The following is a 72,089-nucleotide window of genomic DNA, read 5'->3' on the forward strand; positions in this document are numbered from 1 at the left end:
TCTGGATTTTGTTATGGTCAGCAACATCTTATATCTTCTGGGTCTGTCACTAGAAAGTGTTGCTAAGAGACCAAATTATCTCTGTAGAGCTCTTCAGATAGGCCCAGAATGTGCTGTCAGAAGAGGCTGTAGGATATGTTCCTTATTTAGAACAAAGCCAAGGTGTTTACTTCTGCCAATTCCTGGTTCTGAATATGACAAACTGTTTTTCTTCCGTCCTGGACCTTGACTTCAACTTGCAATTATCCAGCTCAGATGGTGACTCTCCAAATGTTCTTGCCACCCCCCCTCCCCCGAGCACATGGATGGTATTTTTGGACATGATAGGGATGGCTATTTACATGTCATTGAGGTCCACATAGGATATTCTTTCTGCCATACTGGATGGAAATAATTTCTGGTACAAAGTGTTGCCAATATAGATTTTCTTTGGCCTAGAGTATTTATTCAGGTGCTTTATGTTGTAGTCAAAGCCCTGTAGGAGAAGGTTGGTCATGTATTCCACTATCTGGATACATTGTTTCTTCTAATGCCATCCAGAGAATCCTTTGAAGTGTCCCTTCTGGGAACACTCCTGTGGTGCAGTGCCTCGAGTTGATCACAAGCTTGCAGATTTTTTTTCTATATAAATTTTGGCCCATGCCTGCCAAACATGAAGCCTCCCTCAGCTGGACCTGAGGTTATTCTTTTCCAAATATGTGGTAATCCATTCATTCAGTGAGGCCTATCTAGGGGGAACTTTTCAGCCAGACAGCCATAGGGATGGTCTGTGCCCTTGCCAGTGCCCTGACAGTGAGGGCATATTGTATAGATCCTAAATCTTCCTTTGGGTGGAGATGTATAATACATCTCACCACAGTGTCACTGTGCCTTCTGCTGTGCAGATACACACTTCTGTGCACCCATAGTAAAAGCTGCCACCTACACGACTTGGTGGTTTAGTGCCCACCCTAAAGCCGTCCATTGTGTTGCCTCACCTCCTCCATGGAACTGTGGCATTAGACAGCCACTGAGTGACATCTCTTTCTAAGCTAGATATGCCCATCCTCCCCAAACCAACTCTGACAGACTTCAGAGCTGATAATCAACCTGAATCTCCTGAGTTATAGGTCTTTATCCCATTACACCAGTGTAGTTTGTTTCAGTTCACAAAATTTCTAATGTCATTTCAGAGGATAGCCTTTATATTTACAGAGCTAGATACTACCAAGTGTCTGCCATTCTACTTAGAAAGAAGGCCCAAGAATGTTTTTTTGGCAATTTGTTGAAGAACTGAAGTATGCAGGACAGCACTATACTGTAACTTCTGGGCTTGATGGCTGTTGCTGTCTTCATGGTACTGTATGTGTGAGAATATGAGTATGTGTGAGACTGTGAAGTGTCAGTGGCAGTGTTGCTCAGTCCCATCTACCTTTTGTTGGGCCTCCACTTCTTGCAAACCAACCAACTCCAAATCCTAATGATACTTAACAACACTAACTGGTTACTTCCTTCAGCTCCCAAGCAACCAGAATCATGATTCTCCATTGAAGAAGTAGCCACATATCAGCTACTAAGAGCTTCTGGCAGTCTTCTTAACCCAGCAGGTTTTTCAGGCAAACTTTTTTTCCTGGTTCACGTGCCAGTCAGTCAGTTCATTATGTTGTCAATGAACATGCAAAGCTGCATGCATTTGTTTTATTCTCTGTACAGAAGCAATGCATATCTGTCAGTGAGCGGTAGACAAAAACTTTATTCTGAGATTCACATCCCCAGGAAGGTATAAATATTGACAGGCTCTTTGAGCCTACTTCTCCATTCCTTTCTTTTGGAGTTGCAGGTTTGGAGGGTGTTTCCTTCAGGTTTTCTGAAAGAGGAGCATTCTGGAAATTGAGCCATTTGTCACTCAGAAGAATATGGTCCTCTCCACTATTCAGCTCAGGTCAGTTCAGCAAGAAAAGGTGGCAACGAATGGATTTGCCATCCTATAATAAGAGGAATTCCTGTACACCTTCCTGCCATTCCTGTTGATCCCTCTCTTCACTGTACATTTCAAAAATAAAAGACCAAAACTAATTGTTATTCCATGACAGCTAGGAAGGGATATGTAGATGTCCTTCAAGGATGCATCTGCAGTCCTTACAAATGGGTTGTCCTGTCGTCAGGCAGCCCTTCGGTCGGCCAGACTCCAAAGTCTGGGTCTGGCCTGGGCTGGTGTCGCACTTCACCCGACGTCATAGCTGCAGTTCTTCGGGTATAAAGGCATCAGCCGACGCCATTTTCCTCAGTCTTTCTTGCCGCGTGGCGCCCGAAGCAGAAGCTGTTCGCAAGTGCCGGTCGGTCAGAACCAGAGATTACTACTACCGAATACTACTACGAAGACTTCTAAAAAGCTAAGTACCCCGTTGGGGACTCTTTCTTGCCTCAGCCGATGTCAGAAAAAGTGAATAATTGTTTAACTTGTGGGAAACAAATACCTCATAAAGATTTCCACTCTTACTGCTTACCCTGTTTAGGTCCAGACCACGACGTAGCAGCTTGTCTAGCCTGTGCTTCTTTTAACCGGCGGACACTTAGACGTCGGTCTGAATTTGCCGAGGAGTTTTTCAGCTCCGATTTTGCTTATATTATGCCATCGGATCCTCCGACTACGCAAATGTCTAAAAAGCGCAAGGAAAAGGACCGACACTCGCGGCCCACGGCTTCGGCCAAAACCGCGGTTAAGCCTACCGCGAGTGTCTCAGTTTTGGCTGAAACCGAGCAAGCGGTTCTTCCTTCAAGCCGAAAACTTACCTTCTACCGAGGCCTCTTCCAACCTAGTGGAATCGGCTTCAGAAAACACACCTGCTGTTGCAGTTTCTCAGGAATTATCTGACACTATTCCCTTGGATATTTCAACCCCTGCACATGGGGCTGCTAGGCCTCCTGCAACCATGTCAATTAAGGCCTTTGCCAGGGCTAAAGCAACTAAAACAACTAAGACTGTGCCTGCTAAGACCCCCCTCTCACAGGCCCAGCTCTAGTTCTCAAATGCTTAGTTTAGCAGAGGATCTCATTTCTTTAATCCGGGGATCCCATCCTCAACCAGACAGGGCCTCTCAGCCACCTCCAGAGAAGAGGCCTAGAGCAGAGCCCCCTCAGCCACTTTCTACAGATGATTCCTCTGATGATTCAGATGATTCGGACCCTCCAGAGGCTCCTTTCTCCCCTTATGAAGACTCTGATGCTGAAGAGTCCATCCCTTCTGCCTCTCCTCCTGAGGAATTTTCCTTTGGGGAAACCTTGCATGCTATGAGGGAACAATTTCAGTGGCAGGGCCAGGATTTCTCAGACTCCAGAAAAAGGCTTAGAACCTTTCTGCATTTACCACAACATAGGCCTTTAGCCATACCTCCAGTTCTTTCTGTTGTAGATGATGCATTTAATGATGCTTGTACTGCTCCTGATTCTCTACCTCCGGCCCCTGCTAAGCCTGATAGATACTGCAGGGTCCCGGACACACATTACCATTTGTATAAGGCTCCTTTTGCAGATCCTGAGACTATCTCCCAAGGACCTAAGGCTGCAGCAGCTACTTCTGCTAAGAACCCCCTCCCCTCAGAAAGGGAATCCAGATCCTTAGAGAGATGGGGTAAAAAAGTTTACACTTCTGCTACTCTTTCAGCTAGGGCCTTGAACTGTCAATTTCACATGATCCAGTATCAAGAATTTATGCTAGACCAGTTAACCAAAAAACTGTCCTCTGATGAATCATTAGACAAAAAATCTGTTCAGGAAATGGTACATAACATTCAGCAAGTCAGTAACCATTCCTTAAAATGCGGCTATGATGCACTGGAGGCTTCCTTTAGATCAGCCATGACTGGCACAGTTATCAGAAGGCATGCATGGTTAAAAGAGCAGGCCTTACCAGACCATGTCAAGTCCAAACTATTAGATGCTCCTATGGATAAGATCAATTTGTTTGGCTCCTGCACAACAGGTGCTGAAGAAGATGGAAGAGAAGGCAAAATCTGTCCAAACAGTAAAAGATTTCTTATAGGTCCAACCGCCAAGGTTTAGCAGGAATTGGCCCTCCAAGAATTGGTCCTTTCCAGACTCATCCAGAGCTCAGAGGGGCAGGAATAGGCGTTCAAGAGGCAGAAACCAATCCAGGGGTGCCTACAGGGGACGCCAGTGGCAGAGTAACAACCAGCGAAGTACAGCCACAGACACAGCCACCACCACAACTACAGGACAATCACAGTGACTTGGCTCTGGCACCGCCTACCAGGGAGCAACTAGAAGCACCCTTAGGCGGGAAGCTAGCCTTATTTTCAATAAACTGGCATTACATCACAAGAGACAAGTGGATTTTACAGACAATAGACCAAGGCTACAGGTTTCACTTCCATACTCTACCAGGGAAGAGAGGAATGCCAAACCTACCTCCAAATCAAAAGGCAGAAGCTCTAAAACAAATATCCCAACTATTAAAGATGAGAGCTGTGGAAAAGGTACCATCTATGGAGCAAGGAAAGGGATTTTACTCCAGACTATTCCTGGTACCAAGAAAAGAGAGCAAATGGAGACCTATTCTCGACCTGTCCACTTTAAACACATTCCTCATTGTTCCAAAATTCAAAATGCTGACTCTACAGCAGCTTCTTCCCATGCTGGGCAAGGAGTCTTGGCTGGTAACTCTAGATCTCAAGGAGGCATACCTGCACGTCCCCATACGACCAAATTGCAGAAGATACCTCAGATTTCTTGCAGGATCAGAGCATTATCAATTCTCAGCATTGCCCTTTGGCTTATCTACTGCGCCCAGAGTGTTCACGAAATGCCTGGCATCAGTAATTGCTCATTGCAGGCTTCAGGGAATCCAAATCTACCCCTACCTGGACGACTGCCTGATACAAGCGGACAACAAAAACAAGCTAGCAGAAGACTTACAAAGGGTCATCTACCTGCTACAAGCCCTGGGATACACAGTCAATATAAAAAAGTCAAGGCTGATACCATCCTAAAGAATAACCTTTTTGGGTGCAGAGTTGGACACATCACAGCAAATGGCATTCCTAACAGTAGAAAAACAGGAGCAGCTACCTCTCTACTTCTTGGCATTAACAAAGTAGAACCATCTGACAGCAAGAAAAGTACTGCAAGCCTTGGGCTTCATGGCATCCTGCATAATATTGGTTCCTCATGCCAGACTGCATATGAGAAAACTACAGTGGTACCTAAGGAATTTATGGTCTCAACACAAGCACAGCTTAGAAACCCAGATTCCAATTATTCTATGCCTGAAGCAAGAATTCCTATGGTGGGCTCAGGCTTGTCAATCAAACCCAGGATTGCCCTTCCACAGTACTCAACCAAGCCAAACCATCACGACGGACGCCTCAGACCTCGGTTGGGGGGGCCCACATGCTGGACAAGTGCATACAAGGCTTATGGACTCAAGACCAGCAGTGCCTACACATAAATCTAAAGGAAATGCTGGCAGTAAAACTGGCAATTCAGGCATTCAGACCATTTCTCCAACAAGGTCAATTGATGATAAGGACAGACACCACCACAGTTATGTGGTACATCAACAAACAGGGAGGCACACATTCGTATCCTCTTTGCCGGATGGCACTGGACCTCTGGAATGTGGCCCTGAGCTACAACATTCAGTTGAAAGCAATTTTTGTACCAGGAAAAAAAAAAAAAAAAAAAACATTCTAGCAGACATATTAAGCAGGACTACCACGGATGCCCACGAATGGATGCTGCATCCGGACATCTTCAAAACCATTACAAGAAAATGGGGGCTTCCAGAAATAGACTTATTTGCATCCCCACGCAATCAACAGCTAAAGAAATTCTGCACAAGGACGTACCACCCACTTGCTTGGAAGGTGGACTCCCTATCCTTCAGTTGGAAAAACCTGACAGCATATGCTTTCCCACCACTTCCTTTGATGCACAAGGTGCTATTGAAGATCAAAGAGACCGTCCAAGGATCATTCTGATAGCTCCAGACTGGCCAAGACAACATTGGTACCCATTACTGAGGAGCATGTCTCGGGAACAAATATGGCCACTACCCCTGGTTCCCTTGCTGTTAACACAGAACAACTACAACAATCTGCATCCAAACCTGAAAACTCTGCAGCTGACTGCCTGGAACATTGCATAAGACCAATTAACCCAAATTTATCCCAAAGGGTTACAGACATTATCCTTGAGGCTCGCAGACCCTCAACAAGAAAAAAATATTCAGCAAAATGGAAAAGATATCTCATTTGGAGTACTGCAAAAGGAGAAGATGTGTCACTGGTAAACATAGCCAACATCCTGGAATACTTGGCAGAGCTCTTCCACACAGGCCTGTCCTATTCCTCCATCAAGATTCATGCATCAGCTATTTCAGCAGAATACGACTTGGATCCTCCTGTCTTCTCACATCCTCTGCTCAGACAGTTTCTGAGAGGAATTAAAAATGTAAAGCCTCCTAGAAAGCCACCATTACCAGCATGGGACTTGAACTTTGTGCTAGAAAAATTGACACTTCCTCCTTTCGAACCAGCAGCAACAGCAGAATTACAATACTTATCATGGAAGACTGCTTTCTTGCTGGCAATCACTTCAGCAAGAAGGGTATCTGAACTTCAGGCATTAATGGCAGTACAACCCTTCCTGATCTTCCATCAAGATAGAGTGTCCATGAGAACAAATCCTTCCTTTATGCCTAAGGTGGTCTCCAGAGTTTCTTTAAATCAGGCTATCCACCTACCTACATTCTTCCCCAACCCACAGAACAGGGGAGAAAGACTGCTGCATACCTTGGATGTACATAGACAATTACGCTACTACCTGGACAGAACCAAGGGCAATAGAAAAACTGACCAGCTACTGGTAGCATATGCAACAGGAAGGGAAGGAAAAGCAATTTCAAAACAATCTCCCAGTGGATAGGAAATTGCATTAGATTTTGTTACTCCTACCATGGAAAGAAAACTCCAGAGAACATCAGGCCTCACTCTACAAGGGCTACAGCCACTACCACAGCCTTCTTACGAGGAGTGGCTACCAAGGACATTTTAGAGGCTGCTACTTGGAGCTCCATGCATACATTTGCCAAGCATTATAATTTACCTTTATACTCTAGATCCCGAGCAGGTTTTGCCACTGCTGTTTTGCAAGGGATCCTAACTACACCATAACTTCTTTATTTTTCCTCCTCCCCCAGTTTGGCTATGGTATTCTACCCATTTGTAAGGACTGCAGATGCATCCTTGAAGGACATAGTACAGTTTTGTACCTACCATAAATGTAGATGTCCGATAGGAATGCATCTGCAGTCAGGATTACCCACCCGCCTTCCCCTCTGTGGTGCTCCTAGGGTATCTGCCCATCTTATAGCTAGCTGGGGGAATCTATTATGGTGTATTTGTTTGTATATATGTACATACATGCTTATTTTTTGTGTTTGCTCTCTACTATTTGGAATCATTGGCATTTATCCAAATTTAGCCTTCCAAGAGGGCACCTGGCATCTGGGGCAAGAAACACTGAGGAAAATGGCGTCAGCTGATGCCTTTATACCCGAAGAACTGCAGCTATGACGTCGGGTGAAGTGCGACACCAGCCCAGGCCAGACCCAGACTTTGGAGTCCGGCCGACCGAAGGGCTGCCTGACGACAGGACAACCCATTTGTAAGGACTGCAGATGCATTCCTATCGGACATCTACATTTATGGTAGGTACAAAACTGTACTTTTCTTGCCAGTAGACAAAATTTACTTGTTTCAAAGTCAAGGATATCCCATGGTTAGGGTGACAGTTGGGTTTACTTTATGGTTTGGTTGTTGATGCATACTACCCTTATTCCATCAGATTTTCAGGCTTTGGGCAAGGTGATTCCCAATGGTGGGAAACCATACTGTCAATGGAAGTGGTTCTCTTTTTAAGCTGAAAGGCACCTTGTACCATTTCACCGATCAGCTTGCAGGTTATGCTAACCCGTCTTGGTCACCTGTGATTTTGGCTTGATGTAACTCTTGCTCATAGTGCATGTGTCAGCTGTTTCTCCCCATCATGACTTTGTGAAAGGCAGGTTTGTGACCTAGAACCAGGTGATGATGTAGTTCTTTAAAAGACTCCTGCATCTCTGTTCTCCATTGAAGAATTCCTCTGTGAGATCTGCACTTCATGACAGGCAGACTTGTTCAACCATTTTTAGAAACTCCCAAAGTTTTGGTAGTGTTTAGGTTTACTACCTGGAAAATGTATTTACTTTTCAATATCACTTCTGCCTGCAGGATCTTAGAGTTGCAAGCCCTCATGTTGGAAACCACCTCTGATGTTTCTGAAGGATCAGTTATAGTGAAATCCCAAATTTCCATGAACTGGGTAGTTCTTCCTGTCTTCTTTGCTTATACAGAAATCAAAGCAGCAAGAACATTTCACTCCTTGGTTGTGCACTGTTGGCTTAGTTTTTTTCCGCAGTAATGAAGTGCATGCTTTTTAAGGAAGGCAAACATCTGGTGTTCTTCAGAAAGGAGTATTTAATAGTAAATCATAACATCTGGATTTGCCGTGACGTGTCCCTGTATATGTTATAAGCATCTAATGAGGGAGATTGTACAAGTAATTAATGAATATCAGCTAGTTCTGGATTTACGTGGAGACAACCATATGAACCAGAATTCCCAGGCTTGATTAACAACCAAAAGAACTGGCAAGAGGAAGGAGAGGAATGATGAGGCAATGCTTGCTGTCTTGTCTTGGGGCAGTGAAAATGCACATGTCCCAAGGCACATTTCCTGTGTTAGAACCCTGGTAGAGGCTGGAGACCACAACAAAACAATAAATGGGTTATGTCACTCAAAAAGGCACCAGTGTACAAGTCTGTGGACATGCTCTATGATGGAGATGGCTCATTTATTCTATAGTTTGGAGGCTGACCCAGCAAGTTTGGCAATACCATCAACTTCTTTAGCTTTTTCTGTACCAACCGTTTTTTTTTTTGGGGGGGGGGTTGATAGTTACTGGGTAGGTTTTGTATATCCAGTACTTTAGTAGTCAGAACCATTAATCATCTATCTCATATTGTACCCGAATTCAGCTCTAAAACAAGCAAACTTTAACCAATATGCCAGAATCAAGACACAGCATCTGTTAAAAATGACAGAAAAATGTGTTTACACAAACAGATGTTCAGAACATCACTGATGTCAATGATAATTAGAAAGCATGCTTGGATGAAGTTAGAAAGGTTGTGTGATTCAGCAGGATTTGGATGTTCTGTAGTGAGTAATCCTGGTTGTGGGATTACTGAACAGAAAAACATAAGAGGTAAAGGCAAAATGCCACCATCATCAGATTAATCTTATTTTCAACTGCACCCCTCTTTCATAAGTATTACCCAGTGTTCTTAATTTGATCACTGCTGTAGAAACCTTAGCTGTATGGGTTATGTCATGTTAAGGATATAACAGACAGACAGCTTTCAAAGTCTAAGGGCATATTCCATGTACCAAATCATTACCAGCTTAAATAGAGCTGAAGAACAACAGTGGTATGGGTACCAAGCCATTCATATCTTTCTTGCTGCTGAAGAATGCTCATCTTGTGGGATTTTGAGGATCAATGGTAAGATAATGCTTCTCCATTACCGGGCAGAAATAGTCCTTTCATGAGAAAAAAAAACTTGCACATATTATTTTCTGACTAAAAATGAACTTTTTATAGTGTTGTGTGACCTATAGTCACTTTTTAATGTGAAAGTTACTTTTTTTATTTTTGAGGAAAAAAGTTGTTAAAACTTGTTTTTCCCAATCTAAAACTTGTGTTAAATTACTTTTTGGGGCCATGGTAAGTGTCTGAAGTGCTTTGCACTGTATTTTTGACTGGAAAATTGACTTTTTAAATACCTGTTTCACCAACTACCTCTGTAGGTTTCCTTGAGATTCAGGCATGCTTTTTGGCTTTACCATGGAACAACCTACCAATTCCTTAGTTCCTCATCCAGCCTCTAAATGAAAAAGATTTCCAGGCAGCCTTTTCCCCTTCAGCAGGATACTGAATTGTCTCAGCCACAGACAGGTGACTCTGCAGTGGATATTTCTAGTTCATCAGGCCGTTTATCTTTTTCCTTGGCTCCCTCTGCTGTAGTCCCTATAGCCACAATAGACCAGGGGACAGACATACCCTCTTTGACTGTTGGAGTGCCCTTGGTTGGCAAAGGAGAACCACTATTGTCAGTCTCCAAGAAAGGAGCAGGGAATACCTCTCTGAGAAATCAGACTGGGATGCCTGTTCATAGGGACATTTTATCAAATGTAGGCCAGCTTCTTTAGAAATAAAAAGAATCAAAAAGTTAGGTACTTATCTTTGCCTGTCTTAGTTACTTTGGATAGGAGTGATTTATTGGGCTTAGATCATGGTCTTGACCCTGCCAGTTGTGGTGTTACTGGTAAAAGAAAAAGGCTATTGGAAGGAAATTGATTGTGAGGGGACAACTTATACTTCTTATCCCCAGGTTTTTGGTTCTGACTGTGTGGATAGTGTTTCTTCCAATACCCCCTTGGAAGAATTTTCTTTTTCTGAAACCATATCCAGAATAAATCACTTGTTTCAGTGTGAACATGATCTTCCAGTGTCATTAAAGAAATATTATGGTTTATTACAACTGGAATTTCATGAACCTTCTAAAGTTCCTCCTGTTCTTCCAGCATTGGCAGATGCCTAATTACAGCCTGTAACTTGCCTGATAGCCCCTAAGAAAGCAGATCGAGTGTATAAATTTCCTCTGTCTTAGAAGTTTTTAATTTCTAATCCCAGGGGGAAATCCTTCTCTTGCTAAACATCTTGTTAATGCTAATCCCTCTCTCTTTGATGATGATGAGAAAGCCTTTATAAGATTTGGGGAAAAAGTTATATTCTTCTGCAACACTTTTTTAGAATTCTTAATTGTCAAGTCCACATACTAAAATGTATGCTTGCTTATTTTGAGAATATGATGAACACTATAGCGTCTTTTCTGTCATCTGAGGCAAAATCATCTTTGTGTAATGTTATTGCTTCTGTGTCTCAAGTGACTAAACTCTCTTTGAAGTGTGCTTATGATGCAGCTGCTGTTCCTGGAACTGTTATGGGAAGATTTGCTTGGCTACATATATAAAACCTTCCCAATGATGTAAAAACTGAAATTTTGAATTCTACAATATACAGAATGGATATGTTTGGACAATCTGCTGCAGATTTCCTTAAAAATGTAATGAGAGATGTAAGCTGATTCAGGGAGTTTCTCAGATTTTTAAGCTTTCCTTCTCTAATTTTGTCAAGGGTTTTACTGCTACCGCTGTACCATTTTACTCAAAGCAAAATGAGCAGATACAGCAATCTACTGGTAAGCAGACTTTCAAAAAGCAATAGCGAGGAGACGTCAAAAAGAAAGGAACAACCCCCCCTAAAATTAAGAACAGACTAGCAAGTCTGAATGACTCTTCAAAGCATGTTCTCCCCTGTCTCACTCTGACAAGCCTTTAATTCTCCCCAAAAAGCTCTCCATTTCTCTTTGGAAACAGATAATCGCAGACCAATGGGCTCTGAGAGTGATTCATCAGGGATTTTCAAATAGCCTTGAAAATATATCCCTCCTTTTCAATGGGTTCCTCCTAATGCACAAGATCAAATTTAATTTCCCCCCTCCTGGTGTTATTTTATATATATATATATATATATATATATATATATATATATATATATATATATATATATATATTTTTTTATTTACGTTTGGCTAAATTCAAATTACAGGAATTGTGATGCACACCCTTGTATGCACGTTGATGACAGCAGGGTATGCTGGCGATGATGTCAGACATACTTTAGAATTGTAGCAACTGAAACTTTAGAATTGTACACATATTAAAAAAAAAAATAAATTGGGAATTAAAGGGGTCACTTGGAAATTCGTGGCACCCCATTATTTTGCCCTCAAAACCGGTAAATTCTGAGGAATTCAGTATGGTTGAGTGATATGACTAGAAGTAGGGAATACAGTAACAGAGATAAAACAGCTGGAATAGGAATCTTTAGAAAAGGTTAGGAGAAAATTATATAGGAATTGTGGGATCAATACATGCAGAGGAGGAACAAGGTTTAAAAGAGGGCAGGATGTGACTGAGCTATGTAATGTTTGACTGATAATGACTGGATAGATTATAAGTGATTTATAATGTTTGCAACTAAAATTATGTCAATATGGTTTGTTTTCATTTATATACATGTGTGATTGCCTATGTCATATGTGATCATTTAATAAAGACGCTTCTTGTTTAAAAAAAAAAAAAAAAAGCCTGGAAAACAGATGATTCTCATTTCATTTGACACAATGTTTCTGTATGCTTATCTACCCTGTACACTGATATCCATGGTCATTCTGAAGATTTAGAAAGACTCTCCAAATATCATTGTTGTGACTCATTCTGGCCTGGACAACAGTAGTTCTCCTTTCTTTTTGGAAATAACCAGTGGCAGTTGCCATAAGCTTCCTCACAGACTTGACCTACTCACACACCCACTTGAAACAGCTTCAACTAAATGACTAGATGCCTGATAGAGTTTTAATACCTTCTAGACATATATTTTCCGAGGAAGTGTAGCAGGTGTTAAAGGAGGCAATAAAATCTGATACTAGGAAGTCATATATTAACAAATGGTCAAGGTTTTCTAGTTGGTGATAAGATAATAACCAAAACCCCTTTAATGCTAGTATTTATCTGGTTTTACAATATTTGTGGGAGTTATCCTCTGGCTTGCCATACTTTTCTATCAAGGTACTCTCATCGGCCTTTTTAGCATATCTATAGATGGATCCTCCCCTTTCAGTGCATTCCCCTGTTGCAATATTTTTGAAAGTGGTGTTACATACCAGGCCTCATAGAAAACAGGTGGCTACTCCTTGGGATCTTAACTTTGTTTTGGAAAAGCTAACTCCTGCTTCATTTGAACCAGTTCAGCAGGCTGATTTGAGGTTATTAACATGGAAAACAGTTTTGTTGATTTCTCTGACTTCTGAAAGGAGAGTATCTGAGTTGCAAACTCTTATGGTGGGTCAAACTTAAGTCATTTTTCACAAAGATCCTGTTTCCTTAAGGACGAATTCTTCTTTAATGCCTAAAGTGGTATCTAAGATTACTTTGAGCCAAGCTATCCATCTCTCTTTCCAGAATGTAAAAATGAGGGAGAAAGGATTCTTCGTACTCAGGATGTCCACAGACAACTTATATCTTGACACAACTAATATTTTCAGAAAATCTGATTAGTTATTTTTTTCTTATGAAGGTAAGAAAAAATGACAACCAGTGTTAAAGTAGATTATCTCCAAATGGTTGTCTTATGCTAGTATATTTTGACGTATGTACCACAATAAGGCAATTCCAGGCAAGGTCAAGGCTCACTCTACCAGGGCTTTTTGGAAAGGGGTAAATTCTAGAAATATTCTAGAAGCAGCAACATGGTCTCTTTACATATCTTTACAAAACACTACAAACTAGATTCCTTATGTAGGTGTAGAACAGGCTTTGCTAGGACTATTCTTTAAAGACTCCTGGACCCTCATCCTTTTTCCTCTTCTCAGTTAGTATAAGCTATGGTAGTCCACCCATATAGCTAAGACTACTCCAGCAGTGATCAAATAATGAACATAATATAGCTGTGTAAGTAAACTCACCATAACAGTAGATATTTGAACGATCACTGTTGCAGTAGCAGCTCCCTCCCCCTTATTTTTATATGATTATGTTGCGAGGATGAGGACTTATTTTTATTTTCTTACCATTGTCCTATTTTAGGGTTCTAGCCTCCCTTTCGCAGTTGGCATGAAATCTTTGAAGGACTTGGCACACAATAAACTATTATCTTCACCTTTACTTGAGCTGGTAACTGTTTGGGCTCATGGAAGGTGCCCTGAAACTTTGGAAGCTGTACAGATGTTATATCCCATGCAGGATATAACCTGTACAGCTAAGGCTACTGCAGCAACAATCATTCCAACTCTACTGTTAGTGTAAGTTTGCTTACACAGCTGTAGTTTACAGTGAACACAGCACCCCCATAAACATGCATACCGTAATAAAAGCACAAAGAGAATAAAATATCCCTAAAGTCCTTACCCAGTGGAAAACATTTTGCCAAAGTTAAAATAACCTACATGTAATAAACATCCCATTAAAAAAAATTGTACATCATTATCTCAACTATCAGTCCTGTAATATCTCCCTTGTAAACCCTAATACCAAACTGCTCCCACTTCAGCCAACTTCTCTCCCGATGCCAGGAATTAACATCAACGATCAACACAGTTGGGGGCACTGCTTTCTTTGTTGTGGGTGCAGGGGCGTGAGGCATCCCTGTAAAAATTAAGGGATTTGTTTTCTTTCTGATGTCACTTGTTCAGAGAAGTGTCACTCTTAAATCTTTGCACTTAGTGTCATGGGACATTTCCTCCACCATACAGCCCCAGCCTTTCTCTTCAGTTCTCATCAGATAATTCACCCAAACCCTCATCCCAGCATAAGAAATACATTTCTGGGCTCTCTGACAAAACCACATTAGAACTGCACACAATCCCTTAAAAGTTCTACATATCAACTCTAGAATTATTTAGCATGAAATTCAACATCATGTGGTTGTCCCACTGCAGGTTTGATGTTAGCATCTCTGAAATATGACTAAAACCAGTTTTATAGCTGATAAATCCAGAAAAGGACATCTCACTGTTGTTGAAACATTTTGAGACTGTTTCAAGTCTTTTTGGGATATAAAATGAATGCGGATAAAGCAAAAGCTCTAGCCGTAAATTATGTACCCACTCACGAATTGGTTCATCAATACCCATATTTATGGAGGCATAATAAGATGAAGTATTTAGGAGTATGGATTAAAAAGCCTCTGTTACGACAGTTAAGGTTATGTGGGAAGAAACTAAACAAACAATAATACAAACATTGAGAAACTGGAAACTCTTGTTTATGGATAGGGATAGTAAGATACAAGCAGTGAAAATGTTTTAGTCCTTTCAGTCTTGTGCATGAGTTAGGCATACTTTTATCAATCTGAGGAGAAGTTGTGGACAATAATTAATAAAGAAATGAAGGAATTTATCTGGGAGGGAAAGAGTGCAAGTGTTAAATGGGAAAAGTTGATCCTTCCAAGAGAGCAAGGTGATTTAGGTTTACCTGATTTGAAAGGATATTTTAGAGCTACACAGTTAAGGCTCATATATATCACAAGCGGAAAGATATAGTTAAAAGTGGAAAAGGATGATGAGGAATCAAGGGGGTGGTTCAAGAAAAAGAAAGAGAGTAGGATTTTAGATGCAGATCCTTGAGGAGAATAATAACCATACAGAATATTATATTCCCAACGTAACAAAAAGTATTCTAAGAACTAAGTGATACAATAGTGGAGAAAGGAGATCTTGCCAATAGGGATGACTGCAAGTAGGAGTACAGAAAACAGGCAAGAGGGGGCTGGAGTTTCCTGCAGAAACCTGGTAAAGGAACCAAGATATTGGGAACAGATTACTCAAGCAGGATAGGGAATAGAGTGGGATGAGGCCAAAAAGACATTTGGATTGCAGGCTAGAGATTGCCTTCCATACAAGGGCTTGATTTCAGAGTATAAGTAAAGAGAGGGATTATTAGTAGGGCATATAAAATATTGCATGATAACTATAAGAATGAATTACAGGAGGATAGAAAAGATTGAGAAGATAGACTGGAAAAGCAGTTTACAAGGGAACATTGGGAGGTCATATGTATGGTTCCCAAGTATGCAACCAAGTCTAGAAGGTTTAGGATCTTTGCTTGGAAGTGTTTGCATAGGTATTTTTTTTTACCCCAAGGAGACTTCAAAGAACTTTTCCTCAGTTAGATAGCAAATGTTGGAGGTATGATGGAGAACAGGTAAGTGGGAACATATATTTTAGGTGTGTAATGAGTTGGTAGATTTAAAAAAAAGATCCTTACAGAGTATTTTATCAGAAGTATTGGGTGAGCAATTGGCTGTAAGTAAGGAAGTGATTCGTTTGAGCTGGGATACAGGATCTGAATTGCTAAGACATAGCAAGGTCTTATTAAGTTTAGTTCTGTTGGCTGCCAAAGAAGCAATTACTAGAAAACAGAAATGAAAGTCTGAACTAACTGTATTTTAGGTATTGAATATTATAAAAGAGATAAAAGAACTGAAAGAGGGGTCTTTAGAAGAGGGGACGAGCAAATTGCATATAAGTAAATGGAAACTGTGGGAACAGTACATGCATAATAATGTTCATGAGGAGAAGTGAGATTTAAGGGGAGGGAGGAATTCAGGAATTATTTGTAATGCTGGAATGATGATAGTAACAAAAAATGATACATGGTGTATATTGTATTTCAATGGAAATGTTAAAATGGTTTGTTTTCTTTTTTGTTACTGTAAGTTAGCCTGTCTTGAGTGATCATTTAATAAAGGTGTTTAAAAATGTGACTAAAACCACACAGAAAAGCCTCTGAAATTATATCTCAAAGCTATAATATTTTCATGACATACTGGCACATGGATTGTTGCAGTAGTTGATCATAATTAAATTGTTTTTTTTCATTACATTTATAACTATCCATAAGTACCTCAATAAATTTCATTCCATTTTCAGTTACACTCACTCATACCTGCTGCTCTGATTGCCACATGCTGCTCTTCATCCCAGCAGTGTCTCAAAAAAAAAAAAACTCTCGGGAACAAACTACTTATCAGCATGTAAATGTTCCTAGTGATTTAATACTGTTAGGTGACCGACATACATTGGCACCTGGCTTATGAGACTCTTCCCTAATCAAACACAGTTAAGTAGACTGAATCAGCTAATACAACTCACTGTAAGGATTGTTAAACTCTTAGGAAAATGTTGCATCATAGTCTGCATCTTAGTATCCAACCCTGGACACGAAACATACACGTGGTCTTTGATACACCTTCCTGATTGTATTAAACTATATTCCTTGTACAATACAGTACAGTTGTTAGAGGCTGTTTGAAATTTGTTTTGAAAATGTTTCCAGTAAACAATAAAACAAAATGCATGCACTAATAATGACAAAACTGCCCAGTTCAGAACATTTCTATCTTAAATGTCTACTCAAACTTCTACAGTCCACCAGTATCAGTAAATATGCACAATCTCTGAAGTAAAAGTCATCTTAATAATTCCACATTAAAGAAATCTGTAACTAATGAAGAGGTTGCTGCTAGCAAACAACTTTATATTTCATTGTTTCATCTACAAATAAAGTGCCTGTTGCCCTTGAGGAATAAATTGCCTAAGTTGCATTAAAAAAAAGATAAGCTAGTAATATTGCAATAGGGAATGGATGGCAAACTGATAACAGGTTCATAGTTACTAGGTATCTTCACCAAAAAGGACTGCAGCATCCACCGCCTTTACAATACAGTACAGTATCAGCAGTGCATCTACCTACTGTGGGAGTAGAACCCACAGCCTTCTTCATCAAAAGCAAGTACACTACCTATTGTGCTATTAACAACACAAGCAGACTCGGCATAAGCAGCACTAAACTTTTGTTCCCCTGCAGCTCTCAACTTCTTGTAAAATCTACTTGACACTCAGCTGCATCTCTGAACTTTGCAGCACAAGAAATCTGGAAAAATCCAAAATTTGGGGGGGAGGGCAAAAGACCAAAAAACAGTGACACATTTTAAACATTGCTTGTATAATGTTGGAAAGTTATTAGAATAAGATGCTGTGTTACCACCATATATTTCATTGACAAGTATTTAACCCAGGACCCTGTGCAAAACAGTCAGAGCAACATACCACTATGCCAAATCATCTATTGTATGAAAGAAAGGAAGACTGAAACTTAAATGGCTACCATTTAGTGAATTCAGTTCTCACTGTAGCTGTCAACATCTTAGCACAAAACACCCGAAGAAAGCCAATAATGGGGGAATACAGCCCCCAAACATATACAGTGAATTCAGTTATCACCCTAGCTCTCAACCTTGGCACAAAAAACCTGGACGAAGCCAATAATGGGGGAATAAAGTCCAAAAAAAGTAGGGACAAATATTCATTGAGGACACCTGAGCAAACACAGGGAAGACATGCAGACTCCATACAGAAGCCACCCCAGCCAAGAATCAAACCAGCCAACCTGTAGCTGTCAGGCAACAACGCCACCACTGCACTACTGGCTGTGTTAAGTAACAAAAATACAGAAACCAGAAATTTTATGAGGAACAGAACAAATATGAGGCAAAAATCTGCAAATGCTTTACAAATGGTGGTGGGTAGGGAATTCAGGCTATTGCCAGTTGTGCCCAAGGTACAGGATTCAAGCCTTATTCTGTACCCACCACCATGTAGCAACTGGGGTGTTGCACACACACACACACACACACACACACACACACACACACACCCTGAGGCTGTCCTCTGTAGCAGCCTGAGCACCTCCATAATAGGCTGTTCTGAGTTTCCCCACAAGACATGAGTAGGCTGGAGCCTGCAGGCGATGCAGTCTGGTGTGCTTCTGGTCTGTGCGATCATCACCAGCACAGATCTCTGGGCATCTGGACTGCCTAACTGAGCAGTCTGGAATTTCAGGAAGTAAGCACGTGTGCATTGTGAATGTTTATTATTTTTAATTTTCATTTTCTACAGTGGGAGGACGCAATTATTTTTCCTTTTACAGGTGGGAGGGCTGCAGTCCTATAGCACGAGCCACCCCTGCCTTAACCCCAGAAACTAGTTTGCATATCAAATAGCACTACCATATCCTAAGACTAAATATCATCTGGGCCTTAAACCCAGAAACTATCCTACAAGACTTCTGTTAAAACCCAATTCTTAATCCTAACAGCCCACCCTATTACAGGACTGGACAACATGGATATGTTATTTTCCAAATGTCTCTCTGGGCACCTTGGTAGATTTGGGTATCCTAAGCAGAGCCGGATCCAGTATTTGGCAACTGCCTAGGCTGAGGGTGGCTTGTTGGCTAACGAGGGCACAGCTTCACAGTAACATTAAAAACATGTTCTGTAAATAAATAAAAATCCAAGTGATATCCATAGACACATTAGGGCTTTAGGGTCTGGCAGGAGACATTTGTAAACAATAGCAAGCCACAGAAACCTCATTGTTAGGACATTGTCTTAATGTTATCATAAGAAACAAGCAGGATATTTAAGGAGTAGAGCACCCAATCAACAAATTTTAGCTAGAAAGAGAGAGAAATACCAGCAATCATTTAGTAAGAGCTGCACAGGGATAGAGAGTGAGAAATGAATCTTGACATACTGCAAACAGAGCTACAGAGGGATATACCAGTGAGTATAAACAGAAGGTGGGGTGAGTGGTATGTGTGTGCGTAAAATGTCCCATTTAGAGGGGTTGTCTGGATAAGTGATTTTACTCAGAGTTAAACCCTGAACCTTACTTTTTACTGGCAAGCAAGTGCCTTAAACCTTCCCACCAACAACTAGGTCTCCTTTAATTTTATTTATTTTTTTGTAAATCACTGAGGATTGCAGTCTGTCAGTAACAGTTCATAGATTCATACTAAGCTAACTGCCCTTTCGAGACATTTTTTAAGTTTAGCCAGTTATCCCTTGTGAGACTCAAACCCTGCACCTTGTGTTTGTAAGGCAAACACCTTAACCATTAGACCACCCTTCCATACCTTCATAATGTTTCGTAGCTGTTGTTCATTGTCAGTGATGAAACATTTGGCACACTTGCTTTTGGTTCAGAAGGCTGTAGGTTTTCTTCCCATACCAGGCAGAGTGATTGCTGACACTACCGTGCAGCATAAGGGGGGGGGGGGGTACTGCACTTCTGAGTCTGTTCTCCTTTGGATGACATGCCAAGTAACTACAGACCTGTTGTTGATTTGCATATCACAAGCACACCATAAATATGCAATTTATTCTTCAAGGGCAGTAGGTACTGAATTTGTAGAGGATGAACTGAAATTCCAAGTTTTTTGCTAGCAGACATTTCTTAATTAGTTGCAGTTTTCTTTAATGTGGAATTATTCAGTTGACCTTTACTGCTGCAGAGATTGTGCATATTGACCGATATTGGTGGATTATAATGATGGCAGTTTGAGTGGCCTTTTATATGGTTGAAATGTACTGAAATGGATATTTTGTGATTATTGGGTCATTTTTGCTGCACTAATTAACAAAAAAATCTTCAAAAGTATAAATTGAAAACACACACTAATAAGTGGTGATGTAATAAACATTGAATATAATTTAATACAATCAGGAAGGTGAATCAATTTACGCATGGTCCTAAAATTGTGTGCAGGGGACCCATGGTTTGAAAACTGCCCAAAGGTACACTTAATCCACCACTGGCTAGATGCATTTTCTGTGATTGTGGGTTTCAATGTTGTTTCAATGAATGTGAGTTTCAAAGGCAGACAAGTTTACTGTTGCTCATGCCAAGTCTGTTTTCATTGTGAGACTGTATTGTTTTGTTTAGCAAATAGCTATCAGTGTTTGTGCTATAAAATTTTAAATGACAGTTTTAAATTAAATCCAAATATCTGTAATCATTGCAGAAGTAAAGAAGAAGAGATATTATGCAAACTGACAGGTTTGAACAGTGTTTATTGTAAATGGGGAAAGATAGCCAAGTAAAAGAACAATGGAATGGCTGCAGGGCAAGTGGGGGAGCCCTGATCTATTAGTTTGCCTAGGTCCTCAATTGACCATGATCCAGTTCTGATCTGAAGGCAATGTAGCAATTGTCTTATGTTCTCAGGCAACCAGTAGTATGTGAGAGATGGGATATGAAAACATATGTAAACAGCAAGCTGGTCTTTGACAAACACATAGCTAAGATAATAAGAAAATCATTCTGTGTTGCCCAACTTATAGGTAAAGGTATGGCATCCTAGTCTGTGGAAGTTATAGTACCACTGTACTCAGCCCTTATCAGACCTATCATTGAATACAAAGCCCCTTTGGCATGTATCTAACTAGACACTTGCAACAGTTGGAATGCCCACAAAGGTTTCTCACCAGGAGAATTCAGGGCATAAATACCCTGTCCTACACTGATCATCTAAAGGCTCTGTCTCTGTATTCAGTCTCCTGCAGTCTGCTGAGAGGGGATCTTTGCCGGGCTTACAGGGCTTCCTCAGACCTAGCCCTGATGTTGTACATGTGCAAAACAAACACCACCAGAAATACTAGATCCAGGGATCTGAACTTCATTTGTGACAGAAACAGAACATGCTGAAAAGACAGATATGTATCCAAAAGGATCCCCACGCCATGGAATAGGCTCCCCAGCCATGTAAAACCAAGTTCTTCTCTGACCCTATTCAAATTAAACCTTGATAATTGGATGGGAAATTGTAAATTTACCCCAGTTTAGCTTCCATTTCCCTTGTAGATAGAAGCAGTCCATAAGAAAATTATTATCCAATGTAGTGCCCAAAATCCTTTGTGTCATGAATATCCTGCGTAGATATATATATATATATATATATATATATATATATATATATATGTATATATATATGGGGGAGGAGGTTCATGACAGTAGGGAGGTTTGTGGCCCTGCCTAGGCTTACAAGGACCCTAGTGATTCTTAGCTTAGTAACAACGTATTAACTTTTCCTCCTGAACACTATTCCACACATATTCCCACACATTCCATTTATTGCTGTGTAACTTGCTCCTTCCCTTTTCTGAAGTTCCCACTATGAGTTTTATAAACTCCTTTACATTAACAGTTGATTTAGATTTTGATTTCCATTTTGTAATAGTTTTTCTTTTTCTTTCTTTCTTTCTTAGCTAATAGCATTAAACTTAGTAGGCCTTACTGTGCCTGGGCAATTCAGATCCTTTAGCCCATCTCAGATGAATCATTTCTTTAGTTACAACCATTTGCTGTCCCAACATTTCTGACTGTGTTCAATAGGAAATTTCTAAAACCTGCCAACTTGGTGCATCCCCATAAAATATGCTCAAAATGACTTCTCTCATTCCTGTCACATTCCAGCATTTGCTATTTACCTGAAGAAAAATTCTTCAAAGTCAGCCTGTGGTATAAAATGCCTATACAAACACTTCCAAGCACAAATACTATATATTCTGGTCTTTGTTGCATACTTGGGAGCCACATAGATGTCCTTCCATTATTAATTTGCATATTGCCTTTCCATTGTCTCTTCACAATCTTTTCTAATCTCAGATGATTGATTCTTATAGTTACCATGCAATATTTTATTTGCCACATTAATTATCCCTTTTTAATAGCAATTTTTGTTCTAGATGCAACTAAACACATTTACCAGATCTGGTCTTTGATTTAACAATCCTCTTTGGGTTTCTCTTTGCTTATACTCTATTATCAATCCCTGTAAAAACGATATTTTCTAACCTGCAGTCAAAACATCTGTTTAGTCTCATCCCACTTCATTACCTTTCCCCTCTCTAGTTATTTGCCCCCCAAAACCTTGGTTCTTTGCTAATTTTCTCTAGTAATTTCTTATATCCTCTTGCCTATTTTCTATATCCCTACTTGTAGTTTAACAGTCGTGGTAAAGTCTCATTACTCCCTTCCCATGTTGGCTTATTTTTTAGAATACTTTCTGCTACTTTTTAGACATAATATTCTATCTGGCTGTTGATCTTCTTAAGGACCTTCAAAGAAAATTTTACTCCATTCTTACTTCTCAACCCCACAACATTTCATCATCATTCTTGTCTACTTTGACTTATAACCTTCTGATTGTCTTATGTATATGAGCTTTCATTGTGTAGCTCTAAATATCCCTTACATCAGGTAATCCTAAACTACTATGTTCTAAGGGAGAAACAATTTATTCCACTTAACTCATATTTCCTATCTCAAATAAATTCCTTCAGTCTTTATTGATTGTGGTCCACAACTTCCTTGATTGATAAAAATACATTTGACCTTCATATAAAAATAAAGGGATTACACACATTTTTACTGCTTATAGTTTACTATCAATATTCATAATCAAGAGCTTCTAGTTTCTCAATGTCTGTATTTTTTGCTTAGTCTCTTCCCACATATCCTTAGCTGCCATAACATAATCCATTTTAATCTATATTCTTAAGCACTTCATCTTATCATGCCCCTATAAATATGGGTATTGCTGAACCACTTCATGTGTGGGCACATAATTTACCTCTATAGCCTTTGTTTTATCTTCATTTATTTTATATTCTGAAAAGACTTGAAACTATCTCAACATATTCAACAACACCGAGGTATCCTTTTCTGGATTTATCAAGTAGAAAATAATGTAATCTGCAAATAAAGCTAACTTCTTGATTACCACACCAGTTACATCCTTGAATTTTTGAGTTCTTTATTTCCTTGCTAATCCCTGTAAATACAATACATATAAAAGGGAAAGAGGACACCCCTGCCTTTTTCCTCTGTTTAAACACAGCTTGTTGGAGAGGAACCCTACCACCTTAATTCATAAATCATCCTAATTACCTGTACTGTTCTATCAAGGAAGTTACCATTAATCAGTTTATAAAATCCCAGTTGTTTTTGTTGAATGCATTCTCTGCATTAAGACCCACCAACAACAGTGGTATTTTTTATGACCCACATGGAAGCAGAGTGTAATCATTCTATTAAGTTGTTAGATGCTTGCACTCCCCCCAAAATTCCATTAATCTAAATATACTTTTGCCATCCTCTTAGCTAGTATGGATATAAACACTTTATAATAATGGTTTAAAATTGAATGGGTCCATATGAAGCTGGGTCTGAATGGTGTTTACCATCCTTGGTTAATACCATCACTACAGCTATTTCCCCAAGATTATATTACTCACTCTCAAAATATCGTTAAATAAAACCTTCCAGATTTTTATCACATTCCACCCTCTCAGCTTCCAAACTTTCACAGGAATATAGTCTGTTCTTAGAGATTTCCCTGTTGGTTGGTTACACATCACCATTTTTATCTCAGCTTATCTCTTCATATCTTGGATATTAATTGTTGAGCATCATCTTCTTCTAACTTTGGCATAATTAAGTCTTCCATAAATATTTATATTTGTGACTTTTCTTGGTTTCCACATCCCTCTGCTCTATACAGATTGTCATAATTTTTAGAAGCTGTATCTATAGGATTTCTGGTTATTTTGCTTTTTACAGGTTCCCTAAGTTTGGCAACAATCCTTTCTACTTCCTATTGGCTATGTCATTGTGCTAAACATTTTTTTGTGCTCTGGAATTATCACAGAATTGAAACTACTAACAGCAACTTTCTAAACTCATGCATATTTTCCAAATACTCCCTTACTTTCCAATTTAGCACTTTCCACATGCTGCTCTTCTTGCTTCAAGCTTGTCACAAGCTGTGGAGCTGCTTTACCTTGCTTTTGGATGGATTGGTTTGTTCCAGAGTTTTCCTAGTATGCAGTGTGTTTAGCAAATCCTTACTATTGCAAATGAGGTTCCAATCCCCACCCATACATAATAATGCCTACTGAAAGCTAATTATATCTCCCAAAGTATTTTAAGCTTCATAGTAGCAGTTGTTGGTGAAATATAAATACATGCCTCCACCCTCACCCCTTACCCACATATTCCCTCAGTACCTTTCACACACCCTTACCCCTGTCAGCCTTTCCCAACTAATTACCATTTCACTGTCCTGTACTTCCATTTTTCCTTTTCCCTAACTACTCTCATCTATCTGCACAACCAGTCTACAGAAAGTTCATCTGTCTCTGTTGTTGTATTTTTACTCAGATTGATATTTTTCATTTTACTAAGTTTGTTAACTATATATTCTTGTCTTGAACAACTTAATTTTATGTTAATATTACTTTTGTTTTTCTGGAGCTTTTCTCCCCGGGCCTCTGCTGAAAAAGGGCCCACACCCAGGCAGACTTATCCCGGTTAACAAATGTCAAAATAACCATTCCCTTACTACCACAAATATATCGTTGTTATTTTTATTCTGCCACTACTGGAGCCTGTCTAGCAATCAGTAGTTTGACTATCCTTTTCCTTTGTCCCTAATATTCCGCTGAATTCACAATGAAATCCTGTTTTTATCAACTTCACATTCTCATTCCTATCCAAATGTGTCGCCTGCAACATTACTATTTGCACCATACACATCTTAATTCTTCACTTTCTATCTATACCTGTAAAGCCATTTACATGCCATGATAATATGGGCAAAATAGCCATCATGATTGAAAGTGGTTGCTTCTACCTAGTGTGCACAACACTGCTTTTGCATGTATATTTGTAACTTTTAGCTTACATGCTGATATTAATGTTTGGCAGGCTGATCTCTTCTGCAGTTGTGTCTTCTCGCCTCCATTTGAACTTTACATTTTCTCAAAACTTTTTGCTTTAGTGAAAATACTCAAAAAAACTAAACAGATTTTCAGACTCTCATTCCCTTTTAACTTAGAAAAAGCACACTAAACTGACCTTTTCTAAAATTTGTTTACCCCTCCAGATAGGGGCAATTATCCTAAATTGATGGCTGCAGCCACAGGCATTTTATCTAAAATTAAGGATAACCCTCATTTGATCACTGCTGCAGTAGCCTAAGCTGTATGGGTTATGCCCTCAAGCTGAACTGACTAAAAGTCAGGTTTGAGTGCCAAGCCCTTCTGAGCTTTCCTGTCACTGCAGATTTTTGAGGTGCATTGGTCATCTAAAACTGTTGCTGGGTAGATACATACCCTTTAGAGAAAAAAATCCACTTTATTTTTTGTATCTGAAGCCTTATTTGTTTTCTGTAAAATATTTATCTTTAGCTAAGAAAAAGTGTTTTTATTGACTGTCATGTGACTTTTGTTCACTTTTAAATGAAATAATTTTTACTTTTATGATTAAACATTGTTAAAACTTATTTAAAGCTCCTTTTTTCTTTGGAGAAACTGGTGTTATTTGACATTTAGGGCTGGGTTAAGTATTTAAAGTACTTTTTACTGTGTTTTTCAGTGGAAAACATTACTATTTTTGCAACTTACTTGTTTACTGCCTATTGCTGCTAAGACTCAAGCACCTTATTTTGTCTTAACCGTAGAATAATCATCTGGTTCCTTAGTTGTAACTTCTTCCAGCCAAAAAAAAAAGATTGTTAAGCAGTCTTTATCATCACAGCAGGCTGATATTTTACTTCACTCCTCAGGTGGGTGACTGTGCTGTGGCCAAATCAGGTTCCTTGGACCACTCATCTTTTTCTGTGGCTCCATTGGTGAAGTCCTTATAGCCACCATGAACATGGGGTTAGATATGTCCTCTGCGGCTGTTGGTGTGCCCTCCTTGGTCAGTGGAGAGTCACTATTGTCGGTCCTTGGAGAAGGGTCAAGGAATACCTTTCTGCTTAGCTAGAAAGCTGGGCACATCCTTTGGGAGGTGATTGCTGTAAATTACCTCAATAATTCCTGTCAGAAAAAAAACAAACCAAAAAATAACCATATATCTTCTCCTTTCTCTGTGACACTGGAGGGGAGAAATTTATTGGTGATAGCTCAGGGTTTAGTGCAGGGTGTTGACCCTTCTAATATGGCTGGTCTTTTAAAAGAAAAAATTATATTCTTTTTTTTTTCCTGAGGAGATTCAAGAGTTTAAACCTCAAAAGGAGTGTGAAGGGACAGATGCTGTAATATCTCCATAGATTTCTGATTCAGATTCTTAGGAGGGGATCCTTGTGAAGGATTCTTATTCTCTGAGACTATTTCCAGAATGAATTGTTTGTTTAATTGGGAAAAAAGTGATGTTTCCCATTCCCCCAGTAAATATTATGATTTGTTACAAATGGAATTTCCTGAATCTACACACATTCCTCATCTTCTTTCTAATTTGGAGGATGTTTATGTCACAGCCTGCAATTTTCCTAATAGCTAGCCTGTTGCCTCTCTAAAAGCAGACAGATTATAAAAGCTTCCTCAGTATTTTTTAATGTTTTATACCCTAATTCCAGTCCCAACCTAACAGCTATGGCTTTAGTAAACCAAGCTGCTGCTAAGCATTTTGTGAATACTAATCTCTGTTCTTATGACAAGGATGTGAACGCATTTGATTAGTCTGGGGGAGGGGGATGTATGTTTCCTCCACTCACTTTTTATAATTCTCAGCTGTCAGGCTCATATGTTGCCATCTATCATGGTGACGTCTGAGAATATGAAGAATGTTTGGCATCTGCTATCTCTTATGAGGAAAGTATGTTGTGTGTAATTTGGTTTCTGTTGTTTCTCAAGTCACTACCCATTGTTTAAAATGTGGATATGACTGTATTGGTGTCACTTACAGGGTTGCCGTCACTGGAACTGTTATGAGAAGGTCTGTAGGACTGTGTTCACCAAACTTCCAAGAGGAGGTCAAAAATGAAATTCTGAATTTTCCTTTGGACAGAAAACTAGTTTTTGGACACTTTGCTGCAGAGGTCATTAAACAGTGTGATGCGAGGGGTAAGCATCTTCAAGGGATCTCTCAGTTTTCTTAGCCCACCTTCTCCAGGTTTATCAAGGGATTCTGTATTCCCTCATCTAATTTCAAGAAAAGCAAAATAAATTGTCCCACAATCTGTTGGTAAGCAGACATTTAAAAGCAGTGGGAGGGAGGTTCCAAAAAGAAAGTAGGCAGTCCTCAGAAAAAAGGACAGCTTAACAAGTTGAAATGAATATATGAGGGACTTTCTTCCCCCTTACCACCCTGGCAGTCTTATAATCCTTCTAGAAAGTCTGAACCTCCATTTCCCTCTTTGGCAACAGATTGTTTTAGACATATGGGTCTTGAGAGTACTCCATCAAGGCTACAGATGGCAGTGGGAGCCTCTACATCTTTTTCAGGGGATTGTTGCTTATCTGCCAGACCAAATTTTTCTTTTCTCTTCTCTCATCCAGCATATGCTCACTCAGGGGGTGATATAAGCTGTCTTTTCTCTTCAGTTAAAACAACTTTATTCAAGGATGTTTCTGCTGGCAAAGAAAGAAGCCTCTTAGAAAACAATTCTGGACATTTCCTTTCTGAACCAGTTTGTGATAGTGCCTAAGTTCAAAATGCTGTCACTTCACAACTTTGTACCCTTATCCCTTCTCTGCATTCCCTAATGACCTTAGATTTAAAAGACACATATCATCATGCTCCTGCTTACCCTTTTGGTTATCTATTGCTCCAAGGGTGTCTATAAAGTATGTAGCCCATGAGATAACCTAATGCAGGCTATAAGGAATTCACATTTTTCCTATTTAGATGACTTGCTTATCTTTACACAGACATTTTCAAAGTGTTAGGAATTACCTGGGTGAGGGATCTCCTACATAGATGAGTTAGACAATATATTTGTCTGACTCCTTCTCACACAATTGTTTTCTTGGGGTGTCTCCTGGACACAGTTCAAAGTGTTTTTCTTCCTCAGAAAAAAGTATATCTGTATCTAGATCTAGTGCCAAGTTTCTCCAGTCAGACTATTGTATCAGCAAGGCAATTACTTAGGAATCTGAGTTTTATGGCATCTATGATTCTCATGATACTTTTTATAAGAATCCAGATGAGCAAAATTCAGTGGTACCAGAAATTTGTCTGTCCCCCACATTTACATCCTCTGATATTCCAGATTCCAATTTGGGGGTTGTGAAAAGGGATATTTATTGATGGAGACACCAATTCTTTCAGAATCCAGGTCACTCATTCTCACCTCCTACTCCAGCACAAACAGTCACTATTGACACCTCAGACTTTGCTTGAGGAGCAGTGTCTATGAGAATAAAAGTGCAGGGCGTTTGGAAGAAAAAAGACAAAAAACTATCAACATAAAACAGATATTAGTTCTCATAAACGCTTTCAACTCTTTAAATCATCTGTGGTGCCTGGGTCCTCTACAAGTGTTTATATACAACACCATAGTGATGTGGTATATGAACAAGCAAGGGGGATCCAGATCTTACCCTCTGTGCAAACTAGTAGCCTGGGATATAGCTTTTCATCGCAGTCTCATTCTACAGGCATTTTACATTCCATCAGAGCAAAATTGTGTGGTAGACAAGCTGAGCTGATCCAGGACAGATCCTTACAAATGCAAACTGAATCGGAGGGTCTTCCAGGATTTGATCCGTTTGTGGGGAGCGCCTCAAATAGATCTTTTTCCTCCTCTGTAAACAATCATGTGGCAAAATTCTGCTTCAGGATTCAGTTCAAGAAGGCCTGAAAGACAGATGACCTTTCTTTTCCTTGGACAGGAAGAAATGGTCCAGTGTGCCTTCTACACTTTTCACTAACATCCAGGGTACTTCCAAAGATTCAGAAGTGCTCCCCAAAGATTATTGCAGTGACTTCCTCCTGGTCCAGGTAACAGTGGTTTTCTCTTCTTCTAGAAATGGCCAATGGCAGTCACCACAAGTTTCCTCACAGGCTAGATTTACTCACTCAAAACCTGGGGTGTTTTTCTTTTTAAACAAGAAACATCTTTATTAAATTATCATGTATGACATACACTATTTTACATTTATATAAATGAAAATAAACTATACCGGCACAATCTCAGTTGCGAACATTATACATTATAAACTGTGCCGACACAACTGTAGCTGCAAACATTATACCTCACTTCTAATATATCCAGTCATTGTCTGTCAACCATTACATAGCTCATTCAGTTCATATCCTCTTTTAAACCTCATTCCTTCTCTTAAGGTATTGATCGTACACTTCCCATTTTTCCTATGTAATTTGCTCCTACCCTTTTCTAAAGATCCCAATTCCAGTTGTTTTATCTCTGTTACTATATTCACTACTTCTAGTAAAGTTGGTTTAGACTTTGATTTCCATTTTCTAGTAATTGCTTTTTTGGCTGCCATCATAATTAGGCTCAGCAAGGCCTTACTATATCTAGGCAATTCCAATTCTGTATCATAGCTCAAAAAATCATTTCCTAAGTTACATCAATTTGCTCACGCAGCATCTCTGATAGAGCAGTCTGCAGGGAATCTTTAAAGTCTGCCAACTCATTACACTCCCAGAAAATATGTTCCCAGTTATCTCTTTCTTGTCCATCACACCTCCAACATTTGCTGTCTACCTGAGGTAGAAGGTATAAAAATGCCTATATAAATACTTCTAAACAAAGATCTTAAATCTTCTAGACTTTATTGCATATTTGGGAGATGTACATATATCCCTCCATTGTTTCTTTGTGAATTACTTATCCAGTCTCTTTTCCCAATCCTTTCTAAACTCCTCTGATTGATTCTTATAGTTATAATGCAATATTTATACGGTCTACTAATTATCATTTATTAAAAGCAACTTCTGCTCTAGATTCTACTAAAAACTCTGAAAACCAGGGGTGTTTGATACATCCTGGCCCCAAACAGCTACAACTGATTGTCTGGATGATATTATCTTACTTTTAGGCACCTTTTTCCTGAGAACATGCAGCAGCTATTAATGGAGGCAAGAAGAGCTGCTACTAGAAAATCATATATTTGCAAACAGAACAGGTTTTCTAGTCAGTGCCAAGAAAAGAACCAGCACCCATTCAGGGTAAGTGTTTGTATGTTTTTACATTATTTGTGTGAGTTGCTGTGGAAGGTCAGCAGGACTAAGACAGAATAAATGTGTGTGAATGAGAGGGAGGGTAGAGGAATGGTGAGGATGCAAGGAGTAGAGGTGGCAAAGGTGGATGAGATTAAATACTTGGGGTCAGTAGTTCAGAGTAACAGTGAGTGTGGAAGAGAGGTGAAGAAGAGAGTACAGGCAGGATGGAGGGGGTGGAGAAGAGTGTCAGGAGTGATTTGTGACAGACGAGTACCTGAAAGAGTGAAAGGGAAGGTCTACAAGAGGGTAGTGAGACCAGCTATGTTATATGGGTTGGAGACAGTGGCATTGACAAAAAGGTAGGAGTTTGAGCTGGATGTGGCAGAATTAAAGATGTTAAGATTTGCAGTGGGTGTAACCAAAATAAAATAGAACACACAACCGCTGCCCAAAAATAAAGGCTGTCCTCCACTATATTGATCCACCAACGTCACATGGAAAGTGAAAAAACCTTTAATTGAAATAAACCAAAACTGCTACAATAAATAACACTCCAAAGTACAAGGATTTAGTGCGCTTTCATCTCGTATCCCGAGACTTCATCAGAATCATCTAACAAACTCTCCAATCTCATTTAAATAACATTGCATTCGTTTCCATTGGTTATCATACATTGATTTCACTACCACTTCACTATACTAATTAAATTTGATGAAGTGATAAATAACTTCTGTTCAAAACTATATTTTGCAACATATTACTGCTGCCAACAGATACAGTATAATTATGTAAAAAACAAGCAACAAGAAAATAATAAAATGAACACGCATCACCATGAATTAACATTGGAATTTTTGATTGATAATGTACTATAAATCTAATACATCAACTATAAAAAACAATAAATAATAAATATATATACACATGTTTTAATATATATATATATATATATATATAATATATAATAAAATATTTAATAACTTGTATCTAAAGAACCACAACTATATGTATGTTATCTAAATCTAACAGTTAACATGAATAAATAAGTAGCCATTATAAATTTATAAAATACAAAATTAATAATCAATGTATAATCAATATATTGTGTTGTATACTCACTATAAAATTTGTGTCCCTTGTGATATAATAATAATAAAAATTATTTTCTCTTGGGATTTAGTGCTAATATTTTTAGAGCTGGCTTAATGGAAATATGATCATTCAGTCCAGGGTAGATACATGAATCTAATCTTATTTGCCATATCATTTCTCTGTAGTCAAGGAAAACTTCCCAATCACCACCCCTCTCTCTCTGTTTAACCACTTCCAGTACCCAAAATTTTATATCCATGTTGATATAATTTATTGAGTGTCTATATAAAGCATTATTCTCATTCTTAGTATTAATATCCCTAATGTGTTCATATATACGATTTATCAAACTCCTTTTAGTTTTTCCCAAGTAATGTGCCCCATACTTTTTACAATAGGACAGATAAACAACCCCCTTCGTATAACAGCTACTATAGCTGTAACTCTTCAATTTTATTCCATGATGCGTGTTCATTTTATTATTTTCTTGTTGCTTGTTTTTTACATATTTATACTGTATCCGTTGGCAGCAGTAATATGTTGCAGAATATAGTTTTGAATATAAGTTATTTATCACTTCATCAAATTTAATGAGTATAGTGACATGGTAGTGAAATCAATGTATGATAACCAATGAAAACGAATGCAGTGTTATTTAAATGAGATTGGAGAGTTTGTTAGATGATTCTGATGAAGTCTTGGGATACGAGATGAAAGCGCGCTAAATCCTTGCACTTTTGGAGTGTTATTTATTGTAGCAGTTTTGGTTTATTTCAATTAAAGGTCTTTTCACTTTCCATGTGACGTTGGTGGATCAATATAGTGGAGGACAGCCTTTATTGTTGGGCAGCGGTTGTGTGTTCCATTTTATTTTGGTTACAGACTACAGTGACTTAGTTTTGGTTATTTGCACTGGGTGTGATGAGGGTGGACAGGATTAGGAATAAGTATATTAGAGGGTCATCCCAGGTTGTAAGGTTTGAAGACAAAGCCAGAGAGGCACGATTACGTTGGTTTGGACAGGTGCTGAGGAGGGATGCTGAGTATATTGGGAAAAAGATGCTAAGGATGAAGCTACCAGGTAACAGGAAAAGAGGAAGGCCTAAGATAAGGTTTATGGATGTGGTGAGAGAGGACATGCAGGTGGTTGGTGTGACAGAGCAAGATGCAGAGGACAGGAAGAAATGGAAACAGGTGATCTGCTGTGGCGACCCCTAACGGGAACAGCCGAAAGATGATGATGATGATGATGTGTGAGTTGCTGTGGTATGGCCTGTGTTAATCCACATCCAATATTCATTTGTCAGCAATTTCAGCATATCTACCCATGGATCCCCCTCTTTCAATGCAGTCTCATGTGAAATTTTTTTGAAAGGAGTGTAGCACAAGAAGCCTCCTAGAAAACAGGTGGCTCCTCCATGGGATCTTAAGTTTGTGTTAGAAAAAGTAACACTTGCTCCATTTAAAACAGCTTATCAGCTGACTTGAGGCTTTTGACGTGGAAACAGTGTTAGTGTTCTCACCTCTGCTAGAAGTGTATCTGAGATGCAAGCTCTTATGGTGGGTCAGCCTTATCTCATTTTTCACAAAGATAGGGTTTCTTTGAGAACAAATCCTTCTCTTATCCCTAAAGTGATATCCCAGTTTTCTTTAAACCAAGTTATCAATCTCCCTGTCTTCTTTCTGGAGCCTAAAAATGAGGAGGCACCATTACTTCATACCTTGGCTATCCACAGATAACTCGGGTACTATCTTAACAGAACCAAAATCTTTCAGAATTTCTGATCAGTTGTTCATTTCTTGTAAAGGAAAGCAGAAAGCATAACTAGTGTCAAAACAGATTTTCCAAAAATGGTAGTCTTATGCTATTACTTTTTACTTCCTCCACAACAAAACTAATCCAGGCAGGGCCAAGGCTCATTCTACCGGGGCCATGGTTTCTTCTGTGGCTTTTTGGAAAGGGTTGCATTCTAGAAATATGTGGTCCTCTGTACATACCTTTACCAAGCACTACAGGCTTGATTCATTCAGCAGGTCTAGTAGCTGTTCAGATTATTACTACTGTAGTAGCCAGTCCCTTCTTCCATCCACCTTGTTTTTTGTATATTTTTATACTGAGATGTGGACATTTATTATAATTATCAGTATTTTAGCCTCCCTCTCTCTGTTGGCATGAAAGTTCTGAAGGACTTGGCACCCAAACTTGACTTTTAGTCAGCTCAGCTTAAGCTAACAGTTTGAGTGCATGGATGGTGCCCCGAATCTTTGGAAGTTGGCTAGCCATTATATTCTTGGAAAGACATAACCCATATAGCTTAGACTACTGCAGCTGTGATCATTCAAACATCTACTGTTACAGTAAATTTGCTTACACAACTGCGCTTTAACCATGCTAAAGTACACCTTATGGTCTGTGTTCCAACTTAATGATAATTGCTGTCTGTTTTTTTCTTAGCTGGGTCCTCTTCCCAGATGTGTAAAACAACTTGTATGCTTTCAGTAAACATTAACTTTTAGCCTTATGAAAATGTATAATATAACTTTAAATAAATAGTGTGTTTTGTTATAGTAAATGCATTAAAGGAGTACAACAGGTTTCTGTAATGTATTCCTCAACTTCACGGCCTTTTTCCTCCCTATTTACATTGTCCTCTGTAAATCAACAACAATAAAGCATTTACAATTTTTATAATTCCCCTTACTTCTGTAACAAAAGCCTACCTTCTCATACTGTGATGGTTTTACTTACAAAATGATTCTCTCATGTTTGAATAAAGCTTGCTGGAGTCGCCCAGTTACTGACATCATCGAGGCCAGGCAGTGCAGGTACTTTTTTTTTTTTTTAATCGGTTCCCTCCCCCTAAGTGACATCACCACAGCCATCATCTGATTCTAACTAAAATAATAAGACCCACCCATTCTGTGATGTCATGGCTCCCTTGTCCTTCCCCCAGCCTGAGTGCTGTTCATTTTATTCAGTAGTAGTGTAGTAACACCGATGTTTGGAAACACAGAAATTTGGTATGCATACTTGTGCATTCTGCACGGCAAATGATGCTTAGGTGGTGTATCGTTTGCATATGTCTCTGTTGTATTTGCACCAGATACTGCTAGTGTGCAGTGTGGGAATTGACTTGGTTTTAAAATATATTTTTTTATATTTTGAAGGTGAATATTTTCACCAGACCAAATGTGTGGCTATGGGTGCGGCATGCGCACCAACATATGCAAATCTTGTTTTAGCAAAATGGGAGGAAAAGCTGATTTTAAATTCAATATACAGCCAGAAATGGCTTTTATATAAAAGATTCCTGGATGACATATGTATTTTTTGGATTGCATCCAGTAAAGAAATTACTGAATTTATAGGTTTTCTGAATAACAGCACAGATTTTCTGAAATTTACATATAAAGCTGATAAGGAAAAGTTACTATACCTGGACACAGAAATATATAAAAAAGAAGGTAAACTATGTTCTAGACTGTATAGGAAGGCAAGCTATTCAAATTCATATCTACATTACACTAGTGCGCACCCTACACACCAAAAGTGGAATTTAGTCAGAGGCCAGTATATAAGGTCTTCGAGAATGACCTCTGAGGAACAAGATTTTATAGAAGAAATGAAAATTCTTAATCAAATGTTTGTGGCAAACAAATATCTGGTATGTCTTTTGGAATATATAGAAAAAGAAGTTTTACAAGGGAGAACAGGGAAATGTAAACCGATTTTGGGCAAAAATGAGGAAATCATAGGAAAAAATAAGCAGGATGAAAATTGTAACAGGGCTTTGGTGTTGGAATTTAATGCAACTTCAATCATGGTGAGAAATATATTGGAAAAAGAATGGAAAAGGTTCACTTCTATTACTGATATAGACAAAATTAGTAAGGAAAGGTTAAGAGTGGTATACAAAAACTCTTATAATTTGAAGAATTTGTTAGAACATAATACTATGAATAGCCCTAGTAATAAAAGAAGAAATGTAACATGCAAATGTGAGTACTGTTCTCAGTGTGCTTACATTGTTAACAATGAGTCCATATATTTAGAAGACAGAAATATAACATTAGTGGGGAAGGAATATTATAATTGTGATGATTTTGGCTTGGTGTATTTAGCTAAGTGTAAAGCCTGACATGCTTTTTACATAGGAAAAACAGAACGTAAGCTTAAAAGAAGAATCTACGAACACATATATGATATACAAAGTAAAAAAGAAACCAACGCTTTATATAGGCACACTCAAAATTGTGAAAATGTATGCTTTTTCTTTTGGAAAAAGTAAAGAATGATGAGAGGGGAGGCCTATGGGAAGAAAGGATAGAGAATAGGGAGCTTTGGTGGCAGGTCAACTTACAAGCTAATAAACATCCAGGGTTAAATGATCATATATCAACAGCCCCGCTTCTAAAATTGAGGGCAGCTAAGTTATAAACCCCATTTTTAATAATGCATTTTAATATTGTAATATTGTATTTTAAATAATACAATTTTTTTATATGGATATATCATTAATCAGTTTTTTATATGTGCATACATACATTTTTTATATATGTTTTATTTATTTTTAATTCAATGCCTAATCATAGGGTCAATATTTTATACTATCCCTGTCCTCACCTTATTCTCCTTATTCCATCAACATCAAGTAAAGCACTTGTTTAATTTATTTTAATTTTTTTTGTAAGGTATTAACTTCATTTATGGTATTTTAAGAAGTCAATTTATATCAATTTTAATCAATTTTATTCGGTTCTCACTTTTTAAAAAAATGTTTCATGTATTATTCAATATAAAAGAAAAGTCTCAAGTAACATTTATGCATATCAGTTGTTTTAATAGGGTGCAATGAAGTATTATGGTCACTAGATGGCAATATAACACACTGGAATGAGCAAAAGCTGTTTTTTTTTTTGTTTTTTTTTTTTTAAATGAAATGTTCACAAGTAATGTCTCCAACAATGTTTTCACGAATATATATATTTTTATCATTGTTTTATGCATTATTTACAAGGATTTTAATATTTTAAATATCAAATAAGTCTGTTCTGTTGAAAGTTGTAATGTTTTGTTCATGTTTTAATACACACGTAATACATTACCATACCATAGCTTTTGGTATTATGATCTCTTTAAAAATTAACACGTCAATGGCTCATTGTTGTTCTATTAGTATAAAAAGTATTCAACGTTTGCAAATAACCCACATCTGAGGAAGTGTTACAAACGAAAACGTATGTTTTTAGCATTAATGTGCTTCGTGTTTTTGGATTTTACGATTTATGTTTGTGTGGATTAAAAGACTTTCGTGAAGGGTCCTACTGTCTGGAACTTTATTGTGCAACTAAGGAGTCCATTTTGTTGTGGATTATTGTGGTTCTTTGGATTCTTTGGCATTTCTTGGTTCTTTTAAACATTAATGACACAGTGGAGGCATATGCCTTACAGTTAATCCACCAGGTTAACAAAGTCAACAAAGGTCCGGTCTTTCTTTGACGACTTCTTGCAAAGTCACAGTTCAGATGTCTAATCCTAAATCTAATAGGATTGAGGCTTTATAGTCACTCATTTACTTACTAATTTCACAGTACTTCTGTTTTTTTTTTCTTGATCCTTTCCATCTTCAAACAATCTCTGGTTCAGGTCCAATGGCAGTCCTGGTTCTTTTAGTCAGTTCTTGTGTGTTTTTCTATCACTCAAGCATTTTTATGTGGAACAATGGAAAATGTTTCACTGTCAAAGTCTCTGTATGTTAAAAGAATGCGAAGCAAAGCCACCTTCAGCTGGCTGACTCACTGTTTAACTAAACTTTATTTTTTTTCTTAGCCAGTTCTGCATCCAAAAATGTCTGATCCTACATGAAAAATATTCTGAAGAAAGTTTGATACAACAACTTGAATCTCACACCTACCTCTCGACAGTCCTTGATTGCTGGGATAAAATAACTTCTTTTTGTCTGATGTACAGTGAATAATCATTTTCCACAAACATTCTGCTGTCCCCAGTTTTTAAGATTTTTCCCTTCATCTACAATTTTATCCAGAGCAGCTCATTCTGCTGGTATGGTTCCATCTTTACTAACATAGGTTTTGGCTGCTTTCTCATGGTAAGATTTGGAGCATACTCACAATGTGCTGTCTCAGTTAACAAATCCTGCTGTGGAACACCAATCCAGTTGTACTTTTATAAAATTAATATAGTCTGTTCCTTCCAGTTTACCTGGTACAGCCAAATAAATCTTAGGACTTATCTGCATGCTCTGTCTTTTAACTCTGCTATTTTTTTAAATAGTTCATCTTGAGAAGCCTCATGCTCAGCCAGACTTTTTTTCTTTTAACCACTGATTTATGCAGGACTGAATTCATTGAGGTACCACCATGTGTACAAAGAAGTGTACATATTGTGGTACCTTTCTGTGATTCAGCAATCACACTTACAAGGTGCTGCATGGTCCTTCAACATGAAAGCAGCAATGTGAAAGACTGACCCCCATGGCCATGCTGAATGCTAATTAAGCTTTCTGGGGGAAGAGGAATATGCCAATTAGCTATGTGCTTTCTCCCCAGAACCACCTCATGAAGGCATCTGTATGGCTGAGTGATTCAAGAAAACACTTGACTATATAGATCAGCTGGCCATCCCTATTTCATGGCAGTTTTGGCCATATTTAACTGCCAAACATTTACATAGTGGGGGAACCACTAGACACCAGACTTACTTTTAAAGTGCCTTAATGGCACTGACAGCAAAATGAGGATCAGGGGTGGGGGGCACACTAGACCGCCAGGGATTCATCTTTAAAGTGCCATACAAGCACCAATGTTTACTACAGGGACTGAGGTTAGGGGGGATGCACTAGACCATCAGGGATTCATCCTTAAAGTGCTGTACCACCACCAACATTACTACAATGGCTGTGGTGGGGTGTGAGGGATACAGTAGACTCCATGAAATGCTTCTTAAAGTGTCCTAAGGCACAGAAACGTCATACCAGGTATTGGGAGGACCACTGGACATCAGGGCTTTCGCTGAAGTGTCATAATGGCACCAGCCATACTACGGGGACTGGGGAATGGGGGAATCACTTGACAACAGGGAATACATTTTAAAGAGCCATAATGGTACCAACAATAGATTCGGGATTGGGGATGGGGAGAAACTACTGGATACCATGGATAAAGTTAAGTGCTGTAATGGCACAGACATCATAAGGGTTATCAGGAGTTGGTAGAACCACAGGACATCAGGGATTACATTCTAAAGTGTTGAAGTGGAACAGACATCATAACATGGATTGGAATGGGTGAATGCATCTAGACCACCAGGGTTTAATACATAAGTGCCATAATGACACCAGTATTACGGGTTGGGGTGGAACCACAAGATGGTAGATAGGGTAGGGACAGGTACCAGTACTATGATGTGTGTGTTTATGTTTGCATACTTGTGTGTGTGTGTGTGTGTGTGTGTGTGTGTGTGTGTGTGTGTGTGTGTGTGTGTGTGTGTGTGTGCCTGAAAGAGTAACTGAGACAAAATGCCACTTCCTATATGAGCAGTAGATTACTACTGTGACATGCAGATCAACCATGGTCTGCACATCACTGTAGTAACTGAGGTTCAAGGAACATGCAAATTAGCTGATAATGAGGCCTTGTGTCATTGTGGCTAGCATGTTCCTGAATTAGAAATGGGCAGGTCAAGGGAGAACGGCCCTTCTAGCATTAGCTGTAACTTTAATGACTTCCCAGGGTGGTTTTAACAGTTCATCTGAAAAGCTAGTTAAGTTTTCTTCTATTGTTTCCATCTTTGTGTAATCTGACTTTACATATTCCTTCAGTGTTTCACCTATTTTAAATACCTCTTAGTACATTTGATTTATTTTCCTCTAAATTACTGGAAGCCATCTCCTGTACCAAAGCTGAAACTTGAACTGCTTTTTGCTGAGCATCTGCAAGGTTCTTCTCAGTCAGTTTTTTTCCTCCTTTTCTGGTTGATTTTCTCCTACTGTCTCCAAATTTCTTTATTGTTGTCATCCAGGCAGTCTATTTATTGGCAAGTAAATTAATTGTTCCCAAATCAGTAGCTGTAACTGGCTTGTTTTCACACTGGGAAGGCACCCATCAAGCTGTTGGTCAGTGTGTAGTCATCTTCAAAGTTATAAACTATAATTATAGAATGTGTTTATCATTAAGGGCTAAAAGACTGGCTGAAATCCTGCAAAACTGCTAAACATTGTTCAATGTAGTTTTGTGGAAGGGAGGCAGACATTTGATAATATTAATAAGACAATTATGATACAGCAGGAATCTAAATACAAGAAGAATATGCAGTTATTGATGGTTAGCCCAGATGCAGAGAACACGTGACAAGGATTCTTGGGGCTTTGGAAGAAGGGCATTGGTAGGGTTTTCATTTACAAATGAAATAATGGTGTTACTAGGGAGAATACATGAAGGTTCATTTTCAAGAATAAAGGTGGGAGGGGTTCTGTCTAACATGCTGGGTATGAGTGTAGCAACCAGGAAGGGATGTCCAGTCTCCACTTTGCCTGTTTGCATTACATTTGGAGCCACTAGCTAGGAAAATAAAAGGTTCACAAATTCAAGGTTATAACTGGTATGGATGTCAGGTAAAACTGTCTTTGTTTGTGGATGATGATATTTTGTATCTGAGAAATCCAGAATATGATATCCCTATTTTACTAAATACGTTGAGAAACAACTGGGATATAAAATAAATTAAGACAAGAAAAATGCAATATCTGTAAACTGTGAGCCTATGCAGGAGTTAATTCAGCAGTTTCTATATTTATGCGGGCATAATAAAAATGAATTATTTTGGCATATGGAGCAAAAATTGGTTAGTGATGACAGATAAAGTTACTCAAGATGAAAATAAACAGAAAATAAAAGCATAATAGAATGGAAGACCATGATGACAGGTGTGGACAGTAAGATGCAAGCACTAAAAATGTTTCTAGTCTCCCCTAGTGTTATGTATGCATCAAGCATACTTCTGTCAACCTGAAAGGTAATGGGCTGCAATTACTAAAGGCTTGAAGAAGTTTATCCGGGAAAGGGTGAGGGCAAGGGTAAGGTATGGCAAGTCAATCCTCCCCTTAGAGCAAGTTGGGTAAGAGCTGGCATGATTTGCAGGGATATTGCAAGCCTGTACAGTTGAGACTTAGATATATAATACAAGCTGAAGGGTATATCTGTATAGGTAACCATTTGAAATGTCAGGACCATCTTTAGCAAGTTCCAAAATACAGACAATGAATGGCAGATAAACAGACTTTCATAAATCAAGTCCGAGATGGCCATTTTTCAGAATATTCCTTCTTATCCCATGTATGGTATCTTAGAGTTGGTATATAGAAGTTCAGGGCAGGGGGCTTATTGCTCCTCACATCAGGGATGCAGGGAGCCTTGTCCCCCCCCAAAAAAAAAACAAGTTTAAAGGAGAACAGCAATGTTCAATATTTGCTTTTCTCTTGCAATTTTTTTGGCTTTTTTCTGGTGTGTCAGCACTCGGTGTTCTGAGACTCGCTTTCTCTCTCTCTCTCTCCCTCTATATATACACAGACACAGATATAGATAGATACATATAGATGAAGAGATAGACAGACAGATATTTAGAAAGAAATAAAAAATGATATATCATGAGACAGCTGCTAGAAATAAAGAGGAGAGATAAAAAATTTATATTCTGTACCCAAGCCTTTAAAGGGATTGTCAAAGACTGTACAGAACAAATGTATCTACAAAGAGACAGAAAGCATTTTAAAAACATTTCAAATGAGTGAGAGATTAGAAAAAGGAAATCCTGCCCATTGGAATATCCTTAAGTAAGGATGGATAAATAGGCGCGTGGAGGCTGTAAATAAGTATTTAGGGAAAACTAACTAAGGAAATAAAATATTGCAATCAGGTTAGCCATGCAGGGAAAGTAGTGGAAAGGGATTATGCTAAATAAGTGTTTACGTTCTATACTAAAGATTGTCTCCCTTATCAGGGATTGTTAAAAGAGTATAGGAAATGAGAAAGGCAGAGGGGACACTGAGTGAAATGTCTGGTTTGGTACAGTTCATAGCAGAACCAAGAATGGAGAATGTTACTAAAAAGGGGAAACAGTCAGCAAGACATATAAACCATTGCATGACAACTGCAAGCTAAAAAACTAGGAGAAAAAAATAGACAGATAAATTATGAAAGAACAATGTGAAAATCTGCAGGGCTTCTACGTATGCAGCAAAATCTAGACAATTTAGTTTATTTGCTTTGGAAGTGCCTGCACAGTCCATTTTATACTCCAAATAGTTGCCAAAGGATTTTTCCGTAAGTAAAGACTATTTGCTAGAGATATGAATGGAAAGAGAGAGAATAAACTGGGAACACTTTTTGGGAAAATTTCCAGACCTGACTGAAGTTAAAAAAACCCTGATGAGTGACCTGACACAAATGTTAAACTAGTAAAGAAATTATTATTATTATTATTTAAACTGGAGCCTAGCATTAGAAATATCAAGACCTCACTATGTTAAATGACACTGGCAGCCAAAAAAGCAATCGCAAGGAAATGAAAGTCAGAAAGTAAACCAATGCTGGGAGAGGTACTGAATATTGTGAAAGGAATAAAGCAACAGGAGATGAGATCCTTGGGAGATGGTGAGAATAAATTGCATTTAGGTAAATAGTGTGTATGGGGACAATATGTGCAACTAATGGTCAAGATAAACAATAGTGTAAGATGGTTGCCAGGAAGATAAATATGAATTTAAAAAGTTTTGATTAAATTTGAAAAAGTGGTGATAAGAAATACATATATAACGTATGAGGATGTAAACTGATGAGTGTGAACTGCATTTTACTTATTGTATGTGATTTCAGGTTGCAAGTTAAAGTGGAATTTAAAAATGTGTTATTAAAAAAACTTTCTGCATTTCCAATTTGCATTCTGCTGTTTTATGAGCTGGTTTGCTAGCCAGCTTGTCTAGTCTACCCAGTCTGTAAGGTTGCCTAACCAGACCTCCTTTCCACCACCTATTCAGCTAAGTGTCCCCAGGGCTCAACTCGTGGAGCCCCTGTTATTTATTATAACTGATACTAATAAGTCCAAGGTCTGCTATCTAACCATCATCTTTCAGTCTGCTGATGACACTGCATCCACCTTATCACTAATATCAAACTATTGTTCTTGAATGCCTTCAGCACTACCCAGGAAAGGCCAACCACCATGGCCTAAAATGAAACTAAAAAAGTCATGCATTTTCATCCCGGCATATCCCCCCCCCCCACACACCCCAAATTATTTTATAAACCTACAAGTAACCTATATTAACTAAACACCACAAAAAATAATACTTAACTTTCCAATTCTAGGGGCCACCTTTGACCTATTCAGAAAATTTAACATTCACATTGTCAGTGGTTCACCAATGTAACTGGCAAACTCTTATCAGTCATGCCAAAAACCTCTCAAACCCACAGGTATAGGTACATAAGTATATACTAGGGTAATGAACACTAGGGCCCTTATAAGTCTAGCTGGGCAACCCAAATGTGACCCACATGTTTGATTTATTTAGGGGGTGATTTACTGATTGCCTCAGTCCATCAAAGATGTAGGCACCAAATCAGGGGTTACTTTCCAATTGCCCATCCATTGGTGAAGGTTGCTCTTAAGTGGGGTCAGGGAGGAACTCTGCTTCACATGGATGGGATGCCTGATCCAGAGAATGGGAATTCCCTGACAAACTTAAATGCCTCTTCCAGACATCCTATTTATGTTGCTAGCAAAGTTTAGGTTTTTTGATCTACTAGTTTTGATGGTGTTTGTTTTATGGATGTGCAAATGGTTCATCAAAACAGGGTCCAGGGATGCCTTATATGCCAAGCAAAGATCATCTTTCAGTAGTAAAGAGACAGGGCTTTGAGGTGATCACTGTAGGACATTTTGTTTACTACAAGTATTCTTTTTATAAGGAACTTTGTGGATGTTACAGTTGCTGCATGTGTCTGGTCAGGTACATACCAAAGAGGGCATTAAACTCTTTGATAGATCTGATGAGGGCTGAGTACAGCAGTACCATGACCTATCTGGACCTAAATGCCTTGCTCTTACTTATAAATTGTGCAACATAGAAGGATTTTCTTACTACCTTGGCACATGTTGGTCAAATAATAGGTTACCGTTCTCATGAGTTCCCAGATCCTTGACTAGTGAGGCAACTTCTATTTTTATTTTATTTATTTTACATTTGTTTACCGGGAAAGACCGACTGGACATACGTCCTTTTTCAGTGGAGGCCCAGGGAGAAAAGCTCCACATAATATACAATATAAAACAATCACATGACATTTATAAAAACACAGGGAATATACATTTGGAAAACATCAGCAAAGTACAGTCTGGTAAAAATACATTTGGAAAATATCAGCAATGTACAGTCTGGTAAAGAAAGGATGCATACAAGCTAACATATTCAAGGAAGTTACAAACTTTACAGTCATTTTGAGATAGATCAGTATAAGTACAGTTGGTTAGTTCATGAAAAACCTTTAATTTTTAATTTGGTTAGCCAGGAGTAGACCAGTGACACAGCCATTTATTATGTGAGCTTTTAGTGTTTTTTTTTTAATTGGTATAGGGTGGGGTTGGATATTATATCCTGTGGTAATTCATTCCAGTATTTGCCCATGTAATTTGAGAAGAGGCATTCACCAGCTTGTGTTTTGGGTTTGTTGGTCTTAATAAGGGGTTTGTTGGTAGACTGTAGAGTTCTGATGGAGAAATAAGGAAGCAATAGTTGGCTCAGAGAAGGGTTTTTATCATGATTGTAGAAGAACTTGTGGGCTATAATTAGTTGGTTAAAGAGAAGGAGTTGAGGGAGTTGCAGCCAGTTACGTTTTTTGAGTGCTGTACAATGGTGTGATCTAGATGCCAGGTTTGAAGTGTATCTGATAATTTTATTGTAACAGGTCTCTAATTTTACCAATTTCGATTTTCTTAGGTTTATCAGTATAGGGGATGCATAGAGCAGTGTAGACATCAGATGTGTCTGGGCAATAGTGGCTTTAGTGTTGTCTATGAAGAAGTGTTTATTCTTATACAAAGTTCCAAGTATTTTTTGTGTACTTTTTGACTGTCTGTGATATGTGGACATCAGATCTCATATTACAGTCCATTTCAACTCCTAGAAGTTTAGTGTGGTGGGAGGGAGTGATGATGGTATTATTTAATGAAATTATGCTAAAAGCAGTCATGGGTATGGAGTTTTTTTCTGGGCTGGAATATCATGAGCTTTGTTTTTTGGGGGTTTAGAATTAGTTGGGAGTTTGTTAACCATTTTTCTACTTCTAGGAATGATTTTTGAGTTTGTGTTTAGAACTCCTGTAAGTTAGAAGTGGCACATATGACTATGGTGTTGTCTGCATATTGGATGAAGGAGGCCAGTGGGGTTGAGTTGTGGAGGTTATTTCTGAAGAATGAGAAGAGATGGGGTCCTAGTGTTGAGCCTTGTGGGACTCCTAGCTTAACTGGGAGTAGTGGCAAGAGTATTTCACCCAGCGTACTAGTTGCTGGCATCCAGTTATGTAATCCTGGAACCAGGCAAGGGTGGACTGAGATAGGTTTAGTTCTGCAAGGACATTTAGTAGTTTATTATGGGAGACCATGTCAAAAGCTTTGGATAGGTCTAGGAAGACAGCAGATACAAGTTTGTTATTGTTTCTGTGTTCGTTGACAGTATTGGTAAATGACATTAGTGCTGTGATTGTACTATGATATGGTCTAAAGCCGTGCTGAGAACTGGTTAGTAGTTTATTAGTATGGAGGAAGTAGTAATTTGTTTACGGATGATTCTTTCAAGTATTTTAGACAGAGGAGATAAGATTGTGATTGGACAGTAGTTAGCTAACTCTGTTGATGTGCCACCTTTATGAAGGGGTATGATGTAAGAGGTTTTCCAGATGGAAGGGACTGAATGTTCAGATATGGATCTGTTGATAAGAATAGCTACTGGGTAGGCGATACCTTCTGCTGTTAGTTTGAGGAAGTCACCAGGCAGATTGTCTGCTGCTAGTGTAGTTGGTTTCAGTTTCTTTAGTTGTTTTTTGATAGTTTCAGTAGAAACTGGATGCAGTGAGAAGACATTTATGTTATTAGGTGGGTTATTAGTGGGTGCTGTAGGACAGGTTGTTTGATTATTGGACAGAGCTAGGATAGTGTCTGTGAAATATCTATTAAATTGGGTAGCAATATTTTCTAAGTTGTCGGTAGAAGGGGGAGGGTGTACTAATTTTGCCTGGTTGCAGTATCCTATTTATGGCTGACCAGAATTGTTGTGGTTTATTGTGACGTTTGGTTTGGATGTTAGAGTAATAATTAATTTTGTCTAGTTTAATTAGCTTTTTTGCCTTATTTCTGAGCTCCCTGTAGGTTTGTAGTGCAGGTTGGGACCTGGTTTTGTACCAGTTTGCCCAGGCTTTGTCCCTTGTTTTTAATAGTGACCTAGTTTCCTTGCCTAGCCAAGGGGCATAGTTGGATTTGACACCAATGGTTCTGGTAGGGGCTTGTGAATCTAGGATGGCCAGGAAAATGGTATTAAAGTAGTGTATTGCTTCTTCCAGAGGACGTTCTTTAAGAGGGGACCAGTTACAGTATTGTAGGATATTTATAAGGTTTGTAGGGTTTAGATTTTTTTTGTTTCTTATTTGCAGGTATATAGTTTGTTTTGTTGGGTTAAGTCACTGTCTAAGTAGGTATGCTGGGAAGTGGTCACTGAGTCTGTCTGGCAGATGCCCAGATTGGGAAGAGAGGCCAGGTCTATTAGTTAAAATCCAGTTGAGAGTGGAGTGTTTCTTAGTTGGTTTATTTATCCTAGTAGGAGTTCTTATTAGTTGGTCAAAGACATATAAGTTTATGTATTTTTTGGGATTAAGAGAGTTGCAGTCTTCCTGGTCTACATTAAAGTCCCCCATGATTATGGTTTCCTGAGGTAATGTTTTTGTGGTCCATTCCATTATTTTCTGAGGTTTGGATATTGTCTCCTGGTGATACACATAAGCCTACTATGTTTATGTATTTGTTTGAGTTGACTTTAAGTTTGATAAACAGAATTTCTGCATTGTCAAATGTTGGCAATTGAGCATCTATAGGTTTTAAGGAGAGGTGATTTTTAGAGTATTGCTACTCCCCATCCTCTTTTATTCAGAGGTGTTTTATTGATAATGTACTTACTCTGAGTGGCTGAATTCCCAAAAGGTACTACTATAATGATTTCTTGTCATTGAGTTTTAAGCCATGGCTTTGGTACCAAGTGTTTGTCTGTGTTAGACCTTCCTGAAGGGTGTTCTTATCTTGCAGGGATTCAGTGTCTGCTCCCAGTTTGTAATCATCTGCAAACTTGGTCAGCCAGAGGCCTTTGACATTGGTATTGACCTCCGAGAAGTAGATATCAAAGAGGAGGGGGTCCAGCACAGAGCCCAGAGGGATTCCACTGGTAACTGCCTTTTTGTGGAGGTGGCCTCACTGATCCTACCCTCGTGGGTCCTATCCTTGAGCCAGATAGCTTATTCTTTAAATTTGTTGACAATGCTCAAGTGGGGTGTTGTATCACATGCTTTAGCCAGATCTAGGTAGGCAGTATGAAATAAAACAAAAAAACACAAACAGATGAAAATTCAAATACGACTTTGCCAGTGATAAAACAGACTACACACTGCAAAATGATAAAATTTATTTTCCACATAAGAAACACTATAAACCATGCAGACACTCTAGCACCTCAGTTAAAAAGCCTTCTTGGAGTTAATACACACAAAAAGAGAAATCCCTTAAATAAGAAACTCGTTAATGACAATAAAGTAATTATCCAATAAAAACAATTATATTACACAAGGGCATTCCAAGTACATTCCCTGTTCAAGCCCTTAGGTGTCAGTGTGTCATACTTAAGAATAAAAATAGTTTCCTTAAATTCATTTCTTAATGCAAACACATCCCTTTCATGGATTTGTTCCAAACTGCATGCCTTCAAGTCTGTAAACACCCCCTCATGAACCATATTAAAGTGTATAGCAACAGGATTGTCACATTTTTTATTTTTTATGTCTCTAATATGCTCCTGCAGTCTCACCTTGAAGGATCTTTTCATTTCCCTTATATAAAAAAGGCTGCAGGAGCAACACAGAGCATATATTACCCCTTTTGTGATACAAATATAAGATGCTATAGTGTAATATTTAACCCCATTAATTCTCTCAAAATATCTCACTATATGTTTACATACTGAGCACTTCCCACATGCAACTGTTCCCAAAGTTTCCATTGTTCTATTAGGACTATCCCTAGGGGCAACAAATGATCTATGCCCAGCCATGTCTTTAACACTTCTACCTTTCTTATAAAATATTAAAGGGAATTTATATAAATTCTTAACACAATTTTTACCCTTAAAAAGGAAAGTACAATAGTATTTAATAATGTTCACAATTTCTTGATAAAGACATTAAAAACAGTTACAAAATAAACTTTCCTATCTCCCCCACACTTTAACTTATCAAAGCCAGTTTTATGGTCAACATTTTCTTTACTAACAAATTCAAGTCTACTCTCATCCAATTGAAACAACGTTTTAAGGATTGACTAATCAACTCCTCACCATATCATCTTTGTTTAAACACAGCACAAGTACGTACAATTTCCCTTTCCAACACTACCAGGTCACTACACAACCTACTTACCCTTAACAATTCACCATAAAGTAAAGCATTCGATACATGGGGAGGGTGGCAGCTCCTACTAACCAAAAGTATGCACTGCTTTCCCCTCATCCATTGCCTTAGTGACCTTTTCAAAGAAGTCCACCAGTTTCAGTAAGCATGACCTTCCTTTGACAAACCCAAAGTGGGATGAATCCAGTGTCTGGAGGTCTCCTATCTCCTTGTTGATAATTTCTGTAATAATTCTTTCTATGGCTTGGCAAATACATCTAGTCAGACTAATGGGTCTATACTTTTCAGGGTCTGTTGAAGGTCCTTCCTTGGGAAGCTAGATTACCGTTGCCATTTTAGACTGTTCAGGAGGCATCCAGGGATGTTACTGAGGCCCACTTTGGCTGTGTACCTACATTTAGTGAGCACAGCCAGTACATGTTCCCTAGTTATAGCTGGAGGGGCTATGTTTGAAGGTATTTCTTGGGGTTTGGTTAGTTGTGATGGGGGGTAAAACTGGAACTGAATTTGTCTGCTAACAGGTTCTCTATGTCACCAGGGTTGGTGAATGTGGCACCATTAACCACCAGTTCAGCACATTGCTATGTGCTGCCCTTGAGGTTTCTGACATAGTTAGTTCTGGGCTTACTTCTGGTAGGTACAGTAGCTTCCATGCAACCATTTACATGGTTGTACAGAGTTTCTGAGAGCAGTTCAGAGTAGGCTGCTATGTTGTCAGGGTTTGGAGGGGCACTGAATTTTGATAAACCACGACTTAGTGAAAGGTAGTTTGCCTCTGAATAGTTCCTAACTTTTACTGTGGTTACAGAGTTTATGTTTATTTCAAAGGGGACAGTTTTATGGTCGGAGTTTACCAGGGGGGCAGCATTCTCCCATATTTGTGAGTACAAGGTCCAATATGTTGGAGCCTCTGGTTGGTGTTTTCACTCTTTGGTCAAAGGTGTTTGTATTTACAAAGTGCAGAAATCTCTATGCCTATACATTTGAGGTCATGTAGGATTCCCAGTCGTTAGAAGAGTAATTAAAGTTTCCCATGAGTAGGGTATTATATTGGATGGTAAGTGTCTCCAGTAGGTCCAAGTATACATTTTGAGCTTCTTTGAACATGAACAGTGACCTTTATCTGGCTAGGATATAGTATGAGATTTTGTCTGTGCTGATCTGCATGTGATGGAAGTCCAGAGTGTCATCCTGTTTTACCAACCTAGAAGTATGCTTGTTATTTAAATATATATCATGACACATCCACCTTTAGCCCTTGTCTGTGCAGCTACTGGTCTAAAAGTGTGGAAGACACTGAAGCCTTGCACTTTCTGGGTACTATAAAGACTTACCTTTGACTACATTTCCCTTCTAACCCTCTTTTTCTGCCCATTTCTCTGTGCTAATCTAAGCTCCTTACTTGTCAGTAATCTCAGACTTGCCTGTCACAGTGTGTCTTGTTCCAAATACTCTCATCATGGTATGCATCTGAAATCAAATGACTGGCTTTAGACTGAAAACAGACTTATTCACCCTCTTAAAATTTGCCCACACTCTACCTAGATTAATGCCCATCCCTTCGACTAGTTTGGTCATTCATTTCACTATCAATTTTGTTGTAAAATTACTGCATTCTATCAACCAGCGTGAAAACTCTGGTTTCTTTATTAGTATATTCAAGTTCTTGAAAAGTCTCCCTCTATCCTTCAGGAAAATTTCTAGTTCATTCTTCTTCAGTGCTATTCTATATAAACACCTCACACTGAGCTGGCAGTGCATTTCCTTTGTCTCTAGCAGTTGGACCCTACTTTAACTGGCTCTATGATAGGTTCATAGGTGAATACTAGGATAACTACCCTGAAGGGTCATTTTAAGCCTAAACAATAACCTTAGATTAGAATCAAACCTTGTACTTTGTGCTTATGAGGAAAACACCTTAACATTATGCCAAGCCCTCCATTTGATTGATGTACCATTCTGGTCCTGTACAACTCTATGCAGTCTTCTCTAAAATTGTCATTGTTCTTTGTACAACCATATTTGTCTTTTACTTTTTATAATCTCTGAAGTAATGTAACATTTTAGACTTTGTTTAAGCTTTTAGTTTTGTTATACTGGAATTTGCTTAATACCTTTTTTTGAAATTTTTATCAGTGTATATGTGTTATTGCACTGCAAATTGGTCTATATTATTTCGTCAAAAGACTTTTCCATCAAACACCTCTCCATTGACACAAAACTGTCAAAATTCACTTCCGTAAATCGTGGATTTTTTTCTCAGGGCAATGAAACAATTGCCTCATAGTACAACAGAACACACACTACATTAAATCAAACCCACAAAAATGGAGGGCTGTTCCCCCCACAACCCCCTAACTATATATACCAACTCCAAGATCACACTACAATGGGGAAATGGGCAAAGTTGTGGAGCTGGCCAACTACTTCCTTACCCTGTGAAAAATTTTGCGATTTGCAGAAGTGAATTTCGACGGTTTGGTGTCGATGGAGAGGTGTTCGACTGAAATATCTTTTGACGTAGTAATATAGACCCACAGCAAATATTACTATGGAGCTTTTCAATCCAGCCCTCCACAATAAAAAATAAATAAATAAAAACAAACTCTACCTAGCCAGGGTTTCTTGGTGAACACACTCTATAAGTAAGCTACTAATTTTATGTGAGTGTTTTTTTTTTCTTTTCCATGTAAACTCTCATTATTGATATGGAGTTTGTGTGACTGTCTATTGGCATATAGTTTTTTTACATAGCAGCTTTATTGACATCATATACATTTTATTATAACAAACATCATGTCTGATATTTATCACTCAGGTGGTTGGCCTGGTTTTGATAAGGTTTCATATTTATTATTTTTTTATAAGGTCGGAACAACTGAAAACCTGAGATCGCAATTTAAAATCTTTTTTAATATCATTCTGACATTGACACTTCATGTGCTCTATAAGGCTCTGATGTTGTCAGCCTAGATTTCTACATCCAGGTTATACTAATCATAATGTCTCATTAAGGTAATCCCTATATTACCTCAAAACCTTTCTGGCCTCTTAGTGATGTCATTCTGGTTGTTAAAGATTCTTCTTCTTTGATATTGGCTTCACCCATCTTTTAGAAGGTGCTGTTAAAAGGGATAACTAGACATTTCTTGTCCCTTAAACTCTTCTGCTAATATTGTAACATCTGAGACCCATGGTTGCTGTGTGGATTTCCAGTGCCTTATAATGACTTGTTTTTTGAAACTGCCCATAGTAGGGACACCAGATCCTGCCTGTATTTCATAGCTGATATCCCAGTAACATAGCTGAGAAAGTAATCCATTTTGTTACTTGTATAGCCTTCCTCTAAGCTTTGCACCACTAGTTTATATAAATCCATGTGAAACTTCATTAACTTGACACAGCTCCAAAACATCTGTCTCCAAGACCCTACCTGCCCTTGCTGGCATTGTCCATACCCTTCATCAGCCTTGGTGAACATCTTGCTTAGCCTGTTCAAGGTGTAAAAGTATTTGTGGAGACATTTCCAGATAAATATCTGGATTTTTTCTTGCTTTACTTACTTTTTGTGGTACATTACAAATTCCTTACCACCTTTCTCCAGTCCTGTTATTCCCAATGTATTCTCCCAGTGCGCTATTAATTTCTTCTTGCATAATCATTTACTATTGTATTTAAGCCTTGTACTTCCTACTTATTAATTTATCTTCTCATGCCTCTTCTGGTCTTGTCTCTGTTACTATTGATATCACCTGTAGTTGTTCTGTCTGTTTCCTAGCTGTTTCAAAATCATATTTCTTCAAAATCGACAGGAGGCCCCTCGGTATTTAATCCAATTAGCACTCCATATTCCATAGCTTTCTGTCAGTTTGTTTAGTATTATTTGGCCGCATCCTTGTCTCAAATGTTCCCAGAAATGGATTGAGTTCTTTCTGTTATTCCACTTATTTAATGCACTTGTGTTTACTTGAAAATTTAATGTACTCAGGCCAAGTGGTTTACTTGAAAAGTTGGTCTACTCAGGCCAACTGGTTTAAGCTCAAAGTTTCAAAGTTAGCTGTGCTAACTGTTTATCTATCATATTACCTGGCTTTTTTCTCTCCAAATTTTAATTTTCAGTTTATGCCGTGACCCTCCCAGTGCTAACATGACTATTGTTTTCCAGTTTGTTTTATATGCATTTCTTTTTAAAACACTTTTATTGATTTATCACTTGTAACATATGTAAACTTAAATTTATCTAAAAGTAATCAAACCATATTAACAAACTCACATTTACAAATGTTATGCTTCACATAAATTGTTCTGTACAAAATAATCACTTCAACATTACATAAATCGATCAATTCCTACTCTAAAACATTGTATGCATATGTTGTTCCCACAATTTCCATTTTTCTGTGTAATTCACTCCCACACTTTTCTAAAGATTCCGCTTCCTGTTTTTTTTTTTTATTTCTGTTACAATATTCACTACTTCAAGTATGGTTGGTTTAGACTTCAATTTCCATTTTCTAGTAATTGCTTTTTTCGCAACCAGTAGAATTAAACCTAACAAGGCCTTACTATGTCTAGGCAATTTAGACCCTGTATCCCAGCTCAAAAAAAATAATTTCCTTAGTTAGTCTCATTTGCTTGCATAGCATTCCTGACAGAGTACTTTGTAGGAAAATTTTAAAGTCTAACAACTCATTACACGCCGAAAACATATGCTCTCAGGTACCTCTTTCTTCCCCATTGCTCCCCCCCCCCAATATTTGTCATCTACCTGAGGAAAATTTCTTTGAAATCTGCTTAGGTTATAAAAGTAACTATCGAAGCACCTCCAGGAAAAAAAAAAAACTTATATCTTCTAGACTCTGTTGCATACTTGGGAGCCAAATACCTGTCCCCCATTGTTTCTTGTGAATTGCTTATCTAACCTCTCTTCCTAATCTTTTTAGACCTTCTCTGATTGATTCCTATAGTTATCATGCAATATTTTATATGTCCTTCTAGTTATCCCTTTTAACAGCACCTTCTGTTCTAGATTCAACCAAAAACTCAACCAGTACAGGTCTTTTATTTAGGATTCCCCTATCCCTTTCTCTTTGTGTATACTCTGATATCAATCCCTGACAGGGAAGGCAATCTCTAGCCTGCAATCCAAATGTCTTCTTGACCTCCATTCTATTACCTTTCTGTCTCTAATTATTTATTCCCAATACCTTGGTTCCTTTGCCATCTTCCTCCAGTAAATTACAACACCTTATTTACCCATTCTCTGCACCCCTAATTGCTGTCATCCCTATCAGCAGAATCTCCTTTCTCCATCCCTGTGTCGGCTTAGTTCTAAGTATACTTTCTGCTACTTTATGAATATAATATTCTGTATGACTGTTATACTCCTTTAGGATCTGCATTCAAAATCCCATTCTTTCCTTATTTCTTGACATACCCCCTGCTTCATCATCACCCCTTTCCACTTTGAAATGTAGCTTTCTGCTTATGTTATGTATAAGAGCCTTAACTGTATAGCTCTAAAATATCCATTCAAATCAGGTAATCCTAAACCAGCTTGTTCTATTGGGAGGATCAAATTATGCCACTTAACTTTTACCCTCTTCCCCTACCATATAAAATCCTTCAACTCTTAATATTAATTACTGTCCACCACTTCTCCTCTGGTTGATAAAAATATACATGCCCTGTGTATAAAACTAAAGGGACTAAAACATTTTTACTGCTTGTATCTTGTTATCCGTATCCATAGGGAAGAGCTACCAGTTTCTCAGTTTTGTATTATATTTTATTTAGTCTCTTCCTGTATATTCTTTTCTGCATTAACAATGTCCTTTTTAACCGATACTCCTAAATACTTCACTTTATATAAATATGGGTATTGCTGAACCAATTCATATGTGGGAGCATAGTTTACAGCTATAGCCTTTGTTTTATTTCATTAACTTTATATCCTGACAAAAAAAAAAAAGAACCATCTCAGACTGAAAACATATGCTTCCGCAACACTGAGATGTCTTTTTTCTGGTTTTATCAGGTACAAAATAATACCATCTGCAAGTAAAATGAAATTTTCCTGGATACCATACCAACTATATACTTGAATTTCTGAGTCTCTTATTTTCTTTCCCAAGGGTTCTTACAAACAAACAAGCAAGCAAACAAACAAACAAAGGGTAAAAAGAACAAAAGGACACCCCTGCCTGGTTCCTCTCTCTTCAGACACAGTGTATATATAACTCGTATATCCTTCTAATTAACCTTTTTATTGTATCGAGAAATGCAAATATTTCCATTGCCATACTCATAAAATCCCAGCTTACTCTGTTGAATGTTTTCTCTGCATCAAGACCCACCAACAACATGAGTATTTTCTTACATTCTGCATCCCTCTGAATCAGCATTGTTCTGTTAATGTTGCCAAATGTTTGCCTCCCCTCCACAAAACCACACTGATCCACATCTGTCAATTTTGGTAATACCTTTGCCGTTCTTTTAGCGAAATAAACACTTTATAATTATGGTTTAAAATTGAAATGGGCCTGTATGAAGCTGGATCTTATGGTTCATTAGTGTCTATTACAGCCACTACAGCTTTTTTCTATAATGTTGGTACCTTCTGTCCTTTTAAAATGCTGTTAAACAAAACCTTGCAGATCTTTATCACTTTTGTCTCCTCCCTAGCTTCCAAACGTGGGTCTATATCACTTCAGCAAACCATTACTTCAATGAATGGCATTTCATCAGAAATGCCATTCATCAAATTCCCCTCTTGTTGGGGGCTGCAACCCCCACACCTCCTGCTAATTATATATATACCAACTCCAAGATCACACTACAGTGGGAAAAGGGCAAATTTCCCTCTCCTCACTCTACCGTGATCTCAGTATGAATAGTTCAATGAACAACATGTTCGATTAACTGATTTTTCACTGAACTGATAGGGACCTTCCAAACATCTACTGGAATATCATCTGTTCCTGCAGATTGGTTGTACATTGCCATTTTTATCTCATCTTCTCCTATCTTAACTGTTAATTGATGAGCTTCATCTATCTCTAACCTTGGCATATTTAATATTTAAGTTTCCCATAAATATTTCCAATTGTGCTTTTTCTTGACTTCCCCACTTCTGTGTTTTATACAGATTTTCATGAAATTTCTGAAATTTTTCTAATGCTTCTGCAAGTTCTCTGATTATTTTTCTTGTCATTGGCTCCCAAATTTGGGAGCAACCCTTTCTACCTTCTGTTGCCTAAGTTGTGCAGATGTTTTTGTGCTGGCATTGGTATCAAAAACAGTTGCTTTACAGCAATCTTTCTAAACTCACGCATATTATCCAGTTGCTCCCATATTTTCTCTTTAGCACTCTGTAATTGCACCTCTTCTTGTTCTGTGAGATTCCCCTTATCAATCACAGTTTAACCTTTTACAACCTCTAACTAATTTTTGTTACTTCTTAATCTATCTCTTGCACTTTCATGTTATGTCACTCACTAGCTATAACATCTGAAGTACATTCTATCGTCCCTAATATCTCCCAAATAATTTCCACTACCAAATTTTTAAATTTCTCTCTTTTTATCAGGTAGATATGGGAGCACCAGTGGCTCATCTTTATTTCATTACCCTGTATTTTTATCTTAGTTATTATTGGAGCATGATCTAGAATATTTATTGGTTGTGCCAAAGTTCTCAATTAAATGCACATGTTCCTGTGACATATAAATTCTGTCTAGTCTAGTCCAGTTGTATCTTGAGGGATAACATGCAAATTCCTGTCCAAGTTCCTACTGCTGAATTCAAGTCTTCTATACCAAATATTTTCATAAATGTCTACAATACCACCAAATACATCTTCATAATTGCAAATCAAATTCCAGTTCCCACCTATAAGTAATATTCCCTGTTGAAGGCAAATTATTTCTCCCCAAAAACTTTAAAGCTCCATAATAGCAGTTTTAGGTGGGATGTAATACATGCCAATGTAACCCTCATACCCTGCCAGTAACCTGTTACTCTCACAGATCTGCAATTATTATCATTTTTCCCTTCTCTGTCACTGTTGGAGCTCATCTAGCAATTAATAAAAGTACTCCTCTTTTCCTTTGTTCTTGGTATTCTGCTGAATATCCATCCTGAAATCCTTTATTTATTATATTCACGTGCTCATTTCTTTCCAAATGTGCTTCATGCAGCATTGCTATTTGTACTCTCCATTTCTTAATATAATTAAATATTCTTTCCTTTTTGTCTAAACTTGTGAAGTCATTCACATTCCATGATAATATGGAAAGTGTCATCATTATGATACGAAGTCATTAGTCCTACCTATTTATATATATATATATATATATATATATATATATATATATAAAATTGCTTTTTAAAATGCCTTTTTCCAGCTTTTGTGATACAAAGGTGTCAGGTTGATCCTTTATACTTTTTTTTTTGTCATCAACATTGGAACCTATGTTGCATTGTATAAGACTTCATATTTTAATGAAGACCCTCAAAGAAAAAACAAACACATACCCCAACCCCCATAACCTGTTAACTTAATACAAACACACAAAACTATGTACATCTTCAAATGAAATTTAACTCTCCTAATAAGAACAGAGGCTGTCCCAAATAGACAGGTGCAAACACAGGCTTTAATTAATCTAAAGGTGAGGCTATCTATGCTAAGATGCATGGTATTGTGTGTGCTTCTATTTACACTAAATGGTGTCTTTCTTTTTTATCTTTATCCCCCTACTAGATGTGAAAAACAACTTGCATGCTTTCAAAAAAACATTAACTTTAGCCTTGAAGAAGCTAGTATTCTGAATTTTTATTGCCGTATAATCAGCTTGTCTCTGTGGAAATCTAAGAGAAAAAAATGTAGTCCTCAGCTGCTGGCTACTAAAGACAAGCTGAAACATTTATTGCTAAAAAAACAGCAACAAAAAACTTTCCATTATTTTCAGTGTTCTCTATTTTACTTGTTTCCACTTAAAAGTGCTATTAAATTCAGCCAACGTTCTTAATCCAGGCATTCTCTTATGCAAAAGTAAGAGAAAAACATATAATCTCTACATATGTTATGATATGTGTATTTTACACCCCACCTCAAACACTCCCATATTACAGGCTGTTAGCTTAAACATGCTTTTATCTAGACTTTTATTTCATTGTAATGCCTAAAATTCTTAATACTAAAAAAGACAAAAAGAAAAAAATGCATCTGTTTACATTAGTATCCTTATCACATACAAGAACAACAAAGATGCTTTACTATAAAGCAAGCAGTTTATATCATGAAAAGTTTCATTGAAATAGTCAAGAATAGAAATTGATTTACTTACAGTTACATTTTTCCATCATCTTCCCCTCCCCTCAGTGTCCTTCCAAACATTAATGACATGAAGTGAGGGAAATGCCTTTTAGTTCCCTGCAAGTTTATCAAAACCAAACCAAAATCCACTCTTTCTACTTTTTCTTATCCAGCTGTATTTCACAAATTGTGCTTGGTGCTTTGCAGTCTCACATTTTTTCACTAACTTCCTTATTGATGGTCTTCTTGTTCATCTTCATCTCCCAACTTCAGACTGTGGTTCAGTTCCAAGTTAATCCCAGTTCTTCTAGTCAACTCCTGTGCTTCTCTCTCTCTCTCTTAAGCACTTACTTTGGAACAATAGAAAAGGTTTGGCTGATAAATTCTCTCTTTGTGTGCTTATCAGAAGAATGAGATGAAGTGCCCCTTTCTGCTTTATGGCAAACATTTTGTAGGGCAAACATTTGTATTTCCTCCTTTGCCTGTTCTGCATCAAAAATGACATTGATCCTCAAGGAAAAAATATTCTGAAGACAGCTGGATACAACAGCTTCATTCTCACACATACCTTTCAACATTTTCTGATTGCTGGAATGAATTTGTTTCTCTTCTGCCTGGTGTACAAAGAATAATCATTTTCAACAAATACTTTACTGTGTCCAACTTTTGATAATTTGCCCTTTTGTCACATTTTTGACAGGATCAGCTCTTTCTGCTGGTAGGTTTGCATCTTTACTAATACAGGTCTTTATTGCTTTCTCATGGCTAGATTTGGAGCATACACATGGTGTGCCCTTTCAATTAACAGTTCCTGCTGTGGAATACCAGTCCAATTGCTTATTTGTGCTTTCATAAAATTAATACAGTCTGTTCCTTCTAGTTTCTCTGGTACTACAGACAATCTCAGATTTTCCCTAAGTGCACTGTCCTCTAATTCTATCATTTTTGAAATCTCTCTTTTTGAGCAGTCCTATACTCAGCCAGCCTTTTCTTTATTTTGGCCTCTGATTTTTGCAGTTTTATCAGCTCGTCTGAATACCTGTTTAAAGCTTCTTCCATTTTCCAAGCCTATTGTTATTTGTATTTATATACTCCTTCAGTGTTTCATCTATTTTAATCATCTCTGAGCACATTTGACTTATTGTTTTCCCTCTAGATTTCTGGAAGCTATGTCTCACACCAAAGCTGGAGCTTCAACTGCTTTTTGCCAAATAGCTGCATGATTCCTCCCAGTCAGTTTTTTCTCTTCCCCTTTTGTGGCCGATTTTATTTCAGGCTTTCTTAGTTGTTTCTTTGCTGGCATCCAGGCGGTATGCTTGCTAGCCGGTAACTGAATCTACTAAAAGTGACAGAGTTATCGGCCCTTATCTTTCAGTTATTTTTTCACACTGGTAGAGGTTGGTTAGTATGTAGCCATCTTGGAAAGCCCTTGCCTTAGATGCATTATCCCTTGATTTATACCATAATGTTAACTGTGTTGCCAGATAATAATGAAGATTTGTAGCACCCATGTGTCTGTCTTCTGGGGGGGGGCTAACATAACCTTCCGGTTTAGAAAAACAAAAAATACTAGGAAAACCTGCAGCACAGACTGTCAAAGTACTATAGGTGTATATAGGATAAAGTAAAGTAAAAAATACAGGTGAACTCAAATTTTTTTAATTTTCATGATGTATGATGCATTTTTTACATCATTTTATCCTATATTAGCCTATAGTAGTCTGTGCTGCCAGTTTTCCTGTTTTTTTTTCAGTTCTTTGTGTGTTTTCAGCCATTTTTAGTTTTGTTTTGGATTCAAACCTTCCAGTTTACCTTTGCGCCTCTGTCCTTCCCTTATAAATTTAGAAATTCTTCTTTCTAAAGCTTTTCATTTTTCCTGGGGTAAACAAATGTCTTTGTTGAAGTGACATCCTGACCCCAAGTGCAAAAATTGGAAAAAGGGGTGATGGATGGATGAATAATATAAAAAGGCTAGGCCTACATATGTTACCAGGGGCACTATAAACATTTTTACTGCTTGGATTCTTTGATCCAGATGTAATTTTAGAAACTCCCATCTCTTACTCATTCAATTTACTTTAGTTTGCATCTCATTCCAGGTTTCCATTAGAGATTCTCTGGATTTTCTCATTGTTTTTACCCCAAAATATTTCATTCTGTGGAGCCCCTAAAATATAGGGTGATCTAGCACAAGTTGGTGAGATGGTGCATGGTTAACACTAACAGATTTTTGTTTTTTCGTTGTTTGCTTTATAGCCAGATACTTTTTAAAATTGCTTTAGAATTTCAAACAAGTTTTACCTGCTTCTTATCAGCTAACACTTTATTTCAGATTAATGAATCTATTTCCAAGAGGCTCCAGATACAAAGTGAAAAGTAATGGGGATGGACATCCATGTTTAGTCCCCCTTTGAATTCTAAACTCTGATGTTATCCTTCCATTTGCTTCTGTTCTTGCCCTTGCATCCCAGTACATGTTTTGAAAAACTGTGTTAAATCCTCAGGAAAGCCATTTAATTCTAATATTTTCCAAAGATATGGCTAGTGGACTCAGATAAAAACTATTTCAGGATTCAGGCCCATCATGTCCAGGGGTTTTTTGATTTTCTCTGCTTCTGTGTGTATCCAGCAAAACCAAGAGGATATTGTCAAATGTTTGTCTACCCTGTCAAAACCACACTGTTCTAAATCAATGATATTCAGGAGGAAGTGAACTATTCTATTTGTTAATACTGCAGTAAAAATCTTATAATTAAGGTTTAGCACAGCTATGATCCTATAGGATCTAGGGTGTGAGTGATATTTTCCTTCCTTAGGAACTACAGAGATTACCACTTATCTCCAAGACTGCAATATCATTTTTGTACTCAATATTTTATTGAACAGTCTTCCCCTTCCCTCCTGTTTTCTGCATTTCATTAGGAAGCACATCACTTCTGTTGATTTACCCTTGCATTGTTTACTTATATGAAACTGGTTCTCTTGTTCTGTAACAGGTTTGATTAAACCTTCAGCTTCTTGATTGGAAAGCTTCTTGACCTCTAAATCTGTTAAAATTGCATCTGGTTGGTCATCCCATTTATCATTTGCTTCTTGTTCAGAATACAGTTCCTCATAATAAGTCTGGAATGCCTTCCCAATTTGTGCAGGGTCATTTTCCATTTGTCCTCCTCTAACATCCCTAATTTTTGTTATCTGCCATTCTTTCTTTTGCTATTATAATCTTAATGCTAGTATTTTTTTTTTTTTGCAGCCTCAGGATATCTGGACAGTATCTATGTTTTGTTGCTGCTTGACTTCTTATTATCTCATCCTCCATATATTTTCTCATTTTTTGTTTAACCCTTTTAATTCTTCCTTTATTACCTAGTTGTTGCACTTCCCCCATTTTGTCCAGCTCATTTTTGCCAACCCCTCTTCTTGTTGCAGTATTATCCTTCAGGTATGTTTGCAGCTTACTTTGTTCCTCTCTCATTGTTTTATTATACTGTCTTTCTGCACCCCATAATCCTGTGTCAAGCTCAATAAATGTTCCTTTAAATCTGCTTTCTTATAAAGGTTTGTCCTCCAACAACTTGCTCTCCATTGCTTGGCTAATCTCCTTGTTTTGGGGGTCTGTTAGTCTACACTCCACTACAGCATTCTCAGATATCAATCTGGGATGTGTTCCTAGCTTTTTTTAATAAGTAATCATGCTCCCCAATACATAAAATCTGTCTAACCTAGAGAGATGTCCATACTTTCCAGAAAAAAAGTATACTGTTTATTTTTTGTTTTTTGCCTGAGATCAGATCACCTGTATGTTTTTATGCACATCTTGAATTGTGGGTCTCTGGTGTTACCACCCTTAAAAAATGCATGCCAAAACTGGAAACACTCCACATGGAAAATTATTTAGCTGCATTTAATCCAAGATTTAAAAGGTAAGTGCTTTCATTTTACTTCTGTAAAACTTCATCAGATAATTTTATTCAAAACAACAGAGTTTCAATAGTATAAAAAATGTCACAGCTTACTTACAAAATTTTAAAGAGACAACAGCACATTACACATAAAATAAATACAATAAATATAACAATACATTGTCAGATTTCCCACCCATCAAATCCAAAAAAAAAATTCCCATAGCAACTAAATAATAATAAATATTCCTAAAAAAGAAATTTAGTTAAATAAATAAATACATACAATGAATACAATTTCAAATTCTTTATCTTTCAAGGGGTTTTAATTTTAATAGTGGTGCCACAATAATACTATCATTAATTCCTGGCCAATTATATGCATTGAGCAACAACTGCCAATGCAACTCTTGTTTATCAAGTAAAATGGACCACGGACCCCCCCCTGGGAGTTTCTTACCACTTTTTCCAACACCAGGAACTTGAAATAGTGACCTGGATTTCCTCCTGTATGTCTCCAAAGTGCATTCATCCTTTTTTCTTTTCTAATATCGTACATATGTTTGTACACACAGTCACAAAGTCTTCGTTCCATTTTCCCCACATAAAAGCTTTGGCAACATTGACAGATCGCTGCATATATCAAACCCACTTATCGCAATTACATTTTCCTTTTACAGTGACCATAATATTATTAATAAACCCCTAATCACAAACTAAAATATGCTTACATAAATTACAGCTACTACATGCTTTCATATTTTAATACTGGACTTTGTTAGGGATATAGGAGGATTCAAGCATGATTTTAAGATTAAACCCCTTCCTGTACACTATTATCGGTGCTAATCTCTGTTTATTAAAAACATTAGCATTTTCCTTTAAAAGTTCCTAATTCATGGTTAAAATCCCTTTAATGATGTTACTGCACAAATTAAACCTCATAATGAAAGCCTTTGTGTAGCAATTACCAAGCTTTGTCCCTGCTTCCCCTCTAGCTTCAGTAGGTACAATGTTCATTCGTACTTTGGGGAGAGGTTAGAATTGGTAAAAGATACCGTTTCCCTTTTTAAGTTAACTTCCTGTATCAATTCATTCACTAACAGTTTGGGTTAGCCTCTACTACAAAACATATTACATAATAATTTACGTTCTTCTTGAAATTGCTCATCCAATATTATCATATGGGCTGCTCTTACTAATTGTCCTTTGATAACTGCTCGCTTTTTTGAAAAAGGGTGTGCATTGGAAAAATGCAAAAAAGTATTTGAATATGTTGGTTTCCTATAAATGACTGATACATCTATCTCATTAATAAAATCTTTTATAAGCAAAACATCCAGGTATGCTGCCTGTGTACCTCTAATATTATAAGAAAAAGCCAGGAAATTAGTACTTTCGTTAATATATTTCATAAATGATAAATGTTGTTCCTCGCTGTCCTGCCAAATAATAAAGATGTCATCCAAATAGTGCAGGTACAGCCTAATACTGTTATTAAACTGACTTTCATGCACATAAATATATTCTTATTGCAGCATCATTAGGGGTCCGAATAGAAAGATGAAATGTCAGCAAGCAAATGAGAGTAGTAGTACTGAAATTGAATTCATCCCCAGGTCTTGGTGAGTACCTTCACGAGGTGGACCCCATTTTCACAAAACCTCTCCAAGGTGACATTGATATATAAACTGTATTTATGTAGCATATATCATGGCTAGAAGTAAAACAAAAACAAAAAATATAGCTGGGTGACAAGATCCAGGATAAAAAAGTGCCCAATCCTGGTAGGCGCACTGGTGCCAGGACTGGAAAAGATGACAGTGCAGAATCCTCAAAACACGAAAACAGCACTACAATGGGGTTAGGCCAGGCCCAGGGGGAGGATGCCCCCCCCCATTGTAGAAGGAAGTAGTTGTCCACAAAAATCACAAAAACTGATAGGCCAAAGAAGAGCCATAAAGACAATGAAGTAGACTATTGAGGATAAGAAAGAAATTATGCATTGTTACTACTATGTAAAAAGTCCAGAATTTCCAGACAGAAGATATACAAAATGATTAAGAGAGAAATTAGAGGAAAGAAAAATACTTCCACAAGAAAAATTGTCAGAAGCTTCAAATGATAATTTGCGTTCATTAATACAACAGATTTGTGAAAAACAGTATATAGATCAAGAAACCTTGATCTGTTTGGAAAAAGAAGCATCCGAGGAAGTGTGAAAATATAAACAACAAAAGCAAGAGATATTTGAAAAGTATAAAGAAGAAATATGGACAGAAAGAGAGGTTTGATATGGTGCAATATTTATGCAAAGGAGAAAGCCAAATTAATCAATGTAAAGAAAGTAGTCCCAAAGATATTTGAAGAGAAATACAGGCAAAGGCCTCTGGGTATGGAAAATTTCACAATAAAAAAAATCACAAAGATGGAATGTAGAAAAGAAGATCAGTAAAGTAGAAACTAAAAAAATAGAAGTTGAAGTTATAGAGTGCTTGTGAAGTGAAGGATTTGACGTAGAAGGTTTAACACAGGTTACATCACAGCAGGATGGAGTGAGTCCCCAAAGCAGGGAGAAACAGGAAGATCAGGAAACATCTGAAGAAGAAATATGGACATGGGAGAGAAAAAGAGATTTAATATGGTGTAATATTTATGCAAAGGAGAAAGCAAAACTAACCGATACAAAAAGAGGAGCACCAAAGATATTTGAAGAGAATCGCAGACAAAGGAATCCAGACATGGAAAACTTTACAATACAAAAAATAAGAAGACAAAGAGGAAAAGTAGATAAGGAGATTAGTAATGGAGAAGTTGAAGAAATAGAAACTGAAGTTTCACAGTGAGACTGTGTCACAGGAAGATGCTACAGAACCTTCTGTAGAATGTCCGCAGGAATTGGAAGACAAGGGATGTGCCCTCAGTTTGGAAGAAAATGAGCTAAGAGAAGAATTGCTTGATTTAATAGACATGGACAGATATATCAAGATCAATGAAAGAAAGACTGCAGAAGGTTAATAAAACCCAAAAAGTCAGAAGTCTGATAAAACAAATGAACACAATAATTAGAATTGTTCACAGAGATCTATGCGATATAACAGAAGTAAACAGGATATATTACTGTGTAGCTAAATTAATAACTGATAAAGTTCTACCACAAGAACACAGAGTAGTGAGGGAAAGGAAGGGGAGAAATCAAATACTATCATGGAAATATTGAATAGAGAAAATTCTAAAGCAGTTAAGACAAGAAATGTCACTGTTAGAAGATTATAGAAGAGGGAATAGATCAACAAAATACTAAGAAAGATAGATGTGATAAAAGCAATGTGCAATATTAGAACAGATCAGGATCTATCATGCACTATCGCAGATAACTAACTAAAAATTTCAGCACAGGCTGAAAAACTTAGAAGATACAAAGATAAATATAAAGGAAAAGTACAAAATAAGCAATTTACTGATGACCCAAAAAGGTTTTATAGAGAACAGGGAAATAAGGTAAAAGGAATTGAAAGGCCGCCAAAAAAAGAAGAAATAGATACATTTTGGAGAAATATCTATGAAGATCCTGTGGAACATAACAAAGATGCTAAATGAATAGAAGAAGTAAAAGAAAGAATAAGAAATTTAAAGGTACAGGATATGAAATGGGATGAAGTAACAGCTAGAGAAAATATTAAGATACAACCAAACACCCTAATACTGGGTGATTTCAACTACCCTGCCATTAACTGGGAAAACTACTCGTGTACCAACAACTTTGCTCAACAGTTCTTGGAATTCATAAATGCCAATGCCCTGGATCAACTAATCCATAGTCCCACCAGGGGCTCCAATATCTTAGACCTGGTCATTACCAACATGGGAAATCGATGTTCCACACCTATGGTCACCCCCTCGTTGGTCAGGTCAGACCATAAGCTAATCATCCTTAACATCCACATCCCACCCCCCCACCCACCAGTAAGGAAACCTCCATAAAAAACTTCTCCAAAGCCAACTTCATGCTACTCAAATCAGAAGTGACAAACTTCATGACACCCATGCAGACAGGAACTGAAAGTTCGACTGCTGAGTCTTACACTAAGGCACTGTACAAGCACATCCACTCATGTATGAATTGTGCCATCCCAAATAGAACCAAGATGCTCTCCTCCAAAAAAAAGGAAGCCAATCTGCTGGTCTCCTGCCATAAACAAACTTTACAACAAAAGGAAGAAACTGTTGCAGAAAAGAGGAAAACCCCAGGATGCAAAAAACTCCCTTACCAGCCTTGGTAAGAAGCTGAAATCCCTCATAAAATCCTCCAAAGCTAGTTCCAAAAATAAAATTGACAAAGATTCCAAAGACACCCACAAGGCATTCTATAACTATGTCAATAATCTAAATGGCAATGGTCAGATCTGCTCTGAGCTACAACAGAATGGCATTAAATATACTTGTCCCAAGGATATTGCCAATATCCTGGCAGATTGATTCAGTGCTAACTTCACCCCCCTCTCACCTCCTAAATGGCCCATCTCATTACCGGACGATTGCCAAATTCCAGTAATAATGACCACACAGGTAAAAAACGCACTCTCCAAAGCTAAGAATACAGCATCCATGGGACCAGATGACATCCTGGGCTGTGTACTACATGAACTACAAAATGAACTGGCACCTCACCTAAGTGTCATGTTTAATCATACCCTCACCTCAGGCTTCATGCCCACTGAGTGGTGCACAGCTACAGTTATCCCACTCCACAAGGGGGGATCCACCTTGGATCCTGGGAACTACTGCCCCATCAGTCTGATGAGCCTAATCTGCAAGGCCATGGAATGTATTATCATATAACTTATAAACAAAGACATTGGCAACCTTCAAACACTGGACCCCACCCAGTTTGGGTTCATGAAGGGCCGATCTTGTCTCCTGAGCCTGATTGACTTCTTTGAATCAGTCTCCAGAGCTGTGGACAAGGGTAAGGCAACCCACACAGCCTATCTGGACCTCACCAAGGCCTTTGACACTATCCCCCACTCTGGAATCATAGATAAACTTACTAAGCTGGGCATTGATCCCTACATCACTCGATGGGTTGCTAACTGGCTTACTGACAAAACCCACACTGTAAAAGTAGCTGACTCCAAATCCGGCTCCAGACAAGTGACACATGGAATACCTCAGGGTTCAGTCCTGGGACCGCTCTTGTTTGGCATCTACTTCTCTGAAGTACAGGCCAATACTAAGGGACTCTGGCTAGCAAAGTTCTCAGATGACTGCAAACTGGGAGCCATTATTGAATCCCCAAATGATGTGGATACTCTACAAAAGGGCCTTACAGAAACAGATGCTTGGTGCCAAAGCCATGGGCTCAAGCTCAATGCCAAGAAATGTATAGTTATCTCCTTTGGGAAAAAACATGTACCCATGAATTACCACATAGGTGGCAGTACACTAAACACTGAAAGTGTGATAGGAGACTTAGGGGCACAGGTGGACAGTTGTCTCACCTTCAATAACCACATCGCCACAACACTCAGGAAATCCATTTATGTGGCACACCTAATCACTAAGGGATTTTCATCCAGAAAAAAGGAGATCATTGTCTCAGCGTACTCATCGCTCATTAGACCCATTATAGAATACAATGTCCCATTTGGTATGTACCTCTCAAGACATCTGCAACAACTGAAAAGGTTGGAGAAATACCTCACTAAAAGAATCACAGGCCTAAAGCAGATGCCCTATGCTGACCGCCTTAAAAAACTCCAGCTATAATCTGTCACATATCGTCTACTCAGAGGTGATCTCCACTTAACATACAAGGCCATGTCAAACCCAGAGCTGTTGGACATGCTACACTTAAAGAAATCCCAATCCCTCAGAGCAAAACGCTCCAGGGATCTAAACCTTATCATCACAATAAACAAAACATGCTGGAGGGATAGGTTCCTGACCCAGACACTCCCCAGACTCTGGAACAGACTGCCCATACATGTCAAGTAGAGTGCCTCTTTGGCCCTCTTCAAAAGGAACCTTGATGATTGGATGGGAGAAAGGAAATTCACCCCGGGGATTATGTCAGTCACTCTGCTAGACAGGGGTCCAGGGAAGTAAATAGTGTGGGAAGACATAGCCAGGGAATTGTTATGGCTAGGCTTGTATAGGCCCTAGGGCCGATAGCCTAGTACCAACCTATGAAACAAAGTTAAGAAAAGCCTCTAATTGGAAAGCCCCAGTACCTAACTTCTGGTTAAAAGTATTAACATCTTTGCACGAAGATTTAGCCATGAGTAAGAATTATTTATATGCACACCCAGAACAAATACCAACCTGGTTAACAACAGGAAAAACAATGCTCCTACTTAAGAGTGAACTTGCAAGCTACCCTAAAAATTATAGACCCATAACTTGCCTTCCGATGACGTATAAACTATAAATTGAAATTGATGCTGACAGAGTTTATAGTCATTTAGAAGAAAACTCAATTATGTCAGTAGAACAAAAGGCCAATAAAAGAAAGTCATATGGAACAAAGGATCATTTGTTGTTAAATAAAGTTATAGTGGAGAACTGTAAAAAGGGGAAGAATCTAAGCATGGCCTGGATTGATTACAAAAAAGCATTAGATAGTATCCCTCATTCATGGATAAAAGAGTGCTTAAAAATGTATAAGATACACCCCACACTGATCAACTACATTACAGTGACCATGAAACAGTGGCAGACCACTTTGTAATTAAACCATGATAAAGGACAAATTGTTATCCCAGGGATAAAAATTCAAAGGGGGATATTCCAATGTGACTCTCTGTCAGTAATTCTGCCTTGCCCATAATCTACTAAACTGTTTACTCAACAGTTTAGGCCATGGCTATAATCTGGCTCCTAGAAAACAACAAAGTGTAAAGACTTCTCACCTTCTCTTTGTCGATGATTTAAAACTGTATAGCTCATCAGATGAAGAACTGAAAGCACAACTGCAAGTTGTCAAAACTTTTTTAGATGATGTAAGAATGTCATTTGGTCTTGATAAATGTACAAAAGCAACCTTTAAAGCAGGAAAACTGCAACGCCAGGAAAACATCAGTTTAGAACAAGAATGTGATATAAAAGAACTTGAGCAAGAAGAAGTCTATAAATATTTGGGAATTGATGAAGGATCATCAATAAAAGATGAACAAATGTGAATAAAACATAGTAAGGAATACTTCAGAAGACTTAAATTAATCCTGAAAACAGCACTGACATCTAGGAACAAAATCTAATCTATAAATCAATTTGCTCTTCCTGTCCTAACTTACAGTTTTGGAGTGATTGACTGGCCCCAAAATGTGTTGGATAGATTAGCTAGGAAAACGAGAAGGATGGTTCATGCTCACCAAATGATTTATAAAATTCACTGTATACCAAGATTACATATTCCCTGTTCTGAAGGAGGGATGGGCCTCCTTGAAATTGATTATATGTACAGATCTGCAATTGTGGGACTCCACACATACTGTATCTGCTGACCTCATAAGACCTAAATGTAGTGAAAGTTTTGAAACATGAGGAGAATAAATCTAAAATGGCTTCTCTGCTTAATCCAGCAGAAGCTTATCGGCATCAAGCAGGAAAGGAAATCAAACCAGAAGTAAATGAAAATCAGGCAGCAACTGAATGTGCCAAAAAAAAAAAACAAAAGAAAGAATATAAGGTGAAGGATCAGATGAGAAGGCAAGAAATGTGGAAAAAGCATAAATATAGTTGCAAGTATAGAAAATGGCTGTAAGAACCTCATGTTAATCAGGAACGAACACAGGAATGGTTAAGGAGAGGCGAATTCAAATCAAGAGATGAAAGATTAATATTGGCGGCCCAAGATAGTGGGCTGTGTACACATTGGTTTATAAAGTCCATTGGTCATGTGGGGGAAACAGACATATGTAGGTATTATAAAACTGAATTGGAAACAGTTGCACACCTTGTTGCTGGTTGCGACATACTAATGGCAGAAGGATTGTATACTGAATGGCATAATAATGTGCCGAGACTGTTGCATTGGGGATTGTGTAAATATTATAGTACTGAAGTGATTGAAAAACACTGGAAATATGAGCCACAAAGCATCACAGAAAATGAAGATGTCTACATCACTTGGGATCATCCATTATCAACAGTTGAAAAGATAGATGCTAGAAAAATGGATATAGTGGTCCAAGAAAAAAGACAAGCGTAGCACTGATCATTGAAATTGCCACACCCAGTGACTGCAGTGTCTTGTGTACAGAGAGACAGAAAGTCATAAAATATCAGGACCTGCAGGCAGAAACAAGAGCAATGTGGAAAAAAGATACTCAGACAGTTCCAATAGTAGTAGGAGGAACGGGTCTTATAAAAAATAATTTACAGCTGTATTTAGATATGTTACCAATACATGTAACTCCATATGAACTGCAGAAGAAGTCATTACTGGGCACATTGGGGGTGCTGTGAAGAGCACTACTGGCTGACATCAAAGACTGAAACAATACTAATTTCATGAACTTTAATCATACCTTGACTTAGGAATGGGGTCCATTCCTATCATGGTATTAGAAACCCAAAAGACTTCGAGAAATTAAAAAAAAAAGCATAACCATGTTTGCAAATAATGAATCAACTGATGAACCCATTGCTACACCCTTTTTTGGAGATAAATACTATCCTCAAATAGTATAAAATTATTTTTAATATAATTTCCAACAGTTCCTCAAAGGCATTTATCCTATCCTGAAACACCTGTTTCCTTACCAAGTAATCCATAAACCATGTTATACCCAAAATATGTGGAATAATGGTATAAAGATCTTTAACATCCACCACAACCAAAATCTCAGTGTTAGCAAACAAATGTAGAAGGTGACACCACTGGAAACTCGTACCTCTGTTGCAGAAACCAAAAAGTCTTCTGTTCTTTCTCAAAATCTTCTTTATTCAAGGGTTAGTGTCAGTGTTATGAGATTCAGGACTGTTAATTTTCTTCAAAAAATGCCACAAATCTTTACATAAATTAATTTCTTCATTAAGCAGATGTTTTAATTGTATATCTAAGTATTTAGCACAAGCACATGATATACTTCCCTTTCCATCCACAGTAGGATGCATCAGTGGATTTTCAATATTTTTATGTATCTTAGGCACTCCGAATAACTTGGGAAGGATCAGTGAATTAACTGGTAAATAACTGAATTCTTCTATACTTACTCTTCCGTCAATGAACATGTCGCTTATTTGTCCCATTGTTTTATAATAAGCCATAGTCATTTAATTTTTACTGGACATAATGTATGCCTTCCCTTCCAAAGATCTCCTGCATAAATTTAATCTAATCATCGTTACTCATCAGAACTAGCTCACTCCCCTTATCAGGTTAAATTATTCTTATATTGCATCCTTTAATAAATTGAATTTTTTCAAAATCCCATTTTGACATACGATTATGCTTTATGTGTTTCTTCCAAATATCTTTATTTAAACTCATTCTGATATTCAGTTCACATATTTTTTCATAGATACCTAATAAGAGATGTAAGGGTGGGTTAAAGATGCTAGAAAGGTTTACCTTTATAACTGTAATTTGTAGAAGGGCGAACTGCACATACCCGAAAGGCAGTCTGCAAGATATACAAATGCCGAACGGAAAAAGGTGCAAATGTGCAATGAGTGAATGCACAGTGAGATTCGCTCATTGGACATTTGACGTTCAGGGGTGAATTGCACTCTAGTGGGGATCGGGAAATGGTTCCTTTCCCCACTGTAGTACGATCTCGGAGTTAGAATAATAAAGTAGGGGGGTGTTTGATTTGCTGTTTTTCGAACATGTAGGTGTGTCATTGTTAGTTTTGTGGATTAGAGTTGCTCATATGAGCACTCGCCCTTCTGCAAATCGCAGTTATAAAGGTAAACAGATAGAAATTCTCAATGCATCTTTAATAACAGCATTAGACTTATCATCACACATAATTCGCAGACTGAGCTTACGAATATAAAGAGCCATTAGAATGTCTGTGATTTAGACTTTTCTAGCCAGTGTGAAGGTATTACCTTCGCAAGTAAATTGGCATATGTCACATCAGTATCTAAGTCTGTAAAATTATAAATTTTAAAATCACCTTTTGAGTTATAATATTAAAATTAGCAAGACCATGGGAATTATTCACTGTAGTAAGCTCATTTCCCAGTACATTCATGGTTGTCATACTCATAGTGTTAACATCCTCTTCCTGATTACAAAACCTGATAGATTCTGTTAGTTGTAAAAACAAGGCCTGTCCATGTAGAGGGAATCACATTGGTTCCCTCTGTTGAAACCTTGTAAGTTGTTCATTCATAGTCATCATGTTTGTGATGTTAACATCTACTTCCTGTCTCAAAATCTGATCAATTCGATTGATTATGTCAAGGAGGCCTGTCCCTGTGGAAAGAATCTTATTGGTTCCCTCTGTTGAAACCTTGTAAATTGTTGGACCCCCATTGG

This window comes from Protopterus annectens, chromosome 8.part1 (genome assembly GCF_019279795.1).
Source record: "Protopterus annectens isolate FY-2018-M chromosome 8.part1, PAN1.0, whole genome shotgun sequence".
Taxonomy (NCBI): domain Eukaryota; kingdom Metazoa; phylum Chordata; order Ceratodontiformes; family Protopteridae; genus Protopterus; species Protopterus annectens.